This window comes from Heptranchias perlo, chromosome 13 (genome assembly GCF_035084215.1).
Source record: "Heptranchias perlo isolate sHepPer1 chromosome 13, sHepPer1.hap1, whole genome shotgun sequence".
Lineage (NCBI taxonomy): Eukaryota > Metazoa > Chordata > Chondrichthyes > Hexanchiformes > Hexanchidae > Heptranchias > Heptranchias perlo.
Genome location: NC_090337.1, coordinates 14218542 through 14290630, shown reverse-complemented (window position 1 = coordinate 14290630; position 72089 = coordinate 14218542). Strand labels below are relative to the sequence as shown.

The following is a 72089-nucleotide window of genomic DNA, read 5'->3' as shown; positions in this document are numbered from 1 at the left end:
CATTGGCTTCACCTAAACATTTCCAAGATTAACATAACCTGGTTTAATTTTTAATTAATAATAAATAAAAACAGAAAATGCTGGAAATACTCAGCAAGTGAGGTAGCATCTGTGGAGTCAGAAACAGAGTTAACATTTCTGATGAAAGATCATAGATCTAAAAAGTTAACTGTTTCTTTCTCCACACATGCTGCCTGACTTGCTGAGTATTTCCAGCATTTTCTGTTTTTATTTCAGATTTCCAGCATCCGCGGTATTTTGCTTTTGATTTAATTTTTAAATCCGAAAATCTCTGGTCCACAAACCTGGCTGTTACACTGGGACTATGCCCGCCAATGAACTGCAGTGGTAGTACATCTCATCAAGTCTCTAATGAGCCGGAGATGTGGGAACTTCTGGCATAGGGAGTTCCTATCCTTTGCCTCCACCCCATTGGCATCATTGGCCTTATAAGAGGCCCCTTACAATACGGGTCAGGGACTCCTAGAGTTGGCGGAGACCCAGAATAACTTGGTACCTGGCGTTTTCCCCCAGAATCCCACCAGAATTACAGCAGGATTTCAGCAGAACCCTCAAGAAAATTTGAGGTTATGCTCTCAAGATATTTCCCTGTACATAATTTATCTTGTTGATAACAGTTTAACTGGAAAACAGTTAGTAATCATTACCAATTGTTTTTTGTTGCCCACCTTTGCCAATGGATATTCATCGACTGATGCCCAAACTTTCACCTTGCCTGTTCCAGTGTGTATCTACTTGGATTTATCTATTAAAACCTATCCATCATTCTTCAACCCATCTATTTCTCCCAATCTCTTTGAGCGCTAACATTCACACAGTTCACTAAATTACATCATTTCATGCATCTTGATGTCCTTTGAAGGACTGAAGGTATGACTTAAATCTGCAAACCATGATGTCAGACAAAATATATGTTGGAAAACTTCCTAACATTAAAAGAAAGAAAGACTTGCATTTATATAGCGTTTTTCATGACCTCAGGACGTCCCAAAGCGCTTCACAGCCAATGAAGTACGTTTTTTGAAGTAGTCACTGTTGTGTTGTAGGAAACGTGGCAGCCAATTTGCGCACTGCAAGGTCCCACAAACAGCAATGTGATAATAACCAGAAAATCTGTTTATTAGCCACATCGATTCAATACACAGAGCTCTCATCTAGTACCTTGTTTGCAGCCAGCAGTAATTGATATTTCATTGTTAAAATCAAAACAAGTTTCAAACTGGATTTTTTCCACTTATTGAGAGAACAGCCATTTATTGCTGTGTGAAAAAATCATTGGCAGCCTTTTTTTCTCTCATGCTTTCTGAAGAGTGCAGGACGGCTATTAACACATGGAAAACTCATCTTCAATTTAATCATTAGCTATGAAGCTTACCTTTATTAAAACTCCTAAGCAAAACGGCATTTATAGTTTCTAGCTGCCAGCAATGTGACATCATCATCTGGTGACAAAAGGCTGTCACTGATATCACCACCAGTTAATGGCTGCTAGGAGTGGAAAATATCCCCTTTGATTCTTATTTTTACTGTGTGAATGAAATGATAAAAATAAATTCGAAATCTATGATTTAAATTGAAGATATTTGGAGCTGGGGTATTCCCTTTAAGTGTGAACTTGTGTGAATTCCTCCATGGTAATTTAAGTGAATTTGATTCCAAAGTTTAAAGGAATGGTGTTCCCAAATTGAGGAGGTTCTGGTCAATTCCTCAAGCAGTACACCTTAAAAATTCTGCCCTACAGAAAATACAATATTTTATATCGTATTACAAAGAATTACATAGACATTACAACACTGTCCGAGCCAAACAGGCCATTTTGGTGTTTATCCTCCACACGAGCAAATCTTAATCCTATGTGTCCACCTTGTTCCCATATCCCTTTTTCCTTCAACCACCTATTGAATCTGTTCTTAAAGGTTGACATGCACCTGCAATGCCCCCGGAGGTTTCCCCCATCATCTGCAGTAACTTCGGTGGAAGATCTGCGGAAATTCGGAGAAACAACGTAAACAGTCATTTGAACCATTTCTTCACAGTTTCCACTGATCTGCTGCCGAAGTTATGGTGGACAATCGGGAGATCTCCTGTGGAAATTCAACTCCATGGTCTCTGCTTCAATCAATGAATAATGCATTCCACAACCTCTATGAAGAAACTTCTCCTGCTCTCAGTCCTAAATCTCTTACATTTAATCTTGTATCTATTATGCCGTATTAAAAAGAATGAAATAGAAATTACAACACAGAAACAGGCTGTTTAACCCAACCAGTCTGTGTTGGTATTTAACCTCCACATGAGCAATAGTCTTAATCCTTAGAGCTTAGAGCTTTCAAGCCTGAGATCGATAGATTTTTGTCAGGTAAGGTTATCAAAGGATATGGAGCTAAGGCGGGTGAATGGAGTTGAGGTACAGATCAGCCATGCTCTAATTGAATGGTGGAGCAGGTTTGATGGGCTGAAGGGCCTACTCCTGTTCCTAATGTTCCTAGGACCTTCCTGGTCCAATTGGTTCAATTCCACATTGTGTTGTGCATTTACCTACTGAGCCAATGGGGAAGTCCTATCTCCCATGTTTAATTAAAAAAAATATAAAATCACATGTAGTGCAAGGCAGCACTGATAATTCAATGGCATAATCATGTTAAATGCACCATTACATGCCAAATGCCCATTTCCGTGTTGTAACTTCTATATTTCTATGTCCCCCTCGTACGCAAACATGGTATTCCGTCTTTAACTTGGCAACAATGCCTCCTTAAAGAGGAGCCATGTTTAAAAATTCTTTCAGTTTCTTCCTTTATCTACGGCCCACTGGGAGTAAATGATGTACAGGACAAGTAATTTGTTCCATGAAAAATCAATCTTTGACTGTTAATGTTAAATGAATTAATTTGTTGTCAAATGTGCTCGGTCAGTTCTGAGTACCTGCTCAAGTCAGTCACATTAACAAATCCTTTAATCTTGACTGGTCCACTGAGTAGGAAATCACTAAACCTACTAATATGATTCGACATATGTAGTTGAATTGGATTTGATTCTTTTAATTAGTGTCCATTCAAGCCACATTTTATCCTTGTATAACTTTGCTATTCCATTGATATTTAGTGAGTTTCAGAAATGGGGAATAAATTCCACCAGAATGGTATTTAACCCTTTTTTCTCAAGTGTTGATATTTAAGATAGGATAATGTGTTTTTTTCATTGCCGTTCCAGGTATCTCGAACTCCATTGTTTATGCATTTCTTCTACTTGTGCAGCTGAACAAATATTCCATCTGTTCAGCAGTGTAAGTATATAACACAAATAAAATCGCATTAATAACAGAACCCAGGCATGTTTTCATAACCGACAGAGTGTTGTGCCGCAAGGAACAAGGGGACTAAAAGGGGTTCAAACCTACTTTTTAAAATTGAGAAGTCTAGTTAAAGGACCAGAGCCCATAGTGTAGGACACCGCAAAGATTGAAAGGATTTGGAGATAATTACATAGAATTCACAGCACAGAAATAGGCCATTTGGCCCATCAGCAGTATGCCAGTGTTTATGCGCCACACGAGCCTCCCCCCATCCTACTTCATCTGACCCTATCAACATATCCTTCGAATCCTTTCTCCCTCACCTTAAATGCATCCATGCTATTCACCTCCAGCACTCCATATGCTAGCAAGTTCCACATTCTAACCACTCTCTGAGTAATGAAGTTTCTCCTCAATTCTTTGTTGGACTTATTAGTGACTATCTTGTATATTATAGAAGACAGAGAAGTCATGAAGTGATTAGGTAAGACCAAGCTGTTAAAAACCTGTGCACTGTAGTAGGAAGGGACGACAGAAAGGAGTGAGAGTTCCAGCATTTTAAGGTCCTGGCAAAGAATGAGTTCCGGTTGAAGATGGTAAAAGCTATTGGGCCTAGATTGCTCGCATAAAATACATTTTTTACCAATATATTGCATTGAACTAAAGACGTTGAGCTGATTAAAAAAACTACATTCGTAACACTGTCCCTTATGGGGAAATTCATTTTTTTTATGGTGGAGGCATTTTTAGGGAACAGGCAGTTTGTGCAGTTGTGCCATTCACCTCTGACCTCACTTGAGATCAGGCTTCATACTGGGCATGATTCCAGATGTGAAAAGTGGAAGTAGTTTTGCCTCAATTATGTAGTTGTGTTGTATGTAAGGGTTAGGGATTGGGCTGTTGCACATTCATGAGGGAAGTGGAAATATCTAGGGTAAAGGAAGTTGTGAAATAATATAAATAAAACAAACTGTACAGCTAATTTTTATTATGGCAAGCTCCAACAGATTGGCAAAATAATGAAGGGCTTATTAAGGTTTGAGCTCCTCTACTGACTGTTGCCCATTTACTTTGTGGTAGTGCTGCCAACAGCAGCTCTGAATTCAATGGTAAATCAAGTAACATTGTTGTCTTCAGAGAACTGAGAAGCACCTACTGACATGGGTTTCACCCATGCTTCCAGAGGCAGTAGCACCATTGGTATCCATTTAAATATTGTTGCTTGAGGGAAAAGCCTCTTTTACTTGGCTTAGTGCCTAGCATACCTATGCAGCCAATGATGGAATTTTTCCATCACAGACCTCTATGAATCTCGATCTCCAGAAATGAAGCTGTGATTTTCAAGCAACTACGCATGTGGTTAAAATCAGAAAATACCAGAAACACTCAGCAGGTGAGGCAGCATCCGTGGAGAGAGAAACAGAGTTAATGTTTCAGGTCGATGACTTCTCTCTTGCTCTCACTCGGTCTCGCTCGCTCGCTCTCTCCACAGATGCTGCCTGACCTGCTGAGTGTTTCCAGCCTCTGCAGTATTTTGTTATTTGTACAAGTTTGTTTGCTGCTCTGGTGCTGTGAAAACCACCCTATAATATTAAGGGGACTTGGAACCTGGATTGTTATAGAATTACAACAACTTGCATTTATATATTGCCTTTTACGTAGTAAAACGTCCCAAGGCACTTCACAGGAGTGTTATCAAACAATATTTGCCACCGAACCACGTAAAGAGGTATTAGGACAGGTGACCAAAGTGGTAGGTTTTAAGGAGTGTCTTAAAGGAGGAGAGAGATGCTCAGGGAGGGAATTCCAGAGCTTAGGGCCTAGACAGTTGAAGGCATGGCCACCAATGGTGGAGCAAAGGAAATCGGGGATGTGCATGAGGCCAGAATTGGAGGAGCACAGTGATCGCGGAGGGTTTTAGGGCTGGAGGAGGTTAGAAGTAGGGAGGGACGAGGCCATGGAGGGGTTTGAAAACAAGGATGAAAATTTTAAAATCGAGATGTTGCCGGACTAGGAGCCAATGTAGATCAACGAGCACAGGGGTGATGTGTGAATGGGACTTGCTGTGAGTTAAGATATGGGCAGCAGAGTTTTGGATGAGCTCAAGTCTCCTACTTCTTCATCAGTTTTGTAATGTAAGTAGGGTATATAATGCAGGATTCACTGAGATTAATGGTTTGTTATAATGGGGTTCAGATTTGGAAAGAAATGGAAGTTAACCTTTTAGTGCATTGTAGTTGCACAAACTGCAGAAACACTGATCTCATACAACAGATCATGCTGGCTTTTATGAATAGCTACAGGTCACTTTAGATTGTTTAAATTTTAGGACCAAGTGCGGCTGGATTTTTTATCTTACTGATTACAATTTATAACTAGATCACTTCAATGTCCTGTGTCAGAAGCTAGTGTTTGGAAAGAATAAAGCAGCAACAAATGGACAAAAAAAAAAGATTTTCTAAAGGTAAATTATTCCATTTGTGTACATCTCAGGGCAAAATGATATTTTCTTTAAGGTGAGAACAAAGTTTAAATGGAGTATATTTTTTTATTTAGTCTAAAAGTGCGAAGCAGAGCTTTGCACACACAGAAAATAAAGCCTAACTTTTGCTGTTCAGGTCCTGCCGTAGGTCAATGTAGGACCGTCCAAAGTTCCAGTACAGCAACCCATTTCCAATTCACTCCTATTTCAAACAAATGCTAACTCAATGCTCTCCAGTTATTTGTACTTTTATCCTGTTGAACATTGTTAGCTTAGAACACACCTAACTTCTTTTAAAATAATGATGGTGTACATGTTAAATGTGTTCCTCTGCCATTCCGCTCCAGCTTACAACATATGCAATTCAGTGGGTTGAGGCGGTGGTTATTTTTCAAAATTTTCTTTAAAAATATGGTTGCAATTATAACATTTCTTGGAAAACCAGTTCTATGTTTATCAAGACACAAGTTAACTTAAATAAAAGAATTCTTATATTGGTAAATGTAGAGAAGTTGTGTGGATGATTTCCTCTGGTTGTTATATTTTTGTGACACCCTAAACAAAGGATCCTTCCCATTATGTTTATGGTGTTACTAAGACGTAAGGGTAAAAATTGTGATTGGTGCTGTTCTCTTGTATGTACTTCATGCGGTTGTACTACGTTAGCACCAGTTATTAACCCACTAATTTTAAACAGGATCACTCCTGTGTTAAAAAGCACAGTGTAGAATTTGGTAGAGGTGCACTAAGCATTCGAATAAGCTCAGTACTGATCGGAATCTCTAACATTTAGTGTTCAGTGGAACGTTTCCCCCATTATGGTTAATGAGGTCTGGCTGCAGCTTTTGGTGGGGAACCTGAATTGTGCCAGTTTGGACAAACCAAGACCATTGTCCAGGCTGTCTGACAGCTACAGGTGGTCAAAGCAGAAGGAGTCTGTGAATGTTATTGCATCAAGTGAATCACAGTTTCTCTCAACCCAAAATACTTTCAGATTCGCATCAACACAAACTTTATAATTAGTCAGGAGTGAAGGTACTCAGATCAAATTCTGGTAAGTATTGTGAGACCACCTTCAGGAAATATTCTTGCACTCCTTCAGCCTAACACTGGATACAGTAGAATTTCAACTAATGCAGAGGGAACTTTAAAAACATCCCTGGACAGTTGATTGTACTGCCTAGGAACATTTTAAATTTCACATTTGTCCTTGTTTTCAAATCCCACCGTGGCCTCGCCCCCTCCCTATCTCTGTAACCTCCTCCAGCCCCAAAACCCTCTGAGATCTCTGCGCTCCTCCAATTATGGCCTCTTGCGCAACCCTGATTTTAATCGCTCAACCATTGGCAGCCGTGCCTTCAGCTGCCTAGGCCCTAAGCTCTCGAATTCCCTCCCTAAACCTCTCCACCTTTCTAACTCTCTCTCCTTTTAAGACACTACTTAAAGCCTACCTCTTTGACCAAACTTTTGGTCACCTGTCCTAATATCTCCTTATGTGGCTCGGTGTCAAATTTTGTCTGATAACGCTCTCGTGAAGTGCCTTGGGACATTTTCACTACATTAAAGGCGCTATATAAATGCAATTTGTTGTTGTTGTTAATGTTGACGGAGAACTGTCTTTGTGTGCAACACGTCAGATTCTCCAGCATTAAAGTGTAACTAGCATTGAACTCCAGAAAGTAACATAGAGCTGGGAACATAATTTAGAACTGCTGGCTCCTCTTCATTCTAAACAGGTGTCTGTCTCCAAGTGATACCAGTAGTGCAACAACACCATTAAAAAGCAGATCTGAATAACATGTTGCTTTATGTGAAGGGGGGTAAAAAAAAACCCTTATTGGTTGAGAGCTACACAATTGATTACATCGAATTATATCGAATGTACAGCACAGGAACAGGCCATTCAGCATAACAGGTCTATGCCGGTGTTTATGCTCCACACGAGCCTCCTCCCTCCCTACTTCATCTAACCCTATCAGCATATCCTTCTATTCCTTTCTCCCTTATGTGTTTATATAGCTTCCCCTTAAATACATCTATGCCAGTCACCTCAACTACTCCTTCTGGTAGCGAGATCCACATTCTAATCACTCTCTGGGTAAAGAAATATCTCCTGAATTCTTTACTCGATTTATTAGTGACTATCTCATATATATGGCCCCTAATTCTGGGGCACGTTTTTAACAGTGAAAAATAGGTGGGTTGCAGGTGGGGAGGGCATTCAAAATTGCAACAATTTAGACCCGCCCCCAGCCCACCCGCAACCCCAGGAAGCAGGTTGGTCCTTAAATCCTTTCAAGAAGGCTTCGGGCCTCCATTTTCCGATTTCAGCCCTGGGGGGCCGGGACTCCCGGGTCTTCTCTTTTACGCCTCGTGAAAGGAGGTGAGAAGGCCCGAGACTAACAAGTAGGTGCCTTTCTGGCACAGCTTGTGCACCGGGAGGAGCAGGAGTGCTTCCCTCAGGCCCAACAAGCCTATCTGCAGTGATCCCCCAACGATCGCGACCCACCCCCCCCCCCCGGATCCTCGATCGCGGGCCCCCCCCCGATCCCCAATCCCTGATCGCGGACCCCCGACCCCGATTGCTGAACCCGGATCCCTGACCCCGATCGCTGATCCCGGATCCCCGACCTGATCGCCGATCGCGGACCCCCGACTCCAATCCTCTCACCCAATGATTAAGGACCCCCTTTATGACCCCTGCTCCTGATACCCCCCCATGACTGACCCCTGATCCCTCCCCCCATGACTGACGACCCCCGTGCCAACATGATTCTATGCCCCGTGCCCATCCATGCCTCCGTGCCCACCCATGCCCATGCCTCCTCACCATCCATACAAACAAAGACTTACCTGAACACATCCTCTCCCTGGCTGGTCTCCCATTCGACAGAGACCAGCCTGTTAATCAGGTCGGTCAACCGGACAGCAAACTGACAAAAAAAATAAAAGACGTCCTTAGGCCAAATTTGTAAGGATGTCCGGGAAACACGTACTTCCGGGTTCCCATCTGCAATTTGACCCCCCCACCCCCTTCCCGGCTCAGGGTCAAACTCATGCCCCTGGTCTCCCTCGCAAGTGGAAGCATCTTCTCTATATCTACCCTATCAAACATTTCATAATCTCAAAGGTCAGGTCACCCCTCAGTCTCTTTTCTAGAGAAAAGATCCTCAGCCTGCTCAATCTTTTCTTATAGTTCTGTGTAGGGAAACTGTATAGTTTCCATCTCAGTTCTGGTATCTCCCTAGTAAATCTTTTTTGTACCTTCTCCAGTGCCTCGATAACCTTTTTATGATATGGAGGCCAGAACTGTTCACAGCACTCCAAGTGTGGTGTAAGCAAGGTTCTATACCAGTTTAACATAACTTCTCTGCTTTTCAACTCTATCCCTCTAGAAATAAATCCCAGTGCTTGGTTTGCTTTTTTAATGGCCTTATTAACCTGCATCGCTACTTTTAGTGATTTGTGTATCTGTACCCCCAAATCCCTCTGCTCCTCCACCCTATTTAGATTCTTATTAGCCAAGCAGTATGTGGCCTCCTTATTCTTCCTACCAAAATGTACTACCTCACACTTATCGATGTTGAAAGTCATTTGCCAATTGCACGCACATTCTGCAAGTTTATTAATGTCTTCCTGTATTTTGTCGCAGTCCTCCTCGGTATTAACTATACCCCCCAATTTGGTGTCCGCATATTTTGAAATTGTACTTCCGATTCCTGAGTCCAAATCATTTACATAAATGGTGAACAACAGTGGTCCCAGCTTCGATCCTTGTGGAACACCACTTCCCACCTTCTGCCAGTCTGAGTAACTACCTTTAACCCCTACTCTCTGTTTTCTGTTTTGTAGCCAGCTTGCTATCCATTCTGATTGTCATTACTTCAATCAGAATAGACTAATGATAAATGACTGTCTTATTAATGCATCATTTCTCCATTGATCTTTGCAGACAAGAAAGTGAAGTCAGTGTTTGAGGCCAATATTCTGATCGTTTCCCTGTTGATTCCAATCCCTTCCAACACAGAGTGTAGCTTCAACCTGTTCTGTCTGTTGACATTGAGCATCTTTCACTTTGTGGGTTGACCCTGCGCAGATGCAAAGTTCTTGAAAATGTAAAGTTCTTAGAAGGGAAGGACGCATCGCCACAATCTCCTGAAATTTGCTTCCAGTGGGTGAGGCTCTGCCCCACACTGCTTATGAGGAAATTCAGCAGCATACTGGTTATGTTACTGGACTAGTAATCCAGAGGCCTGGACTAATAATCCTCTAGAGTCATGAGTTCAAATCCAGCTGGGGAATTTAAATTCAGTTAATTAAATAAAGTCTGGAATAAAAAGCTAGTATCAGTAATGGTGACCGTGAAAGTATTAGATTGTCGTAAAGAGCAATCTGGTTCACTAATGTCCTTTAGGGAAGGAAACCTGCCGTCCTTACCCGGTCTGGCCTATATGTGACTCCAGACCCACAACAATGTGGTTGATTCTTAACTGTCCTCTGATGAAATGGCCTAGCAAGCCAATCCTGGAACTCCCTACCTAACAGCACTGTGGGAGAACCTTCACCACACGGACTGCAGCGGTTCAAGAAGGCGGCTCACCACCACCTTCTCAAGGGCAATTAGGGTTGGGTAATAAATGCCGGCCTTGCCAGTGATGCCCACATCCCATGAATGAATAAAAAAAATAGGGACAATGCTATACACTATGGGCTTGAAAATGCACAGGCCAGCCATTCCAGTAAACTATGCGAAGACACGCCAGCATGGAGCTTCCGCCACTAGATCCTGTGGATTTCTCAGGGTCAAGGAGAGGTTCCCTAATTTACCTCTCACTAGGGGCACATATAGGGTGCCTTCCATACTAGGAAGGCTGGAAAATTCCCTCAGCAAAGGGGCCGCATTGAAAAGTAATAAGAAAATAAATCAGCTCCTCATTGGCGGGGGGGGTGGGGGGGGGTCCAAGGTCTCAATCCCTGCCTGAACCCCTCGGTGGGCCCCACTTCTACCCACGTCAGCAAGGTGCATCTGGTCTGCTGATCATACATTGCATCCCACTCAAGACCCAGGGCACAGCATTTCCAGAGTTCAGAGTCCCCACCCTCAGGCCTTCTTCTGATGATGATGGCCATGTTTGGGGTAGGCAGTAGCTCCGCCCCCAACAGGTTGAGACCTGATGTGACCTTTCCCAATCTCATTTCCAGCTTTTTTGACAAACTTTTATTTCAATTCAACATGTTGTTTATTCTGAAGGACAAACATTGGAGGAAGAGTTCATCTGGTTGCGATCTTTAATGGAATCTTTCAGAACTCATTTATGATCTGGTTACATATAGTGATCAGATTAAATCTTCTATGTTTACGATGTTGCTAACACATTGTGAAAAAAGGAAATCGTCTCCCTATTGTGTTGTGAAATGACAAGCCTATGGGGAAGGGGGGAATCAATCCAGATCTTTTTTTCAAAACAGTTAGCAGCCAGAGTAGGCAACTTGTCCCAACAGGGAAATGGTTTAATCTGTAGCAAAACAGAACACGGATAGTACTTCCTGTTTAAACTTGCTGGCTGACCAAAACATTTTTTAAAACAAGTAGTTAGGTCCAGGTTCCATCTCTTTACCATTGCATTGTAGTACATTAAATGGGCCACATAGTAGATTCGATTTGATGTGAAGATTTTTCGAAATTCATGAAAGGCAATTTCAGTGAAAAATAGAACATTAACCTATGACAGCTGCTACATAACCTGTCTGTTTTGTTAAATGTGGTTGCATGGTTCATTTTCCAGCAAAGGCTTGGGACATGCTGTGTGAAACATTCATACAAAGGTTTGCAGGTCAAAGCGCCAGAGATTACTAAACAGAAACAGCTTCTACAAGGAAAACGTCAGGGCACAGATAGCTTGGAGAGTAAATATTAATCCATGAAACCCATATTTTTACAAAGACTAAACCTTAAACTATATTTAAGAAAAAGAGTTCAACTTTTTGAAAGTAGCACCCTTTGATCATCTGATGATAGTGGCCTGTGTCTGCTGGGAATGCCATTTTGTGAGACCAAAGTTTTTTTTTCCATAACCATTGCAGTGCACAAGATGGTCCCAGTGGAGTTACACACCAAAGTTCAGTTGGTACAAAATAATTGCTTGACAATCTTTTATCTTCTTCATTCCTCTCATTTTTATATTTCTCAGGATCAGGGGCAGCCACTGGTGACTTGTTGCCCTCCCTCTGCCAATACTGCTCCTGAGCCATCCGATAGAAAGTGCATCATCGTAGCTCTACGTTGAATCATCCTTCAAATTTCTCTCCCTCCCTGTTGCTAAAAGCCTGATCTCTGCTTGTCACAACCCTGATGGCACAGCTCTAAGAACTCTGCCTCTCGGAGTCTGAGTGTGTGAATTTTATCAATGGCAAAGTGAGTTTGTATGTTAATCAACAAAGCCCTCTTGTTTTGGGACAGTGGTATCATTGTCATGAAGAATTTCATGCAAATATTGTGTGCATTTTAGAAATATTCTGCATATTTATTCCTCTAGGGATATGGTACCATTCAGGGTACAGAAACCAGACACATTGCTCCCAGGCCTCTGTCTATCAGTGCCCTATAACTGGCATTAGGGGGGTACTGTATTTGAGAACAGCTCAGGATGACTTGCACAATTGCCAGGGAAATCTTTGTACCATGACAGCCAAGGCTGAGATTGGGAACTTTCCATGGGGCAAAAATCACAGTTCTCACCCTGCACCCCATTAGACCATGGAGTGGTGAAGTGGTACAGAGTGCACTCCATGGCACTGAGCAAACCCAGTCTCTCCTCTTGATGATCAGAAGTGGTGCAGCTGAAAAATAAACAAGGTGTCTGATTTTAAAGAAACATTCACATCTACAACTGTTAATAACAGTACCCATTTAGTAGTTCTCATCGCCCTTTTAAATATGAATTTAGAATAAAACCCAGCAGAGTAGTGCTATTCCCTACATAGTGATTAACTGATTTCAGCCACGGTATCAGGAAGTATATAAACTGGAAGTCAGGAGATAGCTAGAAAGGGAAATCAGAGGGCAGGTCATTTAAAGGCTCACTCATACACCTACCAACAACAGTTGTTAAAGAAGCGAAACACAATGAAAAAAATATAAATGCTCAAAATCTTAAATAAAAGCAGAACATATTAGAAACACAGAGCGTCTGAAAAAAAAATACCAGGCTGTTGATCAGGATGGGGCCCTTCATCAGAACTTAGGAGCCGCACCCCAGAAGCAGGGACTTAGGTCACTTACCTGTCAACCCATTTGGTTGCAGAATATTGTATGGTTAGGAGAGGGATAATAAGAAATAAATGGGGCAGGGAGCACAGATTGGGGATTTTCCATTCCCATCATCTCAATTCACTTAGCGTTGTGATCTGATTTTCACCCACAATTCCCTTAAGCTAAGTGAATGGTCAAGTGAAACGCCTGTCACCACTGTCATTGTTTGTGTGTGAGTGTGGATGGGTGGCAGGAGGTGGGCTTTCATGGTGAATGATGTGTAGGGTGGATACCCATCCAGCATCCCAGCTGAAAGCTGACATAAATCTGCACAGCACATATGGCTGCTGAGCTGGAGCGTTGGTAACTGATGAGACGGGACCTTCTGCCTGGTGGTGTGATGTGAACAGATTAACCCCTGAACTGCTGCTGGCGAAGCCTCCCAGCTTAGCAACACCAAATCTTTTGCAATCCTACAAGGCTATTTAAAGAGCCACAAACAATCCTCGTATGTGTGCATTGGAAATGCAGGGCTTGCAGGAGTGTGTGTGATTTTATTATTTTGATCGAAAAGAGCAGAATGAGATAAAAATAATTATTTTGAAAACTACTGTGGTCCATGCAGTCCCCATGTCTCAAGGTATCATGTTTATGACAGCTTCATGTTAGTGTGGGAAATCTCAAAAGGCATTTCAGATACACACATGTATATAAATTTATCACACCCACTTTGGAGTAATCTTTGGAAAATACTCCAACTCAGTGGGGCTCTATCCCAGGTCAGAAAAATAATAACATTTCATCTTTTCCTGGCTGGGGCAGAGATTGCATCATATAGAAAGTGTGTGCATTAAAAGTTAATGTACATGTGGTCAGTGTGATCATTGTGATCTCCTGGACTGGTTTCAATCACCTGAGGAGGTCGGAGAGGAATTTTCCAGATTTTTTTTCCCCTTACTGGCCCTGAGTGATTTTTTCCTTTTTTTTTGCCTATTCCAGGAGATGACATGGTTGCTGGGGATGGGGTGGGGTGGGGTGATGGGGGTGGAGGGGGTAGGAAGTGCCTAGTCATGATGTTCCAGACATCATAGGCTTGATTTTAAAAGGGCGGCAGGATGGCAGCAGAGGGGTCAATGGGCACGCGGCAAGCCCGACTAATAAAAACTTACCGTTCCCCACGCGATCGCGACTTAATTGGTGCCCCTTAACCTTGCTTCCGTGTTTGCCGTCCGAAAGCTGCGCAGTGAGCGGACTGCGCACCCGCACGACAGGCTGTCAGCTGGAGCGGCTCTATTAAAGGGCCATTGCTCCAAAGGCTTTTGCTGCAGCAAAGACGAAGAAAACATAATGGAGCAGCACAGAGACAAGGCTGCTCCAAGATTCAGCGATGCCTCAGCTAAGGTGCTGCTGGCCAGGGTGTCAAGGAGGAGGGAACTATTTTACCCGGTCGACAGGAGGAAGCGTCCTGCCTCTGCCACCAAGAAGGCCTGGCTTGAGGTGGCAGAAGAGGTCACCAGCAGGAGCAACATATCCCGCACTTCGGTCCAGTGCAGGAAGTGTTTTAACACATAGGAATACATAGGAATATAGGAACAGGAGTAAGCCATTCAGCCCCTCGAGCCTGCTCCGCCATTTGATAAGATCATGGCTGATCTGTGATCTAACTCCATATACCTGCCTTTGGCCCATATCCCTTAATACCTTTGGTTGCCAAAAAGCTATCTATCTCAGATTTAAATTTAGCAATTGAGCTAGTATCAATTGCCGTTTGCAGAAGAGAGTTCCAAACTTCTACAGCCCTTTGTGTGTAGAAATGTTTTCTAATCTCGCTCCTGAAAGGTCTGGCTCTAATTTTTAGACTGTGCCCCCTACTCCTAGAATCCCCAACCAGCGGAAATAGTTTCTCTCTATCCACCCTATCTGTTCCCCTTAATATCTTATAAACTTCGATCAGATCACCCCTTAACCTTCGAAACTCTAGAGAATACAACCCCAATTTGTGTAATCTCTCCTCATAACCCTTGAAGTCCAGGTATCATTCTAGTAAACCTACGCTGCACTCCCTCCAAGGCCAATATGTCCTTCCGAAGGTGCGGTGCCCAGAACTGCTCACAGTACTCCAGGTGCGGTCTAACCAGGGTTTTGTATAGCTGCAGCATAACTTCTGCCCCCTTGTACTCTAGTCCTCTAGATATAAAGGCCAGCATTCCATTAGCCTTATTGATTATTTTCTGCACCTGTTCATGACACTTCAATGATCTATGTACCTGAACCCTTAAGTCCCTTTGGACATTCAGTTTTTAACTTTTTACCATTTAGAACGTATCCTGTACTATCCTTTTTTGATCCAAAGTAGATGACCTTACATTTGCCTACATTGAATTCCATTTGCCACAATTTTGCCCATTCACCTAATCTATCAATATCCCTTTGTAATTTTATGTTTTCATCTACACTGCTTACAATGCCATCAGTCTATGTGTCATCGGCAAACTTAGATATGAGACTTTCTAAGCTTTGTATGAGACTAGGTCAGCAAAAGTGAGTACACTTACTGATTCTCCTGCATTCCGTGTCGCACATCATCCCCCCCACCCCCCAAAATTCATTCTGCACTGCCAGGACTACTCCATCACATCACTCCTCACACCCACTTAAGGCTCATCCTCAAATTACCTTCACTTCCTGAGCACTTCCCCACCTCCCCATTTGTGACCCCCACCACTACCACTCATCCCAATCCTGATCCAATGTGATGTCTCTGTCTCATACTCACCCTCTGATGCACCTCTTTCACAGTCAGCCTCACTCAATGCAATGCATTCATTGGCTGGCCACTTAACCATCACTCACTCACGTCTGTACTTTCTCCCCTTCTAGGAAAAGAGAGCGAAAAATGCACGTGAGAGGGCGAGGACTGGAGGGGGGCCACAACAATTAGTGGTCCTCACAGACGCGGAGGAGACCCTGCAGATCAGCCGCACCCTCGAGTGTCTGTCCATTGGGGATGACGAGACTGGCAGCCCACAAACATCTGGTGACACAACTTTAACATTCATCACACACAACATGAATTGATGTTAAAAATGATTGGCATGTTGAACACCCCAGTATGTTCATCGCAACATGACACATCTATGATGATGCTTAATATTTTTTTTTTATTCATTCACGGGATGTGGGCGTCGCTGGCAAGGCCAGCATTTTTTGCCCATCCCTAGCGAGATTTTTGCTAGGCCATTTCAGAGGGCAATTAAGAATCAACCACATTGCTGTGGGTCTGGAGTCACATATAGGCCAGACCAGGTAAGGACAGCAGGTTTCCTTCCCTAAAGGACATTAGTGAACCAGGTGGGTTTATACAACAATCCGGTAGTTTCATGGCTATCATTACTGATACTAGTATTTTAATTCCAGATTTTTATTTAATTAATTGAATTTAAATTCGCCAGCCGCCGTGGTGGGATTTGAACTCGTGACTCTGGATTTTAGTCCAGGCCTTTGGATTACTAGCCCAGTAACATAACCACTACACTATTGTCTTCTGTTCTCTTACAGGCCCTTCAATGACCGTAGTGACAGCAGAGGGCGATTCCTCAGAGGACCTGCCAGCCTCTGAGGGTGCACCGTCACATCTTAGTGAGCCATCCACCAGTGCAGATACTCACACCTCGGTGGGTCCTAGTAGTCAGTTAGTTGGGTTGGCACCTGGTGAGTCACCACCCACAAGTGAACACAAGCAGACACTGGTGGCAGGGGCAGCTGTGGAGAGTCCGCGTCAGTGGGCGCAATCTTCTCCAGATTCTGTTCAGATGGACACATATGCTGAACCCCAGGGGCCATCCTTTAAAAGGAGAATGATCGACGGACAGCAGCACGTTTGCGAGGTACTGGAACAGGTGCCACGCACACTCTCCACAATAGCACAGAGGATGGAGGAATCCAACTCCTGCATTAGTGGAATGGTGGCACAGGTACAGGAGGGAATCTCTCAGATAGTGTCACAGGGACGTGAGCAATTGTCTGAGATAGTGTCGCACTTAACTGCTGAAATGTCTGAGATAGTGTCGCAGATAACTGCGGAAATGTCTGCGATGGAGAGCAGGCTAGCCTCCGTTGAGCTTCAAGCACGGCTTACAAATTAGTTTGTTCAGGCCCTGACAATGGCCGTTCGGACGCAGGTTGAACAACATTCTGCTGCATTAAAGAGGCAGACAGAAACTTTACTGCTGGGCTTCCAAGGCATCACACATGTCCTCTAAACTGTTCTCCAGCAGGGTGGTAGGAGTGATGTGGGCCTGGCCCAGGAGAGGGATGAAGGCAAAAGGGGACATGGAAATGGGAGTGCCACTCGAAGTGCTCCCACGCCTCACCTGTTGCCCCCCCTCAACTAGTACCCACAATGCTGCCTCCTCCAGGTGGCCGAGTCTGCCTCTGCACAGGTGCAGGTGGAGCAGTCAATGGAGGGGCCCTCTCAGGCTCCAAGATCCAGAGGGCGTAGCCCGAAAGCATCTAAGCAGTCCGGCCATGGACATGAGCAACCTGCCACTACCTCTGCTGCAGCCACAGGGGATGCACCATGTAGAAGCGGTAGGAAGAGAAAGGTTAAGGATTTGTGATCACGAAGGGAATACACAAGGGTGTCTGACAGACTGTCACGTTTTTCATTTCTATTTGGTTTCTATTAAAGTCACATTAACTGTTATCATTCTCACCACTACTGCCACGTCTTGCCCATTCTTGATTGGCTTTTGTGATAGGGCCCTTTCATGAGCTTCACCATGAACGCCGACACTTGATGCCACCCAGTAGGTCACTTTACAGTGGGTGTATGTGTAGTTGCAGGACTGTTTTGTGCAGGGGTGGGGGGGGGGGGGGGGGTGGCTGTTGTTGGCGCTGCTCTTTCCAGGTGGTGTGAGGACTGGACTCTTCTCACTTTCTGATCTTATGAGGACCGTTCACATTTGAGTGACTCCCTGGCCTCACGAGCAGCCAGGTGAGCCGCTGCTCTGGCCATGGGTTAGTCCTCGTCCACGTCCTCCTCCTCCTCCTCCTCCTCCTCAATGTGGATGGCAGATGTGGATGCTGGATGAGGGCACGGAGTCTCCTCAACCAATACCCCTCTATGTTGCGCCATGTTGTGCAGGACACAACACACTACTATAATGCGACCCACCCTCACTTGTGTGTATTGATTCGCTCCCCCAGAATGATTGAGGCACCGAAATCGCATCTTCAGCAGCCCTATCGCATGTTCAAATATAGACCTGGTGGCTATGTGGCTGTCATTGTATTGATGCTGTTGCTCGCTGATGGGGTTCCTCAGAGGTGTCATGAGCCACATGTGCAGGGGTATCCCTTGTCCCCGAAAAGCCAGCCCTCAAGGGTGTTCGGTGCCGTGGAAGAGGCCCGGAATGTTAGATTCCCTCACAATGAACGAATCGTGGCAGCCGTCAGGGAATCAGGTGCACACATGAAGAAATTTTTTGCGGTGGTCACAAACGAGCTGAGCATTGATGGAGCAATAATCCATTCTGTTAATGAACAGTCCTGGCTCGTGTGGAGGTCTTCGGATTGCTATATGCGTGCAATTGATTGCACCCTGTACACATGGGAAGCCAGCTACAGCGTGGAATCCCACTGCCCTCTCCGTCTGGCTGAAGTTGTCCTTAGGGAAATTGACGTATTGCGAGGCCCTGCGAAACAAGCCATCGGTGACTTGACTTATGCACTTGTGGGCAGACGACTGAGAGACCCCAGCGATGTCCCCGGTGGCACCCTGGAATGATCCAGAGGCGAAGAAGTTGAGGGCAGTGTGACTTTAACTGCGACGGGTAATGAGATGCCGCCAGGCCCAGCTGGGAGCAGCTCGGCATGAAGGAGGCTGCAGATGTCTGCGACTACCCGCAACTCACTCTCAGCCTCCGAGGGCACTGCTCCTCAGAGAGGTCCAGGAAGCTGAGCCTCGGTCTGTAGATCCTCTGACAAGGGTAGTGCCTCCTGCGACGTCGCTCTCTCTTGTTCCCCTCTGTGCTCTTGTGCAAGTGCCTGTGGCGCAGCATTGTGTCGTGGAGCTCCAAGTGGCGGAAGTGCACACCATGCCTGGCGAGGATGGTGATGTTCCTCGTCCTCGGATGTACTGGTCAATGCAGCCATCCAGCACCCCCATCCTGATGGTGTCAGTTTGAGGGGGTCCGAAAAGTTGGTAAATATGTGTAAATAAAACAGTTCTGAGTGGAAACCAAAAATTTTCAGTCTAAACACAAAGATCTCCCAGCCAAAAGTTTGTCTGAAAGAACAGAGTGCCCTGCTGCAATAACTCACCCTTTATCCCCATCTGTCAAACAGGGATTTAAATGTCCAAATGGCTGCCAGCTGAAACACAACTCGTTCACCTTGGCATGTTTCACACAGAACGGGAAACATGCTGAGGCAGCATTGAAATCGCTTGCTTTCACTCTTGATTAAATTCATGTGCATTTCAAGTACTTCAAGGGAGTTCCGGGTTCCGGAACGCCGCGCACACCCAGATGACACTGGGTCGTGCGCGTCCTTAGGCGTGCTGGAGCCGGGATTTCTGCCTGCTCCTGGAAATCGCGATTTTCTTCACATCCTCGCCCTCAATGCACCCGCAGTTCCGTTTTAAAATCGAGCCCCATGAGTGTGAAGCAGGCTTGATGGACCAGCTGGTCTTTTCCTTACAGTCGTTTTCGTATGTTCATATGTATTTGACAAATTACATCCCTGCACCCAGCCAGGCCTTTTCAACCATCCTCAATGGGGTGCTAGGAGCTGCACAAGGATTCTAGTACTTGCACTATCTGCATCTCATTTAAATGCAATATCCGCAACTAGAATGTGGAACTTCCAGGATCTGGAAAGTTCACTGAAAATAGCAATGTCTATGGGTTTCTACTGAGATGCTGTCCATAATTGTCATCTTACTATACAAGATTATACAGAGCATCTACTGGTGCTCCCTTTTATGGCTCAGTTGATTGGTGCACTTCCTAGTGTAGGACTGAGCCTCACAAATCAAGGAGGCACCAGATTTGATTGCCGGTCTGAATCGAGCTGATCTCCACACAGCTTTGCTCAGGGTACTAAAATTGACCTCTGTGCTTTTGTGTGAGGGAGAGGGAAAATCCGTTTGGGTTCCCAATCCTAGACACTGCGACTGGAAAGTGCGAGTGTGTGGATGTTGGGTGAGAACGGGTTAGAGCTCAATTGTAACGCCCTCTCCATTGTCGATTAACATGTCAACGTCCAACTTGGTCTAGGCTCTTACATGATGAATGGCCACTTGGGTGCAGCACTAGAGCATTCCAGGTGTCCATAGAATTGTAGCCCAGCATGAGTCAGTGAGGAGGGAGAATTAACTTTAATTTTAAAATGTATATATAATCTTTGAACAAGGACATCACAATATATTAGCTACATGGAGTACATTGAGGGATAAAGATAATATTTATCCTCACTCAACACCTAAAAACTGATGATCTGGTCATTATCACATTGCTGTTTGTGGGACTTCGCTGTGTGCAAATTGGCTGCCGTGTTTCCTACATTACAAACACTTCTAAAGTACTTCATTGGCTGTAAAACGCTTTGGGACGTCCTGAGATTGTGAAAGGTGCTCTATAAATGCAAGTTCATTCTTTCTATAGCGACGAGCTAATGTTCCCCTAACTTAAGTAAAAGATGGATGTTTCAACAGTGTTAAACTAAACAGATAGATCTCCAATGTGAAGCAACAGTGCAATGGTTAATTGATAAGTTGAACTAGCTTCCAGCTTCTTTATACATTTTTCCATTCCAAATCAAGCCAAGGAAGGTTGTCTCAACACTTGAAATGTTGCCTTCACAGAATTGTGGGTAACATGATCACACTTCCTCTAATGTTTAAAAAAACATGACCAAGTAATGCTCTCACCAGACTGGAGTCCAGTATGGCAGATCAGATCTTGTGGGCATTCTGACACTTGCTAATTATTAAAAACAATGACAAGACCGATCTTGTTCATATTTTTTCCATATTTTGCTTACAATGTAGATTCACGAAAATATTTATCCTTGAAACATATTCGCGCATCACTAAAATCTGAGTCAAGTGGGCTGAATTCTTGGGAATTCTTGGCAATCAGAAGCTCTGAGTCATTCTCCAGTCTAATAAAATGATAACTGTCTAAGGTAAATGTATCAGAATTGTACATTTATTGCTATAGGATGCTTTTAAACATTTTTCCCAGTTTTGTTCATGAATTCTCTTGTCTCCAACTGGAATGATGTCATTTGTTTTTTTCCAAATCATCTCTCCCTTCCAAATCACATGCTATGTTGTCACGAGGCACTCCACCAAGCGAGCAAGCTGAGAACTGACAGAAACCATTCCAGTTACAGCTGGTAGATTCAAGTGACAGGCAACCCTGAGTCTATATTAGCCTGAAATCATCAGATGGGGAAGCCAGTGCTGTAAGTGGTGGGCTGCCACAATGATCTGAAAAGGAATGGCTGTGTCATCTGAAAGAATCCTTAGGTCCATTGCATTATTAAGTGTTTCAATTTTCATCGTATCATCTGAGTGTCCAGGCTGTCAGTAGTTGGTGTTTCCAGATGGTGTCAGATGCTGTAAATGTACAGTGTTAATAGCTGGGATTTGAGATGAATTATTAGACTGGCATGTTGGCAAGGCTGATGATTTTCATGATTAATGTTCTTATTAGGGTTGTAATGAAGCCTTGAAAATTTGCTTGTTCCACATGGGTTCAAAAGCTAAAATTTCAGCTTCAAGGCTTCTCTTCCTGCTCTGATTGTCCTTCCTCCAGCCCTGACAGCTCACTCTGACCCTCACATTGTTTTCCCTGCCCCTGATCTTCTGTGCTCTCACCCTGATTAAGCCTTCCCTAATCATGGTCTGGTGCCCTTTGGCACTGATCTCGTTGTCCTGATCTCTGTTCTAGTTCACTCTGACCCTGGCATTGCTATTTCTGATCTACCGTTCCAAATACTAATCCTGCTTTTTCAGGGAATACATGCGCTTTGGTCCTGACATTGCTTCCCCTATGCCTAATCTGGCTCATTTGATCCAAATTATATTTTATGCAGTGCAAGTTAAGCTGATACTGACCTTTATCTTGCTTCTGCCAGTATTGGCCTAACTTAAAAAAATAAAAAGTGCATTTATAAAGAACTTTATCACATCTTTCAGAAACATCCCTGAATGCTTCACCCCTGAATATTTAATCCATTTCTTTGGTATTGTTGGTTGAAGGAGGAACATTGGCCAGGAAACTAGGAGAACACCGTGCTCTTCTTCAAACAATGTGATAGGATCGTTAACATTCACCTGAACCACCAGAACAGGTGGATGGGGCCTTACTTTAACATTTCATGCAAAGAACAGCACCTCTGACAATGCAGCACTCCCTCAGTATTGCACTGGAGTATTAGATTATGTTCCCAAGTCCTGCAGCGGTACTTGAGTTCACAGGTTTCTGTTTCAGCGGGGAGAGTGATACCAAATAAGTTCAGGTTTCTCCTGTCCCAAATCCAAGTGTGCTTCTTTCAGCTTACATCTAGTTCAGTCTGATCCTTATCATATCTTGTCTAATCTTGCTCTCTGCAGGCATAATCTAATTTACCCCAATTTCTACATTTCTTTCTGTTCACTGTCTCTCTCTCTCTCTTTCTCTTTCTCTGTTTCCAACTGTTAAACTGACTTGCTCTGCTCCTAATTTTAATTTTGCTAGCACTGCCCTGTCCCTGATCTTCTGCCCACCAGCCCTGATGTAGTCCTTTCTGGTTTCGTTTGTTGTGTCCCTGATCTATTTCACTTTGATCCCAACTGACTCTGATCCTGATCTTGTGCACTCTAATCCTGATTTACTGCCCCTATTGCTTATCTTGTGCGCTCTGATCTTAATCTTGTTTTCTTTGGGTGGATACTTGCCCACAATGGTTCTAATCCTACATTTCACCATAATTATTACCTTGTTTCCCTTGGCTCTAGCCTATCTGTCCATGACCGAATCTCCAGCCCTAATATCACTTTCTCTGTCTTCATTTCCGCTTACTTTGCCTTAGGTCTTAATTTCCCTGAATGGAGATAGCCAACACTGAGGGGACTCTAGTTTAAAAAACATTTAAACAAATAGAAAAAAAGTAAAAATGCTTTGCTAGTACTCTAGTTTTTTTCAGATGTAAAAAAAATTGGTGCCTCTTCGATCTGAAACTTTGTCGAGAATAGTTTTGCGCCAGGGAATGGAATGTGTGTTTGTATGAATTGTATTTGGATACTTTTTCTGTTTTCTTTTAAAATATGATTTGCGATTTGTCATGGTTCAATATTTAGATGGTACTTAACATTGTAGCCTCCTCTCCTCCCAATGCAGGCATGGAATCCTGATACATTCATTACTACATTGCCAAAAAATGTTATGCTTGGATCCCAATCATGCTTGGTTAAGGATATCTGTACAATGGGATGGAATAACAATAGCACATTGGAATCTCAGGCTTGCATCCGAATTAAGGTTGAATTCTTTTTGCATTCACCTAGACTAGTTTTATCAGATTATTTTCTGTTTAGCGTCAAAGTACTGACACTTGGACATTTTTAGATGGAAGTGTTAGAGGATGACCATATTGCAAAGGCAGATTTACCTTTCAGATCAGGAAGAGGTTCAGCTGTTTAATAGTTCACATGATCTCTCTGTCTGTTAAAGCTGCCAAATCATTTCCCAATCTGTTCCAACAAACGTTAACTCAAGTGGGAGCAGCAGGAAATGGAAACATTAGAAATTTTATGTGTGTATATATATATATATATACACACACATAAATATATATATATATATATATATGTGTGTTATGCATCTATCTATATATATCCTCAGATTCCTTTGCTTTGCCCATTACGTGCTTGTCATGATGAGAACTGTCAGTTCATGTTGATAGTGTGCAGTCGGGCTGAAGATTTCCTACTGACTGAAAACAAGTCTTTCGCCAGCCATTCCTTGTCAGGAAGAGTCAAACCAGTCACTGATCCTAATTCTAACACTGTTGCTGCAGCATTCCGATTTTTAATCCCTGCATGACTTGTCAGATCTAATACAAGCTAAAAAGATAAAATTATAAACATACTAATAATGAGGGTGTCGCAGGCGGTCAGGCCATAGCTTTGCCAAGTGCTGCCTCAAATTGATTAATCTGCTGCTTGAATGACTAGCACTGGCCTCTCAACTGCTGTCATGTAACCGTCCAAATGTGATATTTACCAAGGAGAGCTTTTTTTTGCTCTGTTTTTCATTTTTGCATTGAAATATCCGTTGATTTGTGTGCTACCTGACACTTGCTCAAAAGCTTTCAAACTTTCAAAATCCCATAAAATCTGGACAGAGTTCAAACCACAATGATTCGCAAAACACTTTTATGGCTTCTCTGCCCAATTAAGCTGAAGAGATGTCCATTTAGTTTCCTGTCTCAGGAATCCTTAATCTTCTCAACAGATGATTTCCGATTTCCCTTTTTCAGCAGAAATAGTATATCGGACAAGAAATTAGTGTTGGCTTATCCTTAAGTGAGTCTTCCATTTAAAGATCAAATAATTGAAAACAATCATGAGCAACTCCAATATCCTTTATTTTCTTCAATAATTTTAATTAGCTATAAGTGCTAAGGACATAATCAGAGGCACTGGCAGGGATGAGTTAATGTGCGATTGTGAATTAGAGTACACGGTTGAATTGATAAGATTGTTGAAGCAGCCCAAGTTAATGACTGTATCTTTACTGAGGTCAAACTGGCTTCATTGCAGTGTTGGGTTCAGTAATTCCTCTGAGTCATTTCTTCCAATGAGGTCATCAGCACTCACCTTTACAAACAAAAAGGAAAAATAGACAGAAAATAGAAAGTTAATTATAATTATGCGATTCAAAAAGTAGCAGTGGAAAATTTCCTTTTTAAGATTCAGATAGCTTGTTAAACGTTTGTTTCCCCTTATGGAAAAAGAGTCTACCAGATATTTGCTTAGGAGGATTCGAATGAGGAGGGAATTTCTTATAGTACAGATCAGCAGGAAAATGGAGGCAGTTAGAGGCTGTAAATGAGGGGGTTTAAAAATAGCAGCATCATTTGAATTCTGCGATTGGATCACAGGCTTTTGTTCACTCTGAGCTACTTGTTATTTAATGTGATATATCCCAAGTACTTCTGTGTTTAAAGTAATGACATTTTGTTTCTATTTTATATACTTGACAACTTCCATTGCTAGTTTTCTCTCCTTTCAATCTTTCTTGGGGTACATTTTCATCTTCACCACTTGGGTAGTGATATGGTGAGGTGATTGCATGCCCTTTGTAGGACCCTGATTTATGGAATGAAAAGCAAGTGGGTTCTACAACGGGTGACAATCCCTTTGCCAGATTATTGCCCAGGCAGTGAAGGTGAAAGTTTACCCCATTGACTCCTTGTTTACGTTTCCAAGGGCCCCAGTCACTCTCTGGTACCTTACCCAAGTGATCATTATTCATATCTGAGCCATGATACATAGAATTACATAGAATCTACAGCACAGGAATAAGCCATTCAGCCCAATTGGTCTATGCTGGTGTTTATGCTCCAGATGAGCCTCCTCCCACCCCTCTTCATTTCACCCTATCAGAATATCCTTCTGTTCCTTTCTCCCTCATGTGTTTATCTAGCTTCCTCTTAAATGCATCTATGCTATTCATCTCAACTACTCCTGTGGTAGCGAGTTCCACATTCTTATCACTCTTTGGGTAAAGAAGTTTCTCTTGAATTCCCTATTGGATTTATTGGTGACGATCTTATATTTCTGGTCCCTAGTTTTGGACTCTCCCCCAAGTGGATGATGAGTGTCAGCGGTCTATTCTACCAGAGGGCATCACAGCCAAGCCTTGTATTCTCCTCGCCATCCACACAACCACACTTTCAGCAGAGGTTATTGGATAAAGACGAAGCATGGGAGCCCTGACTGATTTTCCCCTCCCGAACCCAGAGGTGCTGAGGCTAGTTGTGTCACTTCGGCTGTTGCTCAACTGAATTTAGCTAACTCAGGTCAGGCAGGGCATTAAACCTGGTCTGAATGGCTCAGATAATCACTGGGTAGATGCCACTGAGGAGCGAGTTTTTATCCTCTATGATCGTTGCAAAGTCGAGAGGTTTGATCCCTCTATGGCCTCGCCCCTCCCTATCTATGTAACCTCCTCCTGTCCCACAACCCTCCGAGAACTCTGCATTCCTCCAATTGTGGCCTCTTGTGCATCCCCCACTTCCTTCACCCCACCGTTGGCAGCCGTGCCTTCAGCGGTCTAGACCCTAAGCTTTGCAATTCACTTCCATTCCACCTCTCTCTCCTCCTTTAAAGTCGCTCTTTAAAACCTCTTTGACCAAGCTTTTGGTCATCAGTCCTAATGTCTCTTTCTTTGGCTCGGTCAATTTTTGTCTGATTGCACTCCTGTGAAACGCCAGGGGATATAAAGGCACAATATAAATGCAGGTGGTTGTTGTTTTGTTGTTGTTGTTGCCTGATTTTCCTTTCCATTATAATCGGGCAGAGTGTATAACAGGCGGCTGATCTGATACCACCCTCCAGTTTTCCTCTCTCACCAATGTTGAAAGTTACCCCCGATGTATTACCTAATCACATTTATAAGACGATTTATCATTTACTAATTTACAAATTTATTAATGTAGAAGCACATTTGGGGCCATTGGGGAACAACCCACTTCAGCTTCATCCATCCTTTATGAGCTTTCCAGACTGAGCAACTCCATTAACTGCAAGCCTGCCCATGTGAGCATCTTCAGTTGCTGGGGTCCTCCTCCTGGCATTATGGTTACATGTAATCTTCCTCAGAACTTTTTTACAGTATTAATCTGTTTACAAGCTGTATGCCAATGCACCTGTGCCTTGTGATTCCATTCACCCAAAGTTGGATCTGCACCCTGGCATAATTGGGGGCACTAAACCAACTTCCAAAAATCTGAGCGATCCTGGACATCAGATCCTTGTCCACCCAGGAATCCACCTCGTCTTCTGAGAGAGGTTTATAAATTTCATTCATGGCACAATCTTCCAATCATCGGTATTATCACACAGGTACATATAGGTGTCAAGGGTTTGATTTCTGTACAATGTAGGTCATAACTATCACCATGATTTGTTGAATTAAATCTCGACCAGCAGTGTAACAAAGTCCAAGGGAGATGAAAATGGGATGTGTTCATTTTGATGTGAACCAAATGGAGTTAACACTGGAAAAGCATCCTTTTTCCTATAGTATCTAGAACTGAGTCAGACAGCAATAAGAGTAGATTGTCTGCCTATCCACTCATTGGGGAATGGTATACCATGAGGACATCTAAAGAGGAGATAATATAACTCTCAAAAATAAGGACAGAGAGAGAAAGTGATGGCTAGCCTCAAATTAGTAAGGTATTGCAAATAACATTAATAGTAAGAGGATTGGGTGGCTCAGTGGGTTAGAAAACTAACCTATCACAAATAGGAAATGGATCCAATTCTGGCCCAGACTACCAAGATTAATGTCTCCTCTCTCAGCTGGCTATAAGCATCCTAGTTAAATCAAGTTTGGGCAGTCTCAATTGAGTTCTTAGTCCATAACACAGAACTGCACATGATTTGATGCAAATTGGCACTGAATTAGCAGTCTCCCTGCAGGGAGGTAACAACAAAGACCGGTATATCAAATGAGAAAGTCACAGTCATGCACTGGGAGGTGCTCCTCTGAGGCTGGGGTTGAAATATACTGTTGACTAACATAATGGGAACTATTGCTAATCTGGGAGTGCTAAACGCTGATTGGGTACAAAAAAGTTTTTAAAATATTGCATGGACATCCCGCACCTTCATGGGGCAAACAAAAGAGAGATGTTTAATTATATCCCTGAGAATTCGTAGTATTTAAAGACTGTGAAGGTCCCAGATGAGCAGACATAACAGCTGCTGATATATTAACAGTGGCTTCAGCTTAGAAGATGGTGGTGGATTTTGAGTTCACTTGGAGCTTTATGGCAATGTTGGATTTCCAATATTAAAACCGTGTGAAGGTTGCCTCTTTGAAACTCTTCAAAGCGATCATCACAGCAAAACTCATTGCAGTCTTACCAAATAAGCAAGCTTTTCCCCTTCAAAGTAAGCTTCCCTTCTATAAGCAAAGTCTTCCTCTTATTAGCAGTTTCTCTAATTAGCAAGCTGTCCTGTTGGGTTTCTCTGTAACAAGACTGTCTTTCTTGCTAGCAAGCCGTTCTTCTTATTAGCGAGTTGTTTCCCTATAAGAAAAGCTGTTCTTTTTGAGAATTGTGATACCAAGGAAACTCAATTTGCTCTCTGGCATGTATTATAAATAGTCCCAAAGCTCCAAAGCAATTGAGAAAGTCACTGCCAGCCAGGTACTGAATTTTTAAATTGCTTTTGGAGCTCTGGGATTGGCATCCAGGATTGGGAAGGATGCCAATCCATATTTCTACAATGAGATTTGCTAACTGAAGAGCAGGCCTCTTCTGGCACCAACTCCTAACATGGCGGGTCTCCAACCAGCTACCAGGGTTTGATACATGGGGGAGATTTTAAGAGGAGGGTGAGATCGGTGTGAGGTAGACCCGAAGTGGGCAACACACCAGGGAATTCTGGAGGAAGCGAGGCCGGCCAGGCCTTATTTTTATATTCAAAATCAGACTTTGGACCGAAGTCGGCGAGAATGAAGTCAAGGCCAGCGAGCGGGAGCGAGAATTGGGGCTGGGGCCGTCCGCTGCCAGGGGCTCAAGGGAACTACCCCTGACATAAGGTAAGTGCTGGTGGGGGTGGGAGCAGTGGTTCCCAAACAGATGCCAGTGTGGGGAGAAAGAGGGAGGGCCGGGGCAGGGGAGACCCAAGGAATCCTTCCCAACAATAAAAAATATTAATTATCTCGGCCGCTTCTGGCTACTCTGCTGCTTCCTGCCAGGTTTCTCCGGCAGGTTTGACACTGAGTCATTGTAAAAATCTCGTCGCAGCATTGGTGATGAGCGTTTCACACAATGAATTATTTTTGAAATACAATGTCTGTAAAGAGGTAAAATCTGCTATATATAAAAATTAGAGAAATAAATTATCTATATAAAAGTTTTGAGATGTTTCTGTCACAGTTCAGGTGTTACACTGTCACATTTGCAAATTTCTGTGCAACACTTTTTTAAAAAAAAGAGGATTAAACAAAAACAAAAGAAAGCCAAAGTGCACTGTGAAATTTCCTTATCGACTGAAAATAACTTCTAATTGACTTCAGGAGACATATGTAAAAGAAAGCAAGTCTGACCTCTAATTGACCTGAGATTCTACCACAGGAAAGTACAGCAAATACACCTTGTGGCCTTAAAAGGACTCACCAGCTACACAAAGCTGCACTTTAGTAGCGCATAACACAATGGGCAGGAACTTGCTCCGACCGGCGTAGCAAGGCTGTCTGCACATTCTGCGGACAAAGACTACGAAAATACCTACCTCGTGGTCTCCGACATCCACTTGCTCCCTTTTCAGTTTTTTTTCAGTTCAGCGCAGTGATTTCAGCGCAGGTACCTTCATATCGATAGAGACTGTGGGAATGGAAGCCACGCCCTCAGAATCTGTCAGGAGAAATCACGCCCACAAACAGGCAAGTACAAAAAATCATTCATTAAAAGTAAACTTCTGTATGTTAGTTTAAATAAAAATTTAACACATTATAAAAAGCCAAGCAAATGATCTAATTTAATGAAACTTACAAAAGTTAAAAGTAAAAATTAATTTTTAAAAATTTTTAACATTTCTTTTAATGATCAAAAAATATTACAATAAGAGTAATTTGATATTCTACATTTTTAAAATTAAATTTTCTGTTGTTTCGCAGTCATTAACAGTCACTGCTCTTTTAAACAGTAGTGTAGGGCTGGTAGTTTCCAGCGTACCTTTTGGTGGTGTAAGTATCTTCATTCCAGCTGAGCGGACGGGTCAGTTCAATATTTAATGATTTCTATGATTTTAGCGTACCATGTCCCTTTAATTCAGAACTGTCACACCGCCGGCGAACCAATGGGAGCATGTTTGCGATTTCGGGGTTTTACTGCGTATGTGCAAATTTGCACAATCGATTCACCGGCGGAGAGACAGGACACCGTTCAGGGACGGCGTCTGCGGGTGAGTAATTTCTGGGCCATTGTGAATTACACAGTATAATGCTCTTATAAAACAGCTTAGCATTTGACTTACCATGAGCAGCACTGCAGGAGATATTCCATACTGTTATTAAGCTGGGTGTTATGGTGTTCAATACAGAATTCTTCCTATGAGTATGCAAGACTACGCAGCTTTACTTGAGAGACAAGTTCCATATTAAATGACTTACTAATGAGTATCTTCTATCTCTCTTATTTAATTCAATGTACTGTATATCTAACACAATGCATAGTGACTATGTTATTTTCCAAGGAATGTACAGTGATTACATCAAAGCCTTTCAGTCTGGACACTGTCACGCATGAACTATGTAGAGCACACTCACTGTTGATGTCTGTCATGACAACCATTATGTCTCAAAACAGCTATCATAAGGTTTGTTTTCTTTCTAATTTATTATATGTTTTCCTCTTTTTTACAATAATTTAGCATAATTATTTGATAGAGAGATGTAAAGGAACATGGGACTAAGTGGATAGCTCTTTCAGAGAGGCTTCACAGGCATTGTGGGACAAATGGTCTCCTTCTGTGCTTCTATGATTCTGTAATTTTTTTCCTTCTTCACCTCCTTTCTTTCCGCTTGCCTACTTTTGCTCCCTTGCCCACTCTGGAGGTTGGCGGCTAGGACTTCACAGCTCTCTGTATGGGGACACACCTCACATCATCGACAAGGGCAGCAGGTGCATGGGAACACCATCACCTCTAGGGTCCCCTCCAAGTCACACACGCCGTCCCGACTTGAACGTATATTGCCATTCCTTCGTCGTCGCTGGGTCAAAATCCCCCCACTTGGCAGCACTGCGGGAGCACCTTCACCACACGGATTACAGCGGTTCAAGAAGGCGGCTCATCATCATCTTCTCAAGGGCAACTAGGGATGGGCAATAAATGCCGGCAGTGCCAGCAACGCCCATATCCCGAGAATGAATTTTTAAAAAAATAACTACATTCCCTTCATGGCTCGGATAAGATGGGGAATTTAGTCTGGGGGGGTGCCACATTATGGGCATAAAACTGCATCCGTTAGCACCCCCATCGTTCTGTGCCACCAGGCCACTGCCATCAGCATCTTTTAACATCTTTAATCAGGTTGCAGTTCATGCAGAAAAGAGCAGAACAGTTGCTTCTGTTCGTCTTCAACCCTTTCCCTTGACATTGTGCTTTACCGCATCATCACACAGATTATCCTGACATTTGCATTAATCTGTTGTTAAAAAAAAATATTTGTCGCAGCAAATTTTTCTTGATTCTGAACAGTGCACCCGAACCCTCACCTCCGCTTTGTGTTTAATACGTGCCTGTCACTCATGTAATGGCTCTTCACTGAAAACGTCCCCAGTGCACCCTCCGTGAGGTAGACTAACATTCCTGCTGAAATACATCGTGCGGCGAAAGACCGGAGGGGAAAAAAAATGACTCATTTTGCTCCCGTGATAAATTTGTGATAAGCGGCGCTGGTGAGGGTGGCAGAATAACACGGCGACAGTGTAACAGGGCCGTCCTTCGAAAGCGGAACTGCTAAAATGAACCTGGGTCTTTTCCCCCCCCCCCCCCCCGAAATGAGCCTCTGACAGTGTTTTAATTTTCGAAGCAATCCACTGTCGTTAATTTCACCAGAGATACAACATTCCATTACTGTGAGACATTAACACTTGAATAAGCCGTGTCAGGGGACACATCAGCATCGCAACAGCTCTGCTGAAGTTTACACAGTTGGCTTCCCTGGGATACTGTTATTTTCCTCCTTTCCCTCACATAATATTTGATCTTGCTGCAATTTATGCTGTGGGTAGTTTCTTGGCAGGTTCATATTTTGATGGCCCTCAGACACAGACCTTTCTAATTTTTGTTCAACAACAACTTGCATTTTATGCAGCACCTTTAAAATAGTAAAATGTCCCAAGGCAGGAGCGTTATCAGACAAAAAAAATTGAGACCCGGCCAAAGAAGGTGACTGGTCAAAGAGATAGGTTTTAAGGAGCGTCTTCAAGGAGAAGAGAGAGTCAGAAAGAGGGAGAGGTTTAGGGAGGAGAGGTTTAGGGAGGCAATTCCAGAGTTTAGGGCCTAACCAGCTGAAGGCACGACCGCCAATGGTGGGGCAAAGGAAGTTGGGCATGCACAAGAGGCCAGAATTGGAGGAATGCAGTGTTCTACTGGCCTAGTGGGGAAGTGGGCATTCCTTGGTACAGCATTAAGTCGATTAGGCCCAGGTTCAATTCCCAGTCAATGCTGAGATAGTTGATCTCAGCTGGGGGAACGTGTGGGGTTTTGGTACAATTGACCTCATCACCTCTGGACTAGGCGATCAGGAAAAAAGAAAATCAGGCTGGGCACTTCCTCCTGATCACTATCCAGTAACCTCTGATGTAAACATGTTTGTGTAGGTGTTGGGTAAGGACAGTATTGGGTTGATTTGTGGTTCCTCCTATGGTCAAATAACCTGCTGATACTCACTAATTACACTCATACATGAACTTCCACAATAGCGGAGAGTGTCTGGCTCTTGTAGAACCATATCACAGCAGAAGTTGACACCCTCAGGAGAGGAGGAGGGGGAGACGAAATAGAGATGTTCATTGCTGATTGTATTATATTCTATCTGCATATTCTTTCTGCTTCTACCAGTAGTACTGATGATAGACTAGAGTAGGACAGATACTGGGTATTCTGCAATGAATGGCTCACCTCCTGACTCCCCACAGCCACCCCACTACCTACAAGGCACAAGTCAGGAGTGTGATGGAATATTCTCCACTTGCTGGAATGAGTGCAGCTCCAACAACACTCAAGAAACTGGACAACATCCAGGATAAAGCCATTCGCTTGATGGGCACTCCAGTTTCAACACCCACTCCCTCCACCACCGGCGCACCATGGCTGAAGTGTGTACCATCTACAGGCTGCACTGCAACAACTCGCCAAGGTTTCTTCGACAGCATCTCCCAAACCCGCAACCTCTACCACCTAGAAGGACAAGGGCAGCAGATGCATAGGATGACCATCACTACCAAGTTTCCCTCCAAGTCACACATCATCCTGATTTGGACATATATTGCCTTTCCTTCAACGTCGCTGGGTGAAAATCCTGGAACTCTCCACCTAACAGCATTATGGGGGTACCTTCATCACACGGACTGCAGCAGTTCAAGAATAAGGCTCACCCACACCTTCTCAAGGGCAACTAGGAATGGGCAACGACATAGTCGATCACACTCCTGACTTGTGCCTTGTAGGTAGTGGGGTGGCTGTGGGGAGTCAGGAGGTGAGCCATTCATTGCAGAATACCCAGCATCTGTCCTACTCTCGTCTATCATCAGCACTACTGATAGAAGCAGAAAGAATATGCAGATAGAATGAATATTAACAAAAATAGTGTAGGAGCCACATACAGCCCACATCACCATTACCTGTGGTCCTCACCAAATCCACTTTATATACCTATGGACCTGAGTTCAGAGAAGTCAGCCTGGGATGTTTCTGGAGCAGGATTAGAGAGATGAGAAGTAAGGAAGGGAGGGAGAAACAGTGTTTAAAAAGCACTGAATAATAAACATGTGGTGTTGCTTTCTGGTGGGCATTGAGAGTGGCCCTCAAGCAAATTACTGCTCAGGATTGTAACCTTCCACTGACTGACTATATTATATATATATATATAAATATGTCTCCATCTAACACATCTACCACACATGAAAGTGTCACATTTGCACCTGATTTATTTAAATATCATATAACACAGCAACAAATTACGACTGAACAGATACCAATTACCAAGTAACAGCTTTTAAAGAAAAAGTATTACAAAAAAGAAAACAACAGCCTCTAATTAACCTCATGATGTGCCTTTTTACAGCAATTAGAATTTGCAGTCGTAAAGGTACAGAGCAGATAAAACACAGTTCCAACTGAGCAGCAAAATAATACATTGTGCATTACATGGTATAATACTCCTGCCCTTGTAAAACAGCATTTCACCTGATTTAATATGAGCCACGCCATAGGTGATCTTCCAATGCCTATAAATTCCATAATATTGCGTGAACAAGATGTATTATTCATGTCCTTACATTTCACACTCTTCCATCTTACAACCTTTATGAAATATTGATTTCATTATATGGTGTAATAATTCTAATTTATAATATATGCTGGATGTAGAATTATAATAGTTAATCCTCATGTGTGAAGCACATTAGTCATGTATGCGATAAAATCCATTTTCTAATAAAGATGGCTGTTTTCCTCCTTAATTAACAACCTGCACACCTTCGAAAGGCACACATTCTGAGAATTAAGTTTCATTTCTGGAAACATACGAACAGTTCCTGTCACTGCTAAAGCTTATCAGCACAAAAATGAATCCTAAGATTGGAAATTCAGCAATATAGAGATTCAGAGACATGAACCTACATCCCATCTTGTATGGCATCATGTTCCAGTGCACAGTGCCACCATGTCACTGCAATTTAGGATCTTTTTCTTTCTCCCATCCTATCCTGAAGGTGTTGACTTAAATTGGGGTAGTATTCCATGGATTTCAGCAGTTCTCAAGTACCTCAACCAAATAGCCATTCCTTATCTGTGAGTGTGGACCATGAGTGGTGAGTGGCTGTTTGACCACAGAGAGCATCACTGCTCATTCTTAACCTGTCCTTGCCCAATATTCACTTTCCAGAAGGTATCCATCCTTGGCTGATTTTTCTCCCCTCCCTAGTTCATGGGCAATGAGGCCAATTTCAGTACTCAAACTGCTACCCCAACTGATACCAGATAACACAGGAAAGCCTGTGATCTAATGGCTTAATGTTACATCGGGCATTGCCTGTACATACTCGGCCAATATGCTTTTGGTCCTTAAATAAAACAGGGACGACGACTCAATTTACATCAAGTTTTGTTCAGAACATTGGTGTTGACTAATTTTGGTGCTTTAACATTGGATTAAGTAATGTTGGCTGAGAATGGTTTGTTCATTATTTGGGTCAGGAAATTTGTTGCTGAATTTTGAAAACCAGTGGATAAACTGACCTTTTGGATTTGTCAGCAGAAAATGGATAATAATCACATTTGCATTCATGTAGCACCTTTGTTGAAATGCCTCAATGCACCTCACACAATCAATTATTTTTGAAGTCCAATGATTATTGTTGTGTAGGCAAATGCGAAAGCCATCATCCACCAGAAATGTCTCGTGAGCACCGTTGAGATGAATGACCAGTTAATCTGTTTTAGGTGGTTTTGTTTAAGGGAGGAATGTTGGCATGGATACCAGGGAAATTCGATGCTCTTCTTTCAATAGTGCCATGGGATGTTTAACATCCATCTGAATTATCAGAACAGGCAGACAGAGCCTTGATGCAGTGTCTCATCCAGAGGATGAGTCGATGGTTGTTGTGACTGTCATTGATCCGTAAATTGCTCCGAGTGGTGAACCAGCAGTGGTCGCTGCTCATCAGATTTAAATCTAATCACTAAGTTACCGTGTTCTTTTTAGCGGCAACTTCTTTGAACTGTGAGTTCAAATAACATCAGCGTTCTCTCCTGGGCTGTGTGAGTGGTGAAAAGATCTCTAAGACCCCACAATCAACCTACTTTTATATAGGAAAATTGAATGCAAAACAAGCAAGTAACGTTGAATCTGAACAAAGCATTGGTTGGGCTACAGTTGCAGTACTGTGCGCAGTTTTGGGCATTCTGTTGTAAACTGATATTGAAGCTAAGGAAAAGGTGCAATGTAGCTTCACTAGAATGATGCCGAGGGTATAGTTGTGAGAGATGTAGAAAAACTAGGTCTGTATTCACTGGAGCAGAGAAGGTTATGGAGGAATCTAACCCATGTGTTATATTCTGAAAAGGTTGAGGGTAAATAATGAAAACATATTTATGCTGTTTGTTAAGTCAGTGACAAGAGGATATCAGCTCTGCATTAGTATCAGAAGCAGAAATTGAAGGTTAGAAGAACTGTTTTCACACAAAAGGTTATTAGACAATGGAATGTATTGCCACAGTGGCTATTGAAGCTGGGTGAATTATATAATTTAAGAGGCAGGGTATAGGGAAAGAGCAGAGAAATTAGATTAGAGTAGATGGTTCCAGTGGAGGAACTAGCATTGGCACAGGTACAATGGGCTGACTGACCTCCCCTGTACTGACATTTTCAATGGTTCTACAGTAGTTGCAGCGCTAGCAAAATTCCCAAAGTTTTAAAGCATGGTTCTGGCGTTTAGTTTTTAAAACTAAATTCGATTCAAGCCATATGAATTGAACATGTCGGCACAAACAGGAGCAACCCTCCTTCCCAGCATAACTGTCAACCACAACAAAATCCAATGTATAACTTGTGAGCAATTGGACCAATCATTGAAGTGACAATAAAAGCAAGGCGTAAAACAAAATGTGCAGCAGTATGGCACTGTAAATGAGCAATAACAAAATTGGGTGAAATAGTCCACTGGGAGAGACTAGAACTAGGAGCCACAGATTAAAAATAAGGGATCTCCCATTTAAGACGGAGATGAGGAGAAATTTTTTCTCTGAAGGTTGAGTCTGTGGAACTCCCTTCCCCAGAGAGCGGTGGAGGCAGGGTCATTGAATATTTTTAAGGCTGAGTTAGATAAGATTCCTGATTAACAAGGGAGTCAAAGGTTATAGTAGGTAGACAGGAAAGTAGGGATGAGGTCACAATCAGATCAGCCATGATCTTATCAAATGGCAGAGCAGGCTTGAGGGGCCGAATGGCCTACTCCTGGTCTTAATTTGTATGTATGTACTTGAAGCAAGCCACGCTGTGAGAACCAGGGCGTGCAGTTCATAAGTAAACAGCGCAGACTAAAATCCCGGTTGTGCCCGATAAGGTATTATAAAGTGAGATAAAGTGAAATAAAGAGAGGATAAGATTAAAAGATTGAGATAAAAGAGACAGAAGAAAAAATTAAAAATAAGTTTTTAAATGTCATAAAACTATTAAAATCAGGAATAATGAGACTTCACATTTTTAAAAGTTAATTTCTAGTTCCAGAAAGGTTGTTTGGCAGCCATTAAGACTTACCATGCTGTCAAAACTTAGCTTAGACTTAAAAAACTGAGTTTACCTGTTTTGTGGCGATATTAGTTAGTTTCCAGCTGGGCAGGAGAGCAAGTTGGCACTGGTCCGTTGATTCTATTGATTGCAGCCAGCAATGTCCCTTTAAGGCAAAGCTGTCAGATCGCCGGCGAACCAGGAAGAGCAAGTTTTGGATTTCCGCGTTTGAACTTGCTCTTCGGTTTCGCCACTAATAACGGTGAGTGCTGTTGGGCTCACCGTTATTTTGAAATTAATTTCCGGCCCATTATGTTGACTAATATTGAAAGCGAATCACGAAACAAAGACTAGATTTTGCTTGCAGCAGACATTAGTCATTAGGATTTCTGTGTACAGGTGCACACAAGATGGCAAGAAATTCCAGAACTTGCCATTATTTTTGGAATTGGCACTTATGGAACTATATCCCAGTGAGCAGTTAATACCTTGAAAAGAGGAGGGGAGGTGGAAAAATTGGCAAGAAAATAAAAGAAATAAATTACTAAACCAAATGATATCCTGTAGTAATTTGGAAATGAGTGTCTCTGCAGACTAATAAAATCATATTATGATCTCTCATTGCTACTTGGGTTTTATGTCTGTGGCAGATAAGGTTTTGTTTGCTGTCACCCAACAGATAATGAACAAAAGCAAAGTGCTCCAGCTAAGTCCTAGCATTGTCGCAGGAGACAAATGATTGAACCAGCAGTTAATTTATTGACAAGGATCAAGGACAATTCATTTTAATAAAAGTGCAAAGCACTATGAATGATGTAATTTTTTTGTACCTTTTGAAATGACTATCACCTAGTCTTTCTTCATGTACTGTTGTCTCCTGCTAATTCAAAGTTATTTTTGCTCAAAAAAGTCCAAATTATCCAATAAAACAGTACAAGGTTTTTTTTTTCACAATTTCAATTAACAGATAATTCAAATTAAGCAACATTGAATTAAGAGAAGTAGAATGTAATACTTCAAGTGGCACTTTATTTGGAAATGAAATTCCTAGCTACGCAAATAAATTCTCAGGTCTTCCTATTAGCAAATCAGATATAAGGACATATCTTGAAATTCTGCAGTGAAATGTTTACTAAAATCATATTGGTTGCATAATTTCAACTTTATTTGATTCAACTGCCAAACCCCCCCCAGATTTATGCCATCATTCTCTCAGTCATGGATAGACTTGGGCATGGATGGATCCATGGTTAAGACTCAGTCAGATCTTTTTTCAGCCCTCTTGAACTTTGGTGTTATGCTCATATTCCCCTGCTACCTGTTCAATCTGAAATCTGCCTGGTTCATTCTGACTGCTTCAACCAAGGCCATGTTCCCTGCTCTAGGTGGCACTCTATTGAAAAAAAAACAACCTTAAGTTACTCCTTAAATGACATGAAATTAAATATAGCTACGATCACTAGAACTCTTACACCTGGTAAACCCAACTACCATTTCCCTCAGTGAAAGAACTGTTGAGATGTCAATTAAGAATTGCAAAGTATCATTATCAACAACAACAATTTGAATTCATATCATTCCAAGTCATTATACAGAGAGCGGGGAGTAAAGATAAAAAGAACAGCTGCTAAGCTATATAAATACAAAAATTAAAAATACTGCAGACGTTGGAAATCTGAAACAAAAACAGGAAATGCTGGAAAGACTCAACAAGTCAGGCACTGCATTTGTGGAGAGAAGTGACTAGTTAACGTCTCAGGCCTAACCCTTTCTTCAGAACTAGCAAAACCATGGCGGAGAGATTAGGAGAAGTGACCAAAAACTCGGTTGAGAAGATGGGCTTTTCAGAAGATTTTTAAAAGCAGAGAGAGAGAATTAAAGAAGCAAAAAGGTTTAGGGAGAGGGATTCTAGAGAATAAGGTCGAGGTACCTGAGGGTTCTGACACCAGTGGTGCAGTAAAGGGAGGGAAGAAAGCACAAAACATTACACTGTTTGCAGATCAGAAGGCCACAAGTTGGGAACTCTGTTAAGTTAGATGATCTCAGCCAGGTGTAAGTAAGGGCACAGCAACTCATTCCCATTCCTGATCATTATCTTATACCACCTTGCTGGAAGCTGTGTGTGTGCCTGTGTGTGTGTATGAGAGAGAGAGCGAGAGACTGATGTATGAGCATTGGGTTGGGCTTAGTTTAATGCTCCACCCCATATCAAATAACCCACCAATACTCACTTTCCAGGTTTCTTTCTGAAGAATGGCTATTTTGGTAGTAATGGGCAACCAGTACTTAAAACCATATGGCTGAGCACAAGTCAGCACCTTTGGTAGAGGAAGAGATAAGAAAAGGAGAAAGTTGGTTAAAAGTAACACATTGCTGCCATTTGAGGTCCTGCGTAAAAGGAGATTATTCTCGTCCCTACCTTTTCGTAGTGGCATAACATAGAAATTCCCCGCCACTAATAATGAGCAAGACTAAGCTTGGTTTATACAGTGCTGAAAAATGTTAATACGATATGTCATGGCACTTTAAGGTGTCAGCCTTGGCTCAGGGGTAGCACTGTTGCCTTTTTGGGGTGTAGATTCAAGTCCTACTCCAGGGATTTGAGCACATAATCTAGGCTGACACTTCGGTGGAGTACAGTGCTGTCTTTTGGATGAGCCATTAAACCAAGTCCTCATCTGCACTCTGAAGTGGACATAAAAGATTCCATGACCCTATTCAAAGAAGAGCAGGAGAGTTCTCCCTGTGCCTTGATCAATATTTATTCCTCAACAAATATTACTTAAAAAAAAGATTATCTGGACTTTATTTCATTGCTGTTTGTAGGACCTTGTTTTTCTTTCTTTCTCTCTTTCTCCCTCTTTTTCTTTCTTTCTTTCTTTGATAATGTTTTTACTTGTGGATGTAAGAATGTAGAACTTAGCTTGTAAACTTAAATGAGAAGACAGGTAGGTGCTGCTAGCCTAACCTGTAGTGGAAATTGTAAAGCATCAGAGTTAATAGAGAGAAGCAATTTCACTGCTTCATAAGTAATAAAGTATTCAAGCTTGTACAAAGACAATTTTCTGTTTAACCGTGCAGTCTTGCATGGATGATATGGCTTACAGCATAATTGCTACAACTGCACCAATATAGGGAGGGAGTCTACTTTCTCTCTGTTCCAAACCTACCAGCCCCTCTTCATGCTGCAAGCTCAGAGAAGCTGGGATCAATTGTTGGAAGTACACTACCCTAATGCTTATATTTTGGTATAAAACAAAGCCGGCTTCTAAAGTTTTTCTTCAGTTAAAACTGAATAACCAAAAAGGCTATTTCATCCCAAATTGCAAATGACAGCTGCTTTTAATTGAATTAAACAGTTTACCATTTAAAAAGCAAAATGCCTAAAAAAGTTACAAATCTATGAATTGCTAAAGAAAAATTCAAATTGTTGTCTTGGTGAAAACTTCAGCCATAATGACTGTGATGGTGTTTATTAACAATGCGGTAATTAACATGCACGGTGAGGGTCCACTTTCTACTGTGTGGGTAACAAGAGAATGTAAAGTCATTTCTCTTGAACAATGTTTACCCATATCACCTATTGCAACAATCTTTCATAGCTGTAACAAGGCAAGACAATGGGAAGGCTAGAGGACCATGCAGATGTTAGAATAGGAGGATTTCCAATTACCACAGATTCCATCTAACTAGTCTAGGAGAACTGTCTCCATATAACCCATTACTCCTCATGCTTTTGTTTTTGTGTTGTCAGAATCCTGGAGGTTTTTTTTCTTCTCATGAGTCCAATAGCTGTAGGAAATTTCTGCAAGAATCCCTTTCTTCAGCTGAATTCCTTCCCAAATTTCTTAAAGAGATTCTTTCTTGTGTCCCCTGGTAACCGTCTCCTTTCAGGAGCTCAGCCTACTCTGATAGACATGCTTGGCCTGTGCTTCCAGAATGTGAACTCAGCCTCTCAGTGTGTTAAGTGTCTGTGGTACTAAAGAGCAATAATCACAGTGTCAAGATGTCAGTCAGTCACAGGCTCTTTACACACTTAAGCTTTTAACTGATTTTGATTAACATGAGCCATCTTTACCAATAATGTCCAGTACAGTATTCTGCAGCAACAACAGCAAATAAAATTTGTGTCAAAATTTAGAAGCATTCCAAAGGATATCTTGTCCCATTTGTGGAAATGTTTATTAAATAATCATATAATAAACTAAGCTTAAGTTTGAATTAAAGTTGGACCATTAATTTACTGAGTGCCAAGGGAAAAAGAAAAGTACAAGCTCAAATGTTATTCCCATTGCACCCACTGTTGGTTTCAGTAACAACTTACAACCACATCCCATAATATCAGCAGCACTTTGTTTAAAGTAAGATATTCGCCAACTCAACAGAAATGGATTGGGAGAGGAAATATGGACATCAGTGGCAATTCGTTGTCGTAATTTGTTTTTCAAAAATAGGTTCTGATGGCATTGTTAACTCCTGAAGGCTGGCTGTTTAAAGGGGCACTATATTCATGACAAAATGTTTGGCACATGTTGTTTTATATTTGTTTGTGATGAGTGTCACTCTTGTGACTCTTCTCTCCCCCTTTCTCCCCAAACAAGAGGGTGTATCTCCTGACTGGTGCAGTTCCCACACAATTGTTTAATCCATTCATGCTAAAATTCCTCTCTGCTCTTTTTTAATGCTTTTATTATAAATGAATTCATGCTCGAGATTAAAAAAGAGCACAGAAGAATATAATATGACCAGTTTGGCGTTTACATGAAACAACACTGTTTGGAAAATATATCCCCAAAATGGATAGCTCTTTCAAAGAGCTGGCACAGGCTCAATGGGCCGAATGGCCTTCTTCTGTGCTGTACCATACTATGATACTATGATACCATGAAAAAAGGGTCTTGGAGTGGTGCGTATTTGTTTTTTTAAATTTGATGATGGTGCTGAGGCATTCTCCTTAGCAAGGTTAGGAATACTGAGCATGCAATACTTTGGTGTTTTTGCACTCAATGTCAGCATCAAAGGGCTTGATGCAAAGCTAAACTTGCAAAGTTTATCCTACTCCTGTATGAAGAGTACTTGATTGGTTTAATTCTACATGTTTGTGCGATAATGTAAAACAGGTGATAGTGAACCAGTTTTACATCTCTCCCGATTTTTATTTCCATTAAAGTCAAAATTACCCCCTCTGAGTGGGAACTGCATTCAATGGGAACACAGGTCAGACAATCAGTGTTACAGTGTCGTAGCCCTATCTCTGACCTGCGCTCCCTTCGAGTGCGACTCCCCCGTTGGGAGCACAGGAACGGTGAATTCACCCTCATATTTCATTAGTGTGACATCTGTATGTTATGTACCAGGCCATTCCTGTTACCTGTCTGAATGAAATTGACAATTTCCTTGCAAGTAGCACTGAATTCTGAGCAGTTTTGGGTTGTGGGACCAGAACCCACTAGAAATAGAGTTGAAACTATCCAAACTTGTTCGATTTAGCACCAGTACAACCATGAGAAACAGAAGACTTTCATTCTCAGTAGGTGCTAGATTCAAGCTCTGGGTCTCTCTTAAAAGGTAGATACTGTGGATAAAGTTTTCTCTTTAAGCACTGATATAAACTCCAGTAAGATTTGTACAATGTACTTAAGAATTCGTGTTAAATAAAAGCGATTGATATGCTCTTAGTCTTGAACCAGGAGTGATAATGCTTGTAAGAGCACATCAGAGGAGAAATCCACAGATTTAGTACAGTAAACCAAAGTGAATTTAAAACCTGCTCCTAGTATATCTATCAAATCTCATTCACCATGGGTGAAAAAAATCAGATGCTGTTTAATATTCAGTTTGTATAATTATATAGCTATAAACAAATCTTCCCTTTTTAATTAAAACAATCTCCTTCCTCTCTCCCTGCAGGGACACACCCCACTTACCTAAATTCAGAGTGCTTAACCACAGTTTCTCAGAGCTTAAGCTCAGGGATCCCCCATGTGGAGCAGAGGTACTGTTGGAGTTTAAGCAGCGAAAACAGCTCAGTTGACAAGTGCTGATTTGAGATCTTGCTAGGCAGACTGTGGGTACCAGGAGCTCCTCATGAACACATTGGTGAGCAATGACAGTAGAGAAAAAGACACATTGACTTTCCACGAGAAATCTGGCCAGTTCCAAGGGATAATTTGTCTTTCTGCATTTGTTTTATCACCTTTCTCTTTAAATAAATTGACATTTCTTGCTCTCTCTTGGTCTCAATTAGGCATGCGAGTCAGCTGGGTATAGTTAAAAACACCTTTAAACTCTGCGCAGAAGTGGTTTCATCACTATCGAGGAACACTACAGTTATTAATAAATAACTAATAAATAAACCAAAAGAAAAGCAGAGATATTAAATAATTTGCCTTACATTTCCTTCTATGGTTGGAGGTGCAAAATGCAATGTTCTGAACAAAATTAATGCAAATTATAATACCTTTCAGAGAGAGAGAGAGCAATCAATTCATTAGCTTTACCTACAATTATCGAATAAACAGACTACTATATCAATTTGGCGGGGGGAGGGATTTATAGTGAGGGTACAAAACCTAAAATTTAGAAAAATCATGAACATGCACCTTCTCCTCCATGCACCTTTGCAATAATAATTATTTTTTTACCAAACAGCTCTTGCTTATATACCTGGTCTAAATTCAGGACTTTTGTCTGGATCTCAAACATTGGTACAGTCCTTCCAAGACTTCCCTCCATTAAGGCAACCCTTTCTCTATTGTTGCTTTTGAAACACCTAAATAACAATTTCTCCTTACCACTCAGGACATATAATGGAATAAACAAGTATATCTCCTGTATATAATTCTGCACGAGTTTGCTCTTGATTGAGGCTTTTTAACAAAGCAAAGTGGTACAAAGTATTCTTTCTCACTAATTTCCATGAGCACATTTTAGAATGGGAGCAAGACTTGAGTTATGGTACGCTAGATCAAGCCACTTAGTCTTGCTTTTTTATTTACTCAAGTCTATTTTTCCTTCAAAATAAACACACAGAGAAGAAGATGATCTCTGTAACAGGTGTGCGATTCTATCCACCTGATTTTCCTCTGTCTAGGTGATGATTAATGACCAGGCAGTGAAAATGAAAATTTAGGGCACTTACCATAAAGACTGAAAAATTGGCCACTTTTTTCATCAAAAATTAAATAGTAAAGATTTCAGAAATATGGAAAAACATTGCACCAGAAAAACAACAAATGCTGCAAAAAAAAATCTTCCAAAAGCTATTAAGAGCTCTCAGGATAGTTTTGCCTGGTTGATTTGTAGCCAGCAAGGTTCCACAAACAGCATATGAGATAAATGACCAGCTAATGTGTTTTTGATGGGGCTGGACTAGGGAGAAATGTTGTCCAGGACACCAAGAGAACTTTCTGTTCTTCTTTGAATAGTGTCATGGGGCTTTTGTGTGCCCATTTGGAATGGGAGCAAGGGAAACTCCAAGGGTACAAGGGGGCAGATTTTCCTGTTCTTGCACCTGGCGCCATTGGATACCTGGGCACAGCGAATTAGGAAAATCAGGCAGGAAGGAGCACTTGATTGGGTACATAAGGAAAAAAGAGCAAATCCAGCACAAATACCATTGAACTGTGCTGGGTATTCTCTTAAATATTTTTGTATTAATTCTGAGGCCTCAATAAGGGTAGTGAAGGAAATGGGTGCAAACATAACAGCTCACTAAAAATGGATGAGTCCAGAATTGCAGTTTAGAAAAAAACTGGTGCAGGATCTGATGTCCCAATTTAGCGCTGCTTCTGAGTCAGTTGCACAGCTTCTCTCCTTGTGCACAGAGCTCTGAAATCAGGCCCATTCTTGCTTTCCTTTCTTTACCTCTCCACCTTAACCTTCAGCAGGCTTCTCTGCTTGGCCAGTCATTGGCAATCTCTCAATATCCTCCTACTAACGTAACTGATGTGGAGTTGAGTTCCAGACATTCCAGAAGAATATAATGCAGGTGGGATTCAAACATTTCACAGTGCGTACGGAGAATGTCAACAAGCGCCTTTAATATATAATCTTGCTGTTGACACACTCAATCTGGCAAAGCAACTTCCCAGTTTTGTGTTATCTTGCTGAGGAGTGTAACATTATAGGACGGTGTTCGGGCTGACGTCACCATTTAACTAATTGCTTTGTAATAGACATAGTGCTATCACATCTGGTGGTGCGTCCCACAGCCGTAAGCAAGCTCATTAATCATGTCACAAAAAAAAGAATGTGGGGTTGTTGCAGTGTGGAAAGTTTATTTTTGTCTTTATTTCCAATTATGTTACATTTTACAAGTTTACCTAAAGCAGAGATGTAAGGTAAATGTTTTTTTTTATTTATTCATGGGATGTGGGCGTCGCTGGCAAGGCCAGCATTTATTGCCCATCCCTAATTGCCCTTGAGAAGGTGGTGGTGAGCGGCCTTCTTGAACCGCTGCAGTCCGTGTGGTAAAGGTTTTCCCACAGTGCTGTTAGGTAGGGAGTTCCAGGATTTTGACCCAGCAACGATGAAGGAACGGCGATATATTTCCAAGTCGGGATGGTGTGTGACTTGGAGGGGAACGTGCAGGTGGTGTTGTTCCCATGTGCCTGCTGTCCTTGTTCTTCTAGGTGGTAGGTGTCGCAGGTTTGGGAGGTGCTGTCGAAGAAGCCTTGGCGAGTTGCTGCAGTGCATCCTGTAGATGGTACACGCTGCAGCCACGGTGCACCGGTGGTGAAGGGAGTGAATGTTTAGGGTGGTGGAAAGGGTGCCAATCAAGCGGGCTGCTTTGTCCTGGATGGTGTTGAGCTTCTTGAGTTTTGTTGGAGCTGCACTCATCCAGGCAAGTGGAAAGTATTCCATCACACTCCTGACTTGTGCCTTGTAGATGGCTTTGAGTCACTCACCGCAGAATACCCAACCTCTGACCTGCTCTTGTAGCCACAGTATTTATGTGGCTGGAACAGGTAAGTTTCTGGTCAATGGTGACCCCCAGGATGTTGATGGTGTGGGATTCGGCGATGCTAATGCCGTTAAATTTCAAGGGGAGGTGGTTAGACTCTCTCTTGTTGGAGATAGTCATTGCCTGGCACTTATCTGGCGCGAATGTTACTTGCCACTTATCAGCCCAAGCCTGGATGTTGTCCAGGTCTTGCTACATGCGGGCACGGACTGCTTCATTATCTGAGGGGTTGCGAATGGAACTGAACACTGTGCAATCATCAGCGAACATCTCCATTTCTGACCTTATGATGGAGGGAAGGTCAATGATGAAGCAGCTGAAGATGGTTGGGCCTAGGACACTGCCCTGAGGAACTCCTGCAGCAATGTCCTGGGGCTGAGATGATTGGCCTCCAACAACCACTACCTTTGTGCTAGGTATGACTCCAGCCACTGGAGAGTTTTCCCCCTGATTCCCATTGACTTCAATTTTACTAGGGCTCCTTGGTGCCACACTCGGTCAAATGGTGCCTTGATGTCAAGGGCAGTCACTCTCACCTCACCTGTGTGTGGATAGAACTAATGAAAGTTATTTGCGAGGCCACTAATTCTAGTTTGTTGTTGGACAATGGATAGAATCTCCAGAACACTGCTTTAAAAAAAAGAACCTATGAAATAAAAATAGAATTTGACTTATTTGGTTGCCATAAACCAATTGCCCTTATCTTAAGGAACAGCAGTCGCATCCTATATTATAGAAAAGGCCATTGTTTTTCTGTCTTTATAGAAAAATGGACAGAATCACAGAATGTAATTCCCAAGATATCAGTAATATTTCTGGAATCACAAGAAATAAAAACAGAATTTAATTCATTCAGTCACCATAACTGTGGCTCTGGTTATTTGATAAAGGAAAAATAAATATTTTAGTTTTATGATTTTGCTTTTAACTACTGTATCATTACACATGTATACACAAACATATAACATACACACTAATGGAGTCCGGGTTAAACTGCTCCCTGATGTTGTTGGCCTGCACAGAGTCTACATTGAGGATCCATATATAATAAAGCATCATTAACATTTACAATCTGCTTTGACCCTGCCTGAAAGTCTGGAGCAATTTTGTAGGAGACAGAAATACTGCAGACACCAGAACGTGCCAGGAAAATGCCAAGAGTTTTCCCTGGGTTGTAGTTGAGCACACAACCAGGTGAGTAAAGAAAGAAAGTACTGGCATTTTTATAGAGATGATGCAGTCAAATCCTGGAGTGGGTCTTAAACGTACAACCTTTGAACTCAGAGGTGAAAGTGCTACCAACTGAGCCAAACCCATGTGCATGTGCGGGTTATAAACTATACATATATAAATACACAGACACAATCTCAAGCGCACACACACACACACACACACACACACTAGTGAAGCTCCCAATTAAGTGCATCTGAGCCAATACTTCAAGAGGTCAAAGATCCTTTCTCTGGAAATTCCTGGCCATGTGCTGTTGTTGACTGGTGCTGAGTCTGAAGAAGAGTCATCAGCTAGATCTTCGAGACATAAGGAGGAAAAACTATGACTTGCATTGACATAGCACCTTATCATATTTATTAGCAACATTTCAAATACCCAAATCCTATAATGGGGCTTAGAATTGCAACCATCTGGCCTAGAGGCAAGAGTGCTACCAATAAGACAAGCTGACATTTGAAGGCTCTCTCTTAAAGAAAGAGTAAGTGCAACATAAAAGTGACCATAATTTCTAAAGATTATCACTCAACTCTTGCCCATCAGCAAATACCATACAATTACTTTCCTTATGAAGATGTATGCCAGGCCAGAATTAGTTAAAATCTAAAAAACTATGACTGGATCCTGGAAACTTGGCAACCAGATTGGTAATCCTGCACTTTGCAAGATGTTACATTTTTTCCAGCCGTGGAAAGCATTATAAATCTGTATTAAAAAAAATAACAGCAAACCTTCGCAAATCACTTTCTCTAATACCCTGTGTCGTTATGGCCTTTTTGGAAATCAAGTTTGTACTAATTTTACAGAGTCTAGAACCAGGCAGAGCAGGAAAATTGTTGGACTAAATTGTATTACACTTTGCTGCATTGATGCATGTGCGCATTTTCGAATCCATACATATACTTCAGCTATATGGCTTGTGACTGAAATTTTCACACCTAGGTCTTGCTTGACATTGACAACCCAACAATGCTAACTACCCACCCTACAAGTGGGTAAATAATTCACATATTTTAGCACTTCAATTTTAATAAAGTCACAAGTTGTTAGAAAAGGGGAGTGTGTAAACTTGGTAAAGTTCCATGTAGCTTATTTCTTTTCACTTTTGTGTTCGATAGGAACAAGAACAACAGTGTTGGTCAATCAATAGCTCTTGATGCCCTGGAGATTCTAGAAAGAGATATTGTGACTGTCACAACTATGGATTATTTGCCAAGCAGGAATTTTCAGTTTAAACTATAATATGTTCCAGATATGAACTCAGTAATTTCAGGAGTTAATTCTTAAAAGTCCAGCACCCTTTTTGTCACCTTGACAGAAAGAGGCAGACTGGTGTCACTGAGACAAAGAGGGGACTGATATGTTAATGAGCTCACTTGGGCATTATTGAGCCAGCCATTGAAACTCATCGATCTGGGACAATGGGTAATTCATGATCTAATTTCTGACACTTCCAGTAAGCGTTCATACATGAGATATGATGTGGAGATGCCGGTGATGGACTGGGGTTGACAATTGTAAACAATTTTACAACACCAAGTTATAGTCCAGCAATTTTATTTTAAATTCACAAGCTTTCGGAGGCTTCCTCCTTCCTCAGGTAAACATTTACCTGAGGAAGGAGGAAGCCTCCGAAAGCTTGTGAATTTAAAATAAAATTGCTGGACTATAACTTGGTGTTGTAAAATTGTTTACAATACATGAGATAGTGAGAGAAACTGTGTTCTTGCATACACAGCAGGTGGCCAGTTTGATTGGCAGCTCTGCTGGCCAACCTCCAGACAGGAAAGCAGTCGGGGTCAAATTGCCAAATTTCCTGTCCAGAAAGGCCACAGAAGAACAAAGACACACATGTTCAAGGTTAGCTGGTAAAGTCTACTGAGAGGTAGAAAAGCCTAGGCCAGTCTACTTTAAGAAAAGAGCAAGAATTGGTCTGCTTCAATGATTGGGCTGAGCAAGAACAAATGTTACTTAGACGCCTAATTAGGATAGGGTAACATGGTTTATTTTTCTTATTTACAAACAGGGATGTAAAGTCGATGTAAAGTAAGATTTCCTATAACTCTTACACTGTAGGGAAATTACAGAGAGGTGCAGGAGCCATAGGATAGTGATAATGGGGGATTTCAATTATCCTAATATAGACTGGGATAGTAATAGTGTAAAGGGCAGAGAGGGGGAAGAATTTCTGAAGTGTGTTCAGGAGAACTTTCTTGATTAGTATGTTTCTGGCTGAACGAGGAAGAAGGCATTGCTGGATCTGGTTCTGGGGAATGAGGTGGGTCAAGTGGAGCAAGTGTCAGTGGGGGAACATTTAGGGAACAGTGATCATAGTATCATAAGATTTAGAGTAGCTATGGAAAAGGACAATAAGCAATCTAGAGTAAAAATACTTAATTGGAGGAGGGCCAATTTCAGTAGGTTGAGTACGGATCTGGCCCGGGTAAATTGGAATCAAAGATTGGGAGACAAAACTATAATTGAACAATGGACGGCCTTTAAAGAGGAGATGATCCAGGTACAGTCTAGGTACATTCCCACAAAGGGGAAAGGTAGGGCAAACAAAGCCAGAGCTCACTGGATAATGAAAGAGATAGAGAGTATGATGAAGCAGATAAAGGGGGCGTATGACAGATGTCAGGTTGATAATACAAGTGCGAACCAGGCTGAATATAGAAAGTTCAGAGGGGAAGTGAAAAAGGAAATTAGAGGGGCAAAGAGAGAGTATGAGAATAGACTGGCAACTAACATAAAAGGGAACCCAAAAGTCTAATATAGGCATATAAATAGTAAATGGGTAGTAAGAGGAGGGGTGGGGCTGATTAGGAACCAAAAAGAAGACCTACGCATGGAGGCAGAGGGCATGGCTGAGGTACTAAATGAGTACTTTGCATCTGGCTTTACCAAGGAAGAAGATGCTACCAAAGTCACAGTAAAAGAGGAGGTAGTTAAGATACTGGATGGGCAAAAAATTGATAAAGAGGTGCTACTAGAAAGGCTGGCAGTGCTTAAAGTACATAAGTCACCAGGGCTGCATCCGAGCTTGCTGATGGAAGTAAGGGTGGCAATTGCGGAGGTACTGGCCATAATCTTCCAATCGTCCTTAGATATGGGGGGTGGTGCCAGAGGACTGGAGAATTGCAAATGTTACTCCCTTGTTCAAAAAGGGTGTAAGGATAAACCCAGCAACTATAGGGCAGTCAGTTTAACCTCAGTGGTGGGGAAACTTTTAGAAACAATAATCTGGGACAAAATTAACATTCAATTGGACAAGTGTGGATTAATTAAGGAAAGCCAGCATGGATTTGTTAAAGGCAAATCGTGTTCAACCAACTTGATTTGAGTTTTTTGATGAGGTAACAGAGAGATTTGATGAGGGCAATGCGGCTGATGTGGTGTATATGGACTTCCAAAAGGCTCTTGATAAAGTGCCATGTAATAGGCTTGTCAGCAAAATTGAAGCCCATGGAATAAAAGTGGCAATGGCAGGATGGATATGAAATTAACTAAGTGACAGGAAACAAAGTCATGGTGAATGGTTGTTTTTCAGACTGGAAGAAGGTATACAGTGGTGTTCCCCAGGGGTCGGTACTAGGACCACTGCTTTTCTTGATATATATTAATGACTTGGACTTGGGTGTACAGGGCACAATTTCAAAATCTGCAGATGACACAAAACTTGGAAGTGTAGTGAACAGTGAAGAGCATAGTGATAGACTTCAAGAGAACATAGACAGGCTGGTGGAATGGGCGGACATGTGGCAGATGAAATTTATCACAGAGAATTGCGAAGTGATACTTTTTGGTAGGAAGAATGAGGAGAGGCAATATAAGCCAGAGGGTACAATTCTAAAGGGGATTCAGGAACAGAGAGACCTGGGGGTATATGTGCACAAATCACTGAAGGTGGCAGGACAGTTGAGAAAGTGGTTAAAAGAGCATACGGGATCCTGGGCTTTATAAATAGAGGCATACAGTACAAAAGCAAGGAAGTTATGATGAACCTTTATAAAACACTGGTTCGGCCACAACTGGAGTAGTGTGTCCAATTCTGGGCACAACACTTTAGGAAGGATGTGAAAGCCTTAGAGAGGATGCAGGAAAGATTTACCAGAATGGTTTCAGGGATGAGGGACTTCAATTACGTGGATAGACTGGAGAAGCTGGGGTTGTTCTCCTTAGAGTAGAGAAGGTTGAGAGGAGATTTGATAGAGGTGTTCAAAATCATAAGGGGTCTGGACAGAGTAGATAGAAAGAAACTGTTCCCATTGGCAGAAGGGTCAAGAACCAAAGGACACAGATTTAAGGTGATTGGCAAAAGAACCAAGGGCGACATGAGGAAAAACTTTTTTACGCAGCGAGTGGTTATTATCTGAAATGCACTGCCTGAAAGGGTGGTGGAGGCGGATTCAATCCCGGCTTTCAAAAAGGAATTGGATAAGTACTTGAAGGAAAAAAATTTGCAGGGCTACAGGGAAAGGGTGGGGGAATGGGACTAGCTGGATTGCTCTTGCAGAGAGCTATCACGGGCTCGACGAGCCGAATGGTCTCCTTCTGTGCTCTAACCATTCTATAATTCTGTACATTCATTTACTGACTGTAAAATAGAGCAGATTAATGATTTGTGTCTGGCCTCATCTCATTAAAGTGAGTTCACCTTTCAGTAAATTGGAGAGGTACAAACGAGGGCCAATGCAAGAATGACAATATCAAATACACATAACAAGGGGGCCTCATTGTTACATTCCCAGGGTTATGCTATTTTGTTACTGGATATTGATCAGTATGAGTAAACTCCTGAAAATAAGGGACACAAGGTTCATGTGCAAGAGTGACAAATGCCTCTGAACCCAAGAAAATATCTGAGGCAGACTCAAAATTAGTCACACTGACCCTAGAGCATTTGATGCTGATGCTAAGTGCCTGAAATGGGAAGATGTTTTATTTCTCATCACTAACATTCTTCATATTGAAAAGTTTAAAAATTCACAGAAAATATCAACCAAAGATAAAGAAATGTTTTTGTTTGGTATTCCATGTAAATAGGGTTCACTGAGGAAAGCAACCAAGACTTGTCTACAATTTCCAAGGCACACTAAACATTCCTCTTGTGTGTGTGTTTTAAAAATAACCCTGTAATTTTCATGTTCACATATCAGAAAAGGGATGAGAATAAACCTGTAATTTTCATCCTGTATCATCATTCCTCCATTGTTTTTAATTACAAACATCATTACTGTCTACCCACCTATGTAATCTACTCACCTATGTCATCTGTTGATTGTGACAATTCATTCATAGGTTGCACTTCAGTTAAACCATTTTTTTTCTCCAAATACAGATATATTTATAATATATAAAATAAACAATACACAGTTGGAACTGGATTGCCAAGATCTGGTTTATGGATTTCTGAACTAACTTGATGCTCAGTCCCAAACAACTTAAGATGCCAGAGGTCGGGCATTTTGTTCTGTACATAATCATACTTTTACAAGACAAAAAGGAGACTGTTCCCTCTTAATTTTTTTATTTCCTATGCCATTCAAATGTCCCAGATTGATACACTGGACAGAAGATCTGCTTCCAATTGTAACCCCAGCTGTGAGGAGGTGTACAAAAGTTGTCCGGGTTGGCTTTCTCTTTGATTTGATTTTCTTCATTCCTTGTGGGAGAGCTAAATCCACTTAATGCACTAGGAGCTCGCCATATGAGCAATTGCAAGCATAAGATTGTACTCTTCAATCAATTGGGAACAGAGGACTTCAGTGAAGGGCAGAAGTCACACAATGGATATGCTGGTTTTGAACACTTCACTCCGCAGAGTGGTAGGACGCTGAATGCTCCCCAAGCACGTGACCACACAATGGGGGTCATTTGGACTTTGTGCAACAGTGTAAAATGGATGATAGCGAATCGGCAGCCCGCTTTACATCTCTCCTAATTTTCATTTCCATTGAAGGCAGGCTCAATTATTCCAATGCTCTTCCGGCCAACCTCCCATCCTCCACTCTCTAAACATGAGCTCATCCAAAGCTCTGCTGCCCATATCCTATCCCGCATCAAGTCCCACTTACCCATCACCCCTGTCCTCGCTGATCTACATTGGCTCCCAGTCCACCACTGCCTCAAATTTAAAATTCTTACCCTTGTTAAGTTCCTTCATAGCCTTACCCCTCCCTATCTGTTACCTCCTCCAGCCCTAGAAACCCCCTCCCCCTTCCCCTCCACCCTCCAAATTCTCTATTTCTCTCATTCTTGTCTCTTAAGCTTCCCTCTTTCAGCCCCACTTTGGAAGCCGCGCCTTCGGCCATCTAGGCCCCACACTTTGGAATTTTCTCCCTCAGCCCCTCCTTCTTCTTTGGCTCAGTGTCCAATTTTTAAATTCCACCTTTGCGAAGAACCTCGGGACATTTCTCCACGTTAAAGACACTTTATAAATGCACGTTATTGCTATTGTTCAAGGAGTGCACCTTGATGACTAGGTGTTATCTTTGGCTCAGTGATAGTGCTTTTACCTCTGAGTTGGAAGGTCATTGGATTTAGCCCCACTCCCAGAGACTTAAGCACATAATTTAGGCTAACACTTCACTGCAGTACTGAGGCAGTGCTGCATTGTTAGAGGTGCTATCTTTTGGATGAGATATTAATACAAATCTGCCCTTTTAGGTGGAAATAAAAGATTGCATGGCATTATTTGAAGAAGAGCAGGGGAGTTCTCTTGGTGTCTTGGCCAATATTTATCCTTCAGCCAATACCAGAACAAAAATTAACTAGTCATTTTTTTCAATGTGGGGCCTTGCAGTGCATAAATTGGCTGTGATGTTTGCCTACATTATAATAATGACTACACTTCACAAGTGCATAATTGGCTCTAGAGCCTTTTGGGACACCCTTTGGACATGAGAGGCACAATGTAAAGGCAAGTACTTTCTTCTTTCTTTCTCTAGGGTGGGTTGGCCAAAATGTCTGAGTTGCAAATTTTCTAAATTTTTGGAGGCCGCACACTGCACATTCGGGAGCTTTGTTAGAACTCTTAACCGCAGTGCCTCCTTCTGCCATAGGTAGATCTTTTTGGGCTACCACCAAGCCATCAAACTCTCCCTGGCTCGCACTTTCAATTGCTTTAACTGCCATGATTTAAAGGGCTACCTCCTCATGCTGATTAAGTATGGGGAGGTTGACAGGATTGCCAACAGCCCACTTTGCCTCACTGTGCGGTTCTGTGTAGCATTCTCCTTTAAAGACAGATAAAATACACAGCTTTTGCATTTAGAAGATTAGCACCCCAGTGCCTAGCCTACATCCCAATCTTGTGTAAATGGATGGGTAAACAGCATGCAAGTAGTTTCAGGTGGCATTTTGACTTGGTAGCATAACATGCCACAGTTATGTGTGACATCAGGAGCATTTTTAAGTGCCAGCTACAAAGTTCAACCTGAAGCATATGGACAGGTGTGAAAGATGTGAGAGGCTTTGCCAGTGCTTCCCATGCTCCTCTCTGATGCTGCTCGGGGCACAGTATTTGTGGCATGCATACTTTAGGCATAGGCTTAATTTCAGGTGTGAAACTGTGGGCTGTCTTACCTTGGCACCCTTCCTCAAGCGTGAGAACTTCTTCCGCATCTGCTCCTGTGACTTATGGACACGGATAACAAGATTCACTCTATCAGGCACCTCCTGCCATGCTTGCTGCACATACTTGTCTCAGTCCCAAATATGGCTACTTTGCTCTCCTGCACCTCTTTCAGTCGAAACTCCGCACTGTAATCATTGAAGGGAGCAGTCCTGCCCACATTCCCTTGCCAGCTTTCCATACCTGCTCTTCAATATAGTCAAATAACTATGTTCAAATTGTTCAGCCTCACCCCTTCCATTCATTGTGCTCCCTACGGTTAAGGAAAATGTGCAGAGAGCATAACCAAATTATTACAATGAGCTGAGCTCACTGAATTGAGTGAAGACAGCTCCCCTCTCTAATTGCGCGATGGATCATGGGAGCACAGCAATCGCAGTTCTATTTTTGTCAGGATCGTTGGATCAGCCCTTAAATATCCACGACTACATTGTGTTTGGATTTAAAAGATGTAAACTTGAAACAAGTCTCAATTCACAACAGAAACTCAAACGGGGTTTTGGAAAAGATGGCTTTCAATTAAATGCTTAAAGAAGTGACGGGTTCTTACCTTTGACAATGAAGCCAGCTTTTGATTGCCATTTCTCATTGATGTCAATGGAATTTAAAACCAGGAGGAGTATATAACAGGCGGGTGATCTGATATTGCTCATTTTGCACTATCGCCCAAAGTCAAAATTAGCCCCAGAGAGGGGAGAAATAGAGATCTAGGCAAATACATGAATCTTCAAATTGGGAAAAAAGCCAAATGGAATTCTGCACTTTATGCATATTGACATTGATTATAAAAGGAAAGAAGTGATGTTGAATCTGGTTAGGTCACAGTTGGAATACTGCATGCAGTCTGGGCACCCCATTATAGGAACGATATTAGAGCCAGGGAAAATGCACAGCAAATATTCACTAGAACAACTCCTGGAACAATTTTACAAAATTGTGTTCACAGCTTAACATTTAATGCACGTGAACTCGTAAGCATTTCCTGAAGTCGGTGCCCGGTGGGCGATCATTCCTAACATCAGCTCTGATGAGAGTATGAAGTATAAAATTAGCTGGCAGTTGATATCAATAACGAGCAGGACAAAAATATTTGACTTTAGAAAGTCAAACCTCAAAGGACTCATGGATAAATTAACTGAGAAGTACCGCAGAAAGTTGGAAACTACAAGCCAGAGGTTTCCTGCTTCTGCACTCACCTGCCTACCCATTAAAATGCACGTTCAAGCAGAAAACCCAGGCCATAATGTCAAATATACAGAATAAGTACATGCCCAAGAACAATAAACGTAGGCTAAAGAAATGGAGGAATAGGGTATTTAAAATGGAAATTACAAAAGCAAAATATACAAATCCTAAGGGGAATAAAGGGTTGATGTTTGGGAGGTGTCCAGGAATATGCTAACGCAGGCTAAGAGAGGTACTACAGATGCAAAAAGGATTCTAGAAATGGAAATAGCTAAAGATGTTTGTCCCAGTGTAAGTCAAACAGTGTTCTATGTAAGAAAACTGGGATTAAGGCATCATACGAATCCTTAACCCTTCACCTTAACTCCTCGTCAAGGAACCATCTGGGGTTTAATCACCACCGCGGTCCATGCTTAGGAGTTAATGATACCTAAATTTGGCTCACTGAATTGATTTACCTCAACCAGTTCAGATTATATCACATTTACGTTACTAACCTCCCATCATGATCTGCACAAGGTACTGAGTGAATGAATTTAACCTTTTGTGCCAATTAATAGATTCAATGAATAGATTAAGACAAAACTGTGGCAAATGGATTTCAGTGTAAGCAACCTATAAAGGATAGATCAGAGTAGTTTCTAAATGTGAAAAGCTCGAAACAGTGGAGGTCCAAAGAGACTTAGAGGTCCATGTACATAGACCATTAAATTGGCATGGACAGGTACAGAAAATAATCAAAAGGCTATTGGAATGCTGGCCTTTATATCTAGAGGACTAGAATACAAGGGGGTAGAAGTTATGCTACAGCTATACAAAACCCTGGTTAAACTGTGTTCAGTTCTGGGCACCGCACCTTAGGAAGGATATATTGGGCTTGGAGGGAGTGCAGCGTAGATTTACTAGAATGATACCTGGACTCCAAGGGTTAAATTACAAGGATAGATTACACAAACTAGGGTTGTATTCCCTGGAATTTAGAAGATTAAGGGGTGATTGATTGAAGTTTTCAAGATATTAAGGGGAACTGATAGGGTAAATAGAGAGAAACTATTTCCGCTGGTTGGGGAGTCTAGGACTAGGCCTAAAAATTAGAGCCAGGACTTTCAGGAGTGAAGTTAGCAAACACTTCAACACGCAAAGGGTGATAGAAGTTTGAAACTCTCTTCTGCAAACGGCAGTTGATGCAAGCTCAATTGTTAATTTTAAATCTGCGATTGATAGATTTTTGTTAACCGAAGGTATTAAGGTATATGGGGCTAAGACGGGTATGTGGAGTTAGGTCACAGATTAGACATGATCTCATTGAATGGCAGAAAAGGCTTGAGGGGCTAAATGGCCTACTCCTGTTCCCATGTTCCTATGTTCCTAATTATCAAAAAAGAAGGCACACAACAAAGTCAAGAACCAACATTGGTTTATCAGCCTTAGAATCATAGCGCACTTAAACATAGGTTATGCAAATAATTACTAGATAGGGTTAATTGACAAGATAAATAATTGCGGCACTTTCCAATTTTACAGAGACCTCGTCTACATATACTACACCTGCATCTTCAATTATAAAGACTACTAGAAGAACTACTAAAAGAAGTAGAACGAAATTAAGAACTGAGACTGAGTTTTAGTGCCAAAAGCACTATCTTATATATGAAAATATAAGATTTTATATATAAAAACATGAATTTCTTGATTCATCTGGGTTGTTGCCGAGAGTTTCTACACAAAGTGGGAAGGAAAATCATGGAGGTGGGAGGTGAATAGTTGCATGCAAAACCAGGAAAAATTTTCCGTGCGTTGGATCGAGCGATCGCGACCCGTAAACAGGCAGATAGATACTTTTGCCGTGGCCTTCGAACGTGTCACAGATCTGCTCCAAGCTGTTGTCCAGCAGAGTGGTAGGAGTGATGTGGCCCTGGCCCAGGTGAGGGATGATGGCAAAAGGGGACATGGAAGTGGAGACGCCACTCAAAGCGCTCCCATTGCACCCCCTTCAACCAGTAGCCGTAATGCTGCCTCCTCTCCCGTTGGCCGAGTCTGCCCCTGCACAGGTGCAGGTGGAGCAGTCTTTGGCGGGGCCCTCACAGGTGCGAAAATCCAGAGGTCTTAGGCCGAGAGCATCTCAGCAGTCAGGGCAGGGACTTGAGCAACCTGCCACTACCTCTGCTGAAGCCACAGGGGATGCACCATGTAGAAGCTTTAGGAAGAGAAAGGCTAAGGATTTGTGATCACGAAGGGTATGCACAAGGGTGTCTGACAGACTGTCATGTTTTTCATTTATATTTGCTTTTTCTTAAATGCACATTAAATGTTATCATTGTCACCACCATAGCCATGTCTTGTGCATTCTTGAATCCCTTTTGTGAAAGTGCCCTTTCATGTGCTTCATCATGAACGCCAAGACTTGATACCATCCATTGGGCATGTGTACAATGAATGTATGTGTATTTGTAGGACTGTTTTGTGCAAGTGGAGGGGGGGGGGTTGTGGGTGGGCTGGAGTTGGTGGTGGTTGTTCCAGGCGGTCTGAGTAGTTCGCTAGCTTCAGTTTGCAGATCTCTTTATGAGAACCTATTAGATATGAGTGACTCCCTGGCATCACAAGCAGACACGTGCACCGCTGCACTGGTGATGGATTGCCCATCTTCGTCACCCTCCTCCTCCTCCTCCTCCTCCTCCTTCTCATTGTCTTCTCCAATGTTGCCGGCAGATGTGGATGCTTCACGAGCGCATTGGAGCTCCTCCACCGGTAACCCTCCCTGTTGAGCGATATTGTGCAGGGCGCAGCACACGGCTATTATTCTACACACTCTCGCTGGTGAGTACTGAAGGGCTCCCCCAGATTGATCCAGGCACCTGAAGCGCATCTTCAGTATTCCTATGGCTTGTTCAATGCCAGATCTGGTGGTGATGTGACTTTCGTTGCACCGCTGCTGTGCCTCGTTGATGGGGTTTCTCACAGGTGTCATGAGCCACAACTGCAGGGGGTATCCCTTGTCTCCCAGATCCAACCCTTAAGTCTGCCTTGTGGACTCACGCAAAATGGAGGAATCATGACAGCTGCCAGGGAATCTGGCACACACCAACAGAAATCTCTTCCGGTGGTCGCAAACCAACTGCGCATTGATGGAGTGATATCCCTTTCGGTTGATGAGCAGTCCTACTTCACGTGCAGGTCCTCGGATTGCTACGTGTGTGCAATCAATTATGTCCTGCACCTGTGGGAAGCCAGCGAGAGAGCTGAAGTCCACTGCCCTCTCAGTCTGGCTGATGCCGTCGCGGAGGAAGTTGACGTCGTCGGATGCCCTGGCAAACTAGCCATCCGTGACCTGTTGTATACACTTATGTGCAGATGACTACTGAGAGATCCTGGAGATGCCACTGGTGGCGCCCTGGAAGGACCCGGAGGCGAAGAAATTGAGGGCCGTGGTTACTTTGAGTGCGACGGGCAATGCGTGGCCACCAGGCCCAGCCGGGAATGCCTCAGCATGAATGAGCCTGCAGATGTCTGCGACCACCTAGCGACTCAATCTTAGCCTTCATAGGCGCTGCTCCTCAGAGAGGTCCAGGAAGCTCAGCCTCTGCCTGTAGACCCTCTCACGTGGGTAGTGCCTTCAGTGACCTTGGCCCCTCCGTTGGTCCCCTCTCTGTTCTTCTGCTAGTCCCTGTGGTATACCTCTATCTTGTGGACCTGCGACTCCCAGAAGTGCACGCCGTGCCTGCCGAGGATGGTGATGTGCCTCCTCCTAAGGTGTACTGGAGAATAAATCCATTGTGCACGCCAACCCGGTGTTGTCACTTTGAGGGGGAGAAAATGTAGGTAAATATGTCTGAACACAAGGGGCTCGATGTTACCAGGGCTGCGGGTTCGCGGCGGGGGGCTATTGGGCGCGTGGGTAACGCGCCTGGTGAAATTAGTCTGCCCCCCGCGCGATCGCAGCCTAATTAGATCCACTTACCTGGTCTTCCGGGTTCCCCGCTGCTGATCTGCGCGTCGGGCGGACTGCGCATGTGCAGTAAGCTCTGTCAGCTGGAGGAGCTCTATTTAAAGGGGCAGTCCTCCACTGACAGATGCTGCAACAAATAGAAAAAATTACAGCATGGAGCAGCCCAGGGGGAAGGCTGCTCCCAGTTTAATGATGCCTCACTCCAGGTATCATTAGATGGGGTGAGGAGGAGGGGGAGGACAGAGATCTTCTCCCCGCCGGGCGGGAGGAAGCGGCCTGCCTCTGCCACCAAGAAGGCCTGGCTCGAGGTGGCAGAGGAGGTCACCTGTACCACCAACATATCGCGCACCTGCATACAGTGCAGGAGGCGCTGCAATTACCTAAGTAGGTCAGCCAAAGTGAGTACACTTACTCATTCCCCTACACTCCGTCTGCCACATCACCGCCCCCACCCCACATCTCCTTCTGCACTGCCAACACTACTCTGTCACATCACCCCTCACACCCACTCAAACCTCATCCTCATCTTACCTGCACTTACTCACCTCGCCAGTACTCATCCCGCCACTACCACTCAACCCAATCCTCATACAATCTCATGGCTCTATCTCATACTCACCCTCTCGTGCATCTCTTTCACAGTCAGCCTCACTCAACCTGCCACTACCTGTGCTGCAGCCACAGGGCATGCATCACATATGTGCAGTAGGCAGTGTAAGGCAAACGTGTCGTGGGCATGAAGGGGATGCACAAGGGTGTTTGTGGGTTTGTCATGGTTTTTACTTATATTGAATTTCTGACCAACTCACATTACATATTATATTGGCACCACTACGGCCACGTCTTTGCGAATCCTGTCTAGTTTGTGCAATAATGCCCTTTCCTGAGGATCACAATGAAGACCCACAACTGATGCCACCCACTGTGTCACTGCAGAGTGGTGTAGGTGTATTTGCAGGGCTCTTTTGTGCAGACGACTGAGAGACGTCGGCGATGTCCCCGGTGGCACCCTGGAAGGATGCGGAGGAGAAGTTGTTGAGGGCAGTGGTGACTTTGACAGCGACAGGTAAGAAGATGGTGCTCGGGCCAACCAGGAGCAGCTTGGCATGAAGGAGGCTGCAGATGTCCACGACTACATGTCAAGTGACTCTGAGCCTTCGTGTGCACTGCTGCTCAGAGAGGTCCAGGAAGCTGAGCCTCGGTCTGTGGACCCTGTGGCGAGGGTAGTGCAGGTGGATGTGTCACAGCACTGTGTTGTGGAGCTCCATGTGTCAGAGGTGGATGGCATGGATGGCGAGGCTTGTGAGGCTGGTGATGCTGTTCGCCCTCCGAGGAGGTCATGACTGCAGCTACGGCGGCCCCCATCCGGAAGATTTACATCTGAGGGGGTCCGCAAGGTAGGTACATGTCTCTGGACCCTGGGGTAAGTGTGCAAGTTGGTGAATTTTCTTGTCAGGAGGAGGGTGGTGGAGGCCAAACTTTGTCCCAAGTGACAGAGTGGCCTCCTGCAATGAGTGAGGGTCTCCCCCCTCTACCTGTCAAATGGACCTTTGCAGCTGCCACAGGCTGACAGCTGCAACACGTCCATTTGAACTGGGAGTGTTTCCCCCAGTATGGAAACAGTCCCAGTTATCTATAAAATCCCACCCCTCCTCACATAATCCTTTAATCAGGTCAGTTAATGACCTGAAATAGCAACATAAATACTTTCAAGTGGCATCCTGCTGGCTTTAATTGCCTGCGGGAGTCCCACATGCGGCGGCTGCGCGCGCATGTTGGCGCGTCAGTGGGGAACCCGGAAGTGGGCGGTTGGACCTGCTCCAGGATTCCCCGCTTTTCGGAGCCCCCCCCGCGGGTGCTAAAATGAAGCCCAAGAATTCTGTGCGTGAACAAAGAAATCTCAGTCCAAACACAAATAACTCCTAGCCAAAGGCTTGTCTGAGAGAACTGATTGCCCTGCTGCTAAAACTCACCTTTTCTTCACATGTGTCAATCATTGGTTTCAAGGTCCAAAGGAGGGTCGGCTGCAACTCGCCTCCGTTTCCATGGCATGTTTCAGAGGCCGTGGGAGACACGTTCAGGAGAAGTTAAAATGGTTTGTGTAACTCAGTACACAAAAAGTTAATAGCTATAAGTACTTTAAATACCTAAATTTGCTCTTTAATTATCGGCCCGCCAGCTTTAAGTGCCGGCGGGACTTCCAGGTTTCAGAAGCATGTGCGCATCCAAACACGTCTGGGTCAAACCCAGAAGTAGGCGTGTTGGAGCCGGGATGCGGTCCTGCTCCGAAAACGGTGTATTTTTACTGACCAACCATCCCCAACCCACCCATTCTTAAGGGTTAAAATTTACCCCATGATGCTTTGTACAAATATCCTGGTTTTTGATTTTGATTGGACCAAATTCTATTTTGAATTTATTCCGTGGCTGTAACAAAATTTGGAAAATAACTGAATGGAAGTTTGGCATTTCCCAGAGAGGAATGAGTCACCCTGGGTCATCCTCGAACATCTCTTCACATTCATCTCACAAGTGAAATCTTGGAGCAGGCCCCGATCAGCTAAGGAATGGTGTGTGGTGAGAAGGACAACGGGAATATGATGAAAAAACAAATTTTTAGAAAAGAACAACAAGCAATTCTAATCATAATTAGACATAAAAATAATCTCAGACTGATTTGTTAGTATATTGATTACTGCTAACGTGTTAAATAACATTTAGAAGAGAAATGATGAGGGTTCAATTACCGTATCACAGATTTTCACACAAAAGGCCACGTACTTTGGTGGAATATTAGTATAAAAGTCCCAGAAAAGAGGCACACTGCGTTTCAAGTACTCTGAGGAGCTATAAAGCTATTACATTCAACACTTGCAGGCTATCTTGTTTGGTGATCTGACATCACCAGGGGAGAGTTGGTCTTTAATACCAGAAAGCTGTGTTACTTGGTCATTGATTGGTGGTTATGCTATGAGACGGATACCATTGGCCTTGTTATTAATAGAACTTGAGATAGCCTGAAAGCATAGCCACTGTTCAAATTACCAACACTTGATTAATGCTTTTGGCATCACTCTGGATATTTTAAAATGATTGTTTCCTTTTGCCTAGAATGACAGCACAATAAATATGTTTCTTTCTGTATAAGCACCCAACTGCATCATGGGAATGGTTATGAATTTTGCTTTGAAACTTTTGAAAGGTTTTAACTAGAGTGAAAAAAAAACAAAAATCTCAAGGCCACAACAGCTTAATAAGGTGAAACCTACTTCCATTATGATCTTCCATTGTAATTAGCCCATTTATTCACACTGATCTCTATGATGATAGCAAATGCTATATGTGCCGCGACTGTTTTACAGACTTCTGACTATAATTTTCAATGCATTGGGATTCACCTCATTTTCCAGATTCCCCGGGTCTCTGCTTGTTTAAATTTTGCCCCAGATCCAGTCGGAGGCAGGCGGGAGGTTGAGTCTTCCACCCAATTGCCCAATATGTGCTCCCAGAATGTGCCGGGAACATGGAAGTAGAAAATCTCTATACAGCCTTCCAGGCTATATTTATGTTCACTTATTCTCATTTATTTTGGAACTTTTCTTCAAATCTGGCACTTTTCTCTGGGTATCCTTCCAGCATCTCCTTGTAAATGACCCCACTTTGACCTCCTGCGCAATGGCCTCGCAGGATTGCTTCGCCCTCTGAGCACCGGTGGCTTGCCCCAATGTTCTATAGGGAGCGCTTTATCATTCCCTTTTGCCAACCTTTAAATTTTGATTCACACCTTCGGTGCTTTCCCTCCATTTTTCAAAGAAGTTGCACACTCCACACTTGGATCGGCCCACATTGCACTATTTATACTGTTTAAGTGACTGTTTGGCTGGTTAAGCAGCATTCCTACAGGTAGTTTTTAACTGACCACTCAGTGGTGCATTCTTTTAGCACACCTTAACACACTAGAACTTCCAAAAATTGGTAGTTCCTGTTACTGCATCAAAAAGGACAAGTACTTACTTCTGTTTAATGCTCTGCCTGTGTGCTAAGAGTAATTTGACCCCCTTGGTGAGTAATTGGAGATTAATAGATTGAATAGCATTCAGAGAAGAATGGCAGGATCACGGTTGGACTCAAAACACTAATGTATGAATTGGGCATATTCTCATTGGAGAAAAGAAAATTCAAATAGGAATAAGTCAGGTCTTCAAAATGATGACAGGCATCGATAATGTTGGTGCAAGCAGATTATTTAAGCTAATGTATAGTGGCATCAAAACACGATATGAAATCATAAATAGCAAGCCACAAACAAGACTGCACATCAGAAGAAGTGCTTTTCCCTTGAAGTGGTAAATATGTGGAACGGACACAAATATGTCAATAACACAATTCACAAGATCACATGATGGATACAGATGAAGAAGGCCATTCGATCTATTCTAGCTCATCCAAAACGACCCTTTAGAGCCCACATCAAATCATCAACTGTTCCTTAAAAGGGTTTTCATTTACACAACTCCACTAGGGAGTCCATTCCATGTGTTGATCACACTTTGTGTCCTGATATCAGTCCAACATTTGCCTTTTATTAGTTTGAACTTGTGTCCCTTTGTCTTATTGTCACAGTTTAGTTTGAAATAATATTCTGGATCTATCTTTTCTATATCATTTGCTATCTGATATACCTCCACGGGATCACTTTTCAGTTACTTCTTTCAAGCTTCGCCAGCCTTTCCTCATAACTCAGTCCTATGCTGCTAGTGATTAAAAGGAACTGAATGGATGTTTGGATAGAAATAGAACCAAAGGTTATAGGTAGATAGAGATGAAAAACTACTCAATATATCCAGTCTTGTTCTGACCATGGGAATGTCATCTGTGGAATGCAATGGGTGAGGATTGAATAAAATTTTGCAGGGGCGAGAGATTAAATAACTTAAGTAGGAGAATCCATGATACTGCAAATTATACAAGGTGCATTAGCCGAGGCACAGTTGGTGTGCTGGATGCTGTTCCTCAGACTATGCATTCTTACATTCTTAGATCAGGGTTTCACCACTGTAGCATTATATTTTGCACCAAAAATCAAGTTCCTGAGGTAATCACATACATTTAAAATTATTAAACCCAAATGTTCAAAAGTTTAAACCATAAAAATAACATTAACTTCCCCCTGCACAGCGAATCCTTTCTCCCATCTTCAGAATTCTCGTTCCACCTGGACCTCTCTCTCTGGCCTTTTACTCTCTCTTGATCTTTTCTTGGGAACAGCCGGCATGACATCGGCCGTCTCAATTTCACTACTTCCTTCACTCGCTCTAACCTACCTCTCTCTGAACTTACAACACTCCGTTCTTTCAGGTCCAACCCTGACACTGTCATTAAATCTGCTGACAAGGGCGGTGCTGTTGTTGTTTGGCGAGCAGACCTCTACTTTGAGGCGGCTGAACGCCAACTCTCCGACACCTCCTACTACCTCCCCCTGGACCATGGCCCCACCGCTGAACATCAAGCCATCGTTTCCCAGACCGTCACTGAACTCATCTCCTCTGGAGATCTTCCACCCACGGCCTCCAACCTCATAGTCCCCCAACCTTGCGTAGCCCACTTCTACCTCCTTCCCAAAATCCACAAACAGGACTGCCCCGGTAGACCCATCCCTTCAGCCTGTTCTTGCCCCATGGAACTTATTTCTTCCTATCTCGACTCTATTTTTCGTCCCTTGTCCAGTCTCTTCTGACCTACATCTGCAACCCTTCCGACGCCCTCTGCCACTTTAATAGTTTTCAGTTTTCCGGCCCTAACTCTCTCCTTTTCACCATGGACGTCCAGTTCCTCTACACTTCCAACCCCCACCAGGACGGCCTCTGCTTCTTCCTTGAATGGAGGACCAACCAGTCCCCATCCACCACCACCCTCCACCACCTGGCTGATCTTGTTCTTATGTTGAACAACTTTTCCTTTGACTCCACTCGCTTCCTTCAAATAAAAGGTGTCGCTATGGGAACCCATATGGGTCCTAGCTATGCCTGCCTTTTTGTGGGATACTGGAACATTCTTTGTTCCAGTCCTACTCAGGTCCCCTCCCTCACCTCTTTTTCCGATACATTGATGACTGTATTGGTGTCATTTCTTGCTCTTGCCCCGACCTGGAAAATTTCATCAACTTTGGTTCCAATTTCCACCCTTCCCTCGCCTTCACATGGTCCATCTCCGACTCTTCCCTTCCTCGACTTCTCTATCTCCATTTCTGGGGATAGGCTGTCAACCAATATCTGCTGTAAGCCCACTGACTCCCACAGCTACCTTGATTACACTTCCTCCCACTCCGCTTCCTGTAAGGACTCTATTCCCTTCTCCCAGTTTCTCCGTCTCTGCCGCATCTGTTCTGACGATGCCACTTTCCACACATTCTTTTAATTTAGTATACTGTATTCACAATGCGGTCTCCTCTACACCGGGGAGACCAAACGCAGACTGGGCGATCGCTTTGCTGAACACCTCCGTTCAGTCCACAAGCCTGACCCTGACTTGCCGGTCGCTTGCCTTTTTAATTCCCTGTCCCACTACCACTCTTACCTCTCTGTCCTTGACGTCCTGCATGGTTCCAATGAAGCTCAACGGAAGCTCCAGTAACAGCACCTCATCTTCCGATTAGGCACTTTACAACCTTCTGGATTCAACATTGATTTCAATAATTTCAGATCATAACCACTGCTCATTTTTTTTCGAACAGCAGTTGTTGGTTATGGTCCTGTTATTGCCATTTACAGCTCCTCTAGACCCATCTTTTGTTTCTTTACTTGTCCCATTACCTCCCCTTTTCCTTGCACCATCATCCCTTTTTATCATTTAATCACTCCTGGCCTGCACCATCCCTTTTGTTCTTTCCTCCCCTCCCCTTCACCCTCCCCCCTTTCCCTAGCTCTGTACTTGCTTAAAAACGATTAAATCTTTATTTCTTACAGTTCTGACAATAGGTCATCGACCTGAAACGTTAACTCTGTTTCTCTCTCCACAGATGCTGCCTGACCTACTGAGTATTTCCAGCATTTTCTGCTGTTATTTCGGATTTCCAGCATCTGCAGTATTTTGCTTTAAACAAAACCATGTTAATTTCCCTTTTTATGAACTGCAAGATGTTGTAAACTTAATAAAGGGAGGAACCTGTCTGGTATTCAGTCTATAATATCATCAGTGAAAGAGTTTGTTGAAAACAAGACCAAAAAATAGAAAATGTACAATTAAAATAAAAGTGGACCATTAACATGTTAAACATTGTGATTTTAGTAAAAAGACTAATTACTTGGACATATTTTAGAAAGTTTTCCGTTAGTGATTTAGGTTTTAATCAAGATTCATTCCTTAATAAAAGCAATATGTCTTTAGGAATTGTGGTGAAATACTACAGAAATGTTGTGCGAACTATGTTAAGTATATACCCTGCATAAGTACATACAGACCTGCTTAAAATCACTTACACACTTAGCAGGACTGTTTTACAGCAGCTGCTTTACTATTCAGTTTTGATAAACTCTGCAAAACACATCACATCAGACAAATTGGAAATATTAGGTTATTTTAATTGATTATGATTTTTATGATGAATATGCTCGAATGTATGATGAAAGTTGAGCTTGAGGTACCCCTGTGACTACTTAAATCGAGACATGCCCCTACCAATTAGTACTTCCTGACTGGTCATGAAACTTTATTAATCTGTAAATCACTGCTTTCAGAAGAATCAAAGTACAGGAACAGCAAACCATTGTTATTTACCCACAAACGGTGGAAACAATGCTCTCCAGGCCTTGCATGTTGGTTGTTTTATTTCTAATGTACTTCTTTCTTAAATAGTTCATGGCAACAAGATGTAGATGTCATCAATCATGCTGGCAAAGAGTGTTCCATTCCAAGAGTAACTTTACAGGACTAGATGATATCCAAAACATAAGGAGGTATCAGGTAAATCAGCACTCACTATGACTTCTCTTTCATGACTTCAAAAAGGATCTGGAGTTTGGCACTGGCCAGAAATTATGTGCTTACTATCCACAGAATGATAATACTAGTATTCAGGAAATCAGTAGAGGACACAGTTTAAGTCATCTGGCACTCATACAACAGATAACCTTCTCAGGTGTATAGGTGTCTGAGTATCGACGGCAGCTACAGAAGTCATTTTTGATTTCTACTTAAAATCAAAGCTTCCAAATGTTACGGTCTCAGTCAACTACACACAAGTGTCTCTTAGACCACACACTGGAATGAGATCAACTTTCAGAAGTTTATGTTAAATGATGGATCTTCAGGCATGAACACAGGAACAGGAGTAGGCCATTCAGTCTCTCGAGCCAGTTTCGCCTTTCAATTAGATCAGGGCTGATCTGCATCTTAACTCCATCTGCTGGCCTTGGTTCCGTAACTCTTAATACCCTTGCCTATCAAAAATCTATCAATCTCAGTTTTGAAATTTTCAATTGACCCCCAGCCTCAACAGCTTTTTGGGAGAAGGAGTTTGGGGGACAGAGATGCCACATGTAAAAGTTATTCCTCAAACCTCATTATATGCATGTGAGTGCATGATTTCTTGCCACCCCAGCTGAGTCTGCAAAATTGACCTTCCTCTGGTGGCCTGTACAGATTTGCAAGGCATTCAACCCTTCCCCTTGTGCTGCTTGCTCAGGTTTTTCTGTCTTTCACTCCTTTGATGAACCCCTTGTTTGAATGGATTTATTGACCTTCTTACAGGTCTATTGGTCCATTTTGCCATTAGACAACCAGATACAGACATGACCAAGAAAAACTTGTCCTGCTACCTGGTAGCAATTGGAATGAAGATAGTTAACTTCTAACCTGCAGATTTGCAATTCCGTGCTTTGTGCTCAGCAACAATAGAAAGAAAGATTTGCATTCATATAGCTCCTTTCACGACCTCAGGACATCCCAAAGCGATTTACAGCCAATGAAGTACTTTTTTGAAGTGCAGTCATTGTTGTAATGTAGGAAACGCGACAGCCAATTTGGGCACAGCAAGGTCCCACAAACAGCAGTGAAGTAAATAACCTGTTTTTAGTGATGTTGAGTGAGGGATAAATATTGGCCAGGACACCGAGGAGAACTCGCCTGCTCTTCTTCAAAATAGTGTCATGGGATCTTTTACATCCACCTGAAAGGGCAGACGAGGTCTTGGTTTAATGTCTCATCCAAAGGACGGCACCTCCAACAGTGCAGCACTCCCTCAGTACTGCACTGGATGTCAGCCTAGATTTTTTGCACAAATCTCTGGAGTAGAACTTGAACCCACAACATTTTGAAATCAGCAGTTTTGCAGATTTCAACAAATTGCATCCGTATTTCAGTAGAATAAATGGAACATGTGGTAAGGACTGCCCCAGAACCATTGTTATATTATTAATATGTGCTTTAATATCCCAATTCAAGGCAAAAGCATGACTGTCCCAGCAAAAGCACTGTAACTAGTCACTTAGTGATATTTAGCACAATGATCACAATGCCAAATTAATTTGTTGACAATGGCTAAGAATTACTGAATAGGGCCCTTAACCTTCAGGCTAAATTATTGCAGATCCCTATTGAGAGCGATAAAATATATTTTAAAAATAAATTAGATCCAGATTAGCCAATTTACACACAAAATTACATTTTTTAAAACTATCATTAGACGAGGATCTCCCTCAAGAACAAGGTCTACAAGCAGATGTTCAGTAATTACATTCAAATTTTGCCTTAAGGTGTTTCACCAATGCAGTACTTTGGGTATAATCAGAAAGGATGTTGGAGGAAAAGCACTGGATTATCATGTTTTAGTTTCAATTTTGGAGTTGTACTGAGGTGGAACAAGAAGCTACTTCAACAAAATCATCATATAGAATGAGGATGACATACTATTTCAACTTACGAAAGTAAAACCCACACACGCACTCCCCAAGTGCAAAAATGAACCACCCAACATAGGGGGTGAAATTAGGCCATAATAAAGGTAATCGGGCGGGGTGTAAAACGAACTGCCAATTCACTGATGCCCATTCTGCACTATCGTCCAAGACCAATTTCACTCCCGTACAGGCCCGGGAGGTTCCAGCTTTGATTTCCTGTCTGTATTGAATTAGCTGATCAAAGCCAGCGTTGCAGTAGGGGTGCTTTAATTGGCTACAGAGCCTCTGGGCTAGCAAAGAGAAAAGTCAACCAAGGCTCCCGCTCCTGAACTCCAGGACAGGGGGAGAAAAACAGGGATTGGGGAGGTGAGAAATCATGCACACCATGAGCTAGATTCTCCATCCATTGACTCCAAATGGGTGGTGTATGTCTGTAATGGACTGCTAGCTTTGTAAAGTTTAATTTACCACAATTTAAAAGCTGTTAGAACTATCACTAGCAATAAAGTCCTTTGCCAGTTATTTCCATGGAAACACTGAAAAAATGGCGTAAACAGTATTTTTTGCGCTGTTTCCCCATGGTTTCCATGGATCTTCTGTCAAAGTTACGGCAGATGATCGGGAGAACCCCTCAACCCCCCCCCCCCCCCCCCCGCCCCCTCCTTAACTATGGAGAAGTTTGATGCACTTTATATGTTTCATGTTCTGTACATAAAATATGATGTACTAATGTTTAGGAGCATGGGAATTAGCGTAGGCCATTTGACCCATCAAGCCTACTCCACCATTTTGTTAGCCATGACAGCTCTTTATTTCTTTAATCCAAATTTCTTGCTGCCCTTCCATATAATAAATAGAGAATAAAATAAAGTTGCAAGGAAGGTGCAGTTTATTGCAAAAAAAATGAAGGAATTGTGTGTGTTTTTTTTAAAAACGTGTCTGGGTAGCATATGACTGTATAATAAACTTACCAAGTAATACATGAGCTTGATCTGTGCAATTCCGTGGTGTCATTTTTTGGAAACACACATAGTAGAAGAAAAAGAAGTGAGATAGGAACTGAGCAGAACCATCACAGAGTAATAATGAGAGAATAAACTTTAATTTTGATGCTGTCTGAGGTTTGTGCAGTGTCAGTGACCTTGGGAAATGAGTAACACTACCCGAGGGACTGATTTTGGTAAGGGCATCATTAATTTCCTCCATTCTGTTACCAAGGTACTATTCTTTTCCATGATTGCGAGGATCAAGCTTAAGTGATGCCATCTGTCTAACTACCCCAAGGAGAATGAAGTCCATATTTTGATGGTGCAGTACCTCAATTTAATATAACCACAGGGTTCATACCAGGCAAATGCACTGCATTCTTATTTTTTCATGCCAAACTTCTTTGAAAGACTCACTTCTTTCATGCTGAAGTCTAAGATCACAGTCTCAACCACCTCCAAAGCTTCAAAGAGTAATCTGTTAATTTGGATTCCTTGGGTTCTGGAAGCCAGGAGCAATAAGATAGAAGATCATCCTTCTCTAAAGGCACATCGGGATGTTTGCACTGATTACATCAACACGCGCCACTGATTTGTTCTAGTACTTATAAACAGAGGTCAACCAACAGCAGCAAAACATAGTGGAATATAGCACAACACAGAGCAGCATAGTACAGCACAACACAACATAGCACAGGAGGGCGCAGCATGATACAGAATAATACACCACAGCACACTTCATCATAGCACAGCACAGTACAGCAATTGTTTTTGCCTGATTACACTACTGTGAAGCCCCTTCAGAATGTTTTACTATATTTTACTATATAAATAAATGCAAGTTGTTGTTGGTTCTGAACTGAAGGTTTTATAGTAAAGTTGCTGGGGTAAATTTTGTGCGATTGTGTAAAATGGGTGAGAGTAAATCAGCATCCCACTTTAAA

General features: G+C 42.6%; 1 long non-coding RNA gene across 2 annotated transcripts; it reads right to left on the bottom strand.

Moving 5' to 3' along the window:
• Window positions 1-24683: 24683 nt before the first annotated feature.
• LOC137331017 (uncharacterized) lies at window positions 24684-55372 on the bottom strand. 2 transcript variants are annotated; one of them, XR_010965353.1, is made up of 3 exons: window positions 55084-55372; window positions 29576-29697; window positions 24684-24922 (listed from the first exon to the last, which is right to left on the bottom strand). It is a non-coding gene; the product is annotated as an uncharacterized lncRNA (long non-coding RNA). The 2 variants fall into 2 exon arrangements; XR_010965354.1 differs by lacking the exon at window positions 55084-55372 and adding an exon at window positions 30320-30448.
• Window positions 55373-72089: the final 16717 nt, after the last annotated feature.